This window comes from Vipera ursinii (assembly GCF_947247035.1).
Source record: "Vipera ursinii genome assembly, chromosome: 6".
In the NCBI taxonomy this organism is placed as follows: Eukaryota; Metazoa; Chordata; class Lepidosauria; order Squamata; family Viperidae; genus Vipera; species Vipera ursinii.
In genome coordinates this window covers 64,677,109-64,749,197 of record NC_139515.1, presented here as the reverse complement: position 1 = coordinate 64,749,197, position 72,089 = coordinate 64,677,109, and the positions used below count along the sequence as shown (strand labels likewise).

The 72,089-nt window shown below is 38.5% G+C and overlaps 1 protein-coding gene across 1 annotated transcript; it reads left to right on the top strand.

Annotated features, from left to right (window-relative positions):
- The first annotated feature begins 24,340 nt into the window (after positions 1-24,340).
- On the top strand, positions 24,341-39,304 carry RASD2 (RASD family member 2). The gene is made up of 3 exons (XM_083365726.1): positions 24,341-25,081; positions 34,592-34,871; positions 36,515-39,304. The coding sequence occupies exons 2-3, from the start codon at positions 34,601-34,603 to the stop codon at positions 37,042-37,044; spliced, it is 801 nt and encodes a 266-aa protein (XP_083221852.1). The 5' UTR covers positions 24,341-25,081; positions 34,592-34,600; the 3' UTR covers positions 37,045-39,304.
- The last annotated feature ends 32,785 nt before the right edge of the window (positions 39,305-72,089 follow it).

Genomic DNA, 72,089 nt, shown 5'->3' with positions numbered 1-72,089 from the left:
CTGAACCCATGCCAGTACACGTTGCAATGTGTAATTTGTGAAGCAGAGTACCATAGCAGGATTTTAGACTCCCTCTGTGCTGGGTTTGGAGTGAACAAAGGATGATATTGTCTATTCAAGCTCTTTCAGGGATGCCTTTCTAAAGTTAGCAGGATCAGAAGGATCAGTTAGTAGAAGCAATGTATACTATATGACTTTAGCACATTTGGTTACTTCATTTTTTAATTCAATAACCAAGTTAAATCTATTGTTTAAATTTAAACATAATGTCCCTGGAAGGAATTAATGTTGTTCCAGTGCTTGCCACATTTGGTGCAGACTTATCGCTACATAAGTGTGAATACTTTCCTGGGATTTACTGGAAAACTGTATAGAAAATTTGTGCAGAAGTATCCTGTGAATGTCACATTACTAGATGGGGTCAAGGACATTAGTAAGAGGACAATAGCCCAGCTAAAATAACAACCAGAAGAATAGAATACAGAATGTCAATAAAATAATCCATCAGAGAATTTCTATCGTTAGACAATGATTTTTTTGTAAATAGTGTTGGGATAAAGATGTGAGAAAACTTTTCAGGAAATCTTCAGAAGCAGTTGTTGGCATTGTTTAAAACCTCTATGAGGTACCACGGTCCTCTTGCAAGATTTACCTTATTTCACTTTTTATGACTATGTCCATTTGTTTTGATAGCATGAACAAAGGTTTATCATATCACTGAAGAATTCTTTTAGTCAGTCAGTCCTTTCTCAAAGCATCCTCCAAAGAGGAATTCTATGTCAACCACGCATTACTGTCTTGAAAGAACACAGATTATGTATAGATGGAAGTAGAAACTATGAGAAACGCTTTAGTTTTAAGGGGGAGGTTACATGATCTATCTGCATTTGATAAAATTCATACCCCCTGCCTGGAAATTTCTTCAATATCAGATATATAAGAATTTGTCTAGAGTCTTTATATAGGGAACAATAAAGGAGCATATGGCTTAGAGTTTTTACAGAGCCATCTAATGCTACTACTTTTGGATAAGGGCCTGAAAATATCAATTCAGGTTGCCCAATTTTGTGCCACCATCTGCACAATACGTTGCACCATTATTAAGGTTTGAAAAATTTTAATATGATGTTTTATTCTGAGAATTTTGGATTGTATTATATTGATTGGTGGTTTTATATCCTGTAAATATGGATGTAAGATTGTTACTGTTGTTATATATTTTGATTGTGTCTGGCCTTAAGGCTGTAATAAACAGTTGTTGTTGTGGATCTATCTGCATAAAATCTCAAATTTTATCATCACCATTTCAAGTTAAATAGAAGTAGCAATTAGTGCATCTAACCTTCAAGGCTTTCCAGAATTCTAATCAAATTTCAGTTTCCATTCTATATGCCTAAAATTAGCTTAACCATTTAAAAAAATAAACAAAAATTCTTCCCCACCATCACCAAAAACGAAGAGGGAAAAGTAGAATTGGTACTATGTCTATAGCTTTGCCACAGTCTCACTTCGTACTTGATGCACCACTGCAGTCCGTGTGCCTTATAAAAAATAAAGTGCAGTCCAAACCCACCAGAATATTACACATTTTGTCCACATTTTGTACAGAGAGGACCACTAGTTTGAAAGAGAGGTCAAAGAGGCCACTTGTGTCAAAATTGAACAGCTGTCCCTCAAAGGGGGGGGCGGAGGTTCTAATATCATCTATCTTCTGTGTACAACATGATCCTTTCAACAGTTCCAAGAAGGCTCCTCAATTCTTTGGTGCTCAGCCTTTCTTATGGTCCAGCCTTCACTGCCATACATTGCAACTGGGAAGACCATAGCCTTAACTATACGCACTTTTGTTGGCAGGGTGATGTCTCTGCTTTTTAGTGTGCTGTCTAGATTTGCCATGGTTTTCTTCCCCAGGAGCAAGCGTCTTTTAATTTCTTGGCTGCAGTCCTCATCTGCGGTGATCTTGGAGCCAAGGAAAATAAAATCTGTCACTACCTCCATTTCTTCCCCATCTATTTGCCAGAAATTGAGAGGGCCGGATGCCATGATCTTGGTTTTCTTAATGTTAAGTTTCAAGCCAACTTTTGCATTCTCCTTCTTTACCAGCAACAAGAAGCTCTTTAGTTCCTCTTCACTTTCTGCCATTAGAGTGGTACCATCTGCGTATCTTAGATTGTTGATATTTCTCCCGGTGATCTTAATTCCAACTTTTGATTCATCTAGCCGTGCCTTTCTCATAATGTGCTCTGCATATAAGTTAAACAGGCAGGGTGACAGTATACAGCCTTGCCGGACTCCTTTCCCAATTTTGAACCAATCAGTGGTACCGTGTCCAGTTCTCACTGTTGCTTCTTGACCCGCATATAGATTTCTCAAGAGACAAATAAGATGGTCTGGTACTCCCATTTCTTTAAGAGCTTGCCACAATTTGTTGTGATTCACACAATCAAAGGCTTTAGCATAGTCAATGAAGCAGAAGTAGATGTTTTTCTGGAACTTCCTAGCTTTCTCCATGATCCAGCGTATGTTGGCAATTTGATCTCTAGTTCATCTGCCTCTTCAAAATCCTGTCTGTACTTCTGGTAGTTCTCGATCCACATACTGCTGGAGTCTAGCTTGTAGGATTTTAAGCATAACTTTACTAGCATGTGAAATGAGTGCAATGGTGCGATAGTTTGAACATTCTTTGGCACTGCCTTTCTTTGGAATTGGAATGTAAACTGATCTTTTCCAATCCTGTGGCCACTGTTGAGTTTTCCAAATTTGCTGGCAAATTGAGTGTAGCACTTTTACTGCATCGTCTTTTAAGATTTTGAATAGCTCAGCTGGAATGCTGTCACCTCCACTAGCTTTGTTGTTGCTCAGCTTTTCTAAGGCCCACTTCACTTCACATTCTAGGATGTCTGGCTCAAGGTCAGTGACCACCTCATCGTGGTTATCAGGGATGTTAAGCTCATTCTTGTATAGTTCTTCTGTGTAATTTTGCCATCTCTTCTTAATCTCTTCTGCCTCTGTTAGGTCCCTGCCATTTTGGTCCTTTATCGTGCCCATTTTTGCATGAAACATTCCCTTCATCTCTCCAATATTCTTGAAGAGATCTCTGGTCCTCCCTATTCTATTGTTTTCTTCTATTTTTTTGCACTGTTCATTTAAGAAGGCATTCTTATCTTTTCTAGCTATTCTCTGGAATTCGGCATTCAATTGGGCGTATTTTTCTTTTTCTCCCTTGCCTTTCGCTTCCCTCCTTTCCTCAGCTATTTGCAAAGCTTCCTCAGACAGCCATTTTGCTTTCTTGCATTTCTTTTTCTTTGGGATGGTTTTAGTTGCTACCTCTTGTACAATGTTGTGAACCTCAGTCCATAGTTCTTCAGGCACTCTGTCTATCAGATCTTATTCCTTAAATCTATTTGTCACCTCTACTGAATATTCGTCAGGGATATGATTTAATTCATACCTGAGTGGCCTAGTGCTTTTCCCCACTTTCTTCAGTTTAAGCCTAAATTTTGCAATGAGAGCTCATGGTCTGAGCCATAGTCAGCTCCTGGTCTTGTTTTTACTGACTGTATAGAGCTTCTCCATTTTTGGCTGCAGAGCACATAGTCAATCTGATTTCTGTGTTGACCGTGTGGTGATGTCCATGTGTAGAGCCGTCTCTTGGGTTGTTGGAAAAAAGTGTTTGCTGTGACCATTGTATTCTCTGGACAAAATTCTATCAGCCTGTGTCCTGCTTCGTTTTGTACTCCAAGGCCAAACTTGCCTGTTATTCCAGTTATCCTTTGGCTTCCTACTTTAGCATTCCAATCCCCCATGATGATAAGGACATCATTTTTTGGTCTTAGTTCTATAGGGTGCTGTAGGGCTTCATAGAACTGGTCAATTTCACCCTCTTCAGCATTGGTGGTTGGGGCATAGACTTGGACTACTGTGATATTGAATGGTTTGCCTTGGATTCGAACTGAGATCATTCTGTCATTTTGGGGATTGTATCCCAGTATTACCTTTCCTACTCTTTTATTGACTATGAAGGCTACTCCATTTCTTCTGAGGGATTCTTGCCCACAGTAGTATACCACAGTAGTATACCTGATGGTCATCTGAATTAAATTCACCCATTCCTGTCCATTTTAGTTCCCTGATACCCAAGATGTTGGTGTTCAGTCTTGTCATCTCTTGTTTGACCATGTCCAGCTTTCCTTGATTCATGGATCTTACATTCCAGGTTTCTATGGAGAAAAAATCTTTACAGCATTGGACTTTCCTTTCACCACCAGACACATCCACAGCTGAGCGTTCTTTTGGCTTTGGCCAAGTCACTGCATTCTTTCTGGCACTACTAGTACTAGCCCTCTGCTCTTCCCCAGTAGCATATTGGATGCCTTCTGACCTGAGGGGCTCATCTTCCAGCGTCATATTTTTTTGCCTTTTGGTACTGTCCATGGGGTTTTCATGGCAATGATACTGGAGTGGGTTGCCATTTCCTTCTCCAGTGGACCACATTTTATCAGAACTCTCTACTATTACCTGTCCATCTTGGGTGGCCCTGCATGGCATAGCTCATAGCTTCATTGAACTACGCAAGCCCCTTCGCCACAACAAGGCAGTAATCCATGAAGGGGCAGGTGTTTTAACATCCCTCAACTAAATGGTAGCAGTGCTATGGAAACTAAAAAATTTCCCATCTGCCTTGTAATAGCTAACCCTCCACAACTGCCATAAGCAAAGGCCATACTTTGTGAGCAATTCCATCAAAAGACATATTTTTTAAAAGAAAGCAAAGCTTGTGATATGCAGATAATATTGAAAAACCTACTTATTCAAAACAGGGGGGGAAACATTTTAGCTACAAAAGAAGGATGAATCTAACTTCTTCTCCATAAGTATTATTGTTCTGCTCAGTGATAGACATGGTTCTGCCCATATTTTAGTACAGAGCTGAGCTGATACTATTAAATCTCTCTACATTAAGGACAATAAGCATGATATCTAACCAATTTCAAACACATAATGGAGCAAATGATGCTACTTTTTACTTCTGCACAAAACTGATCCATCTATCTATATCAATGCTATCTACTTTAGCTAGCTGAAGTCCTCTGCACCCCAAAAGAGGTCATATCCAGCACAATTGCTTAAAATATGAAGTGGATGTTCTAGAGACTAACTAGACACTCCCTATCAAACACATCATCCTTTCTGAAACATTCCATCATTGTAGTTCAGACAAGCACATGGAACTAGGTTGTTTCTTTCATCTGCAGCTTCCTAAGCCCTGATCAGTAACCAAAACGTTTTTCAGAACTCAAAAATAGTGTAAGTCCATCTTTATTGTAACTAAGATGAAGCCTATTGCAACTAAACACCCAATCCTTTCACTTTTTGTAGCTTCTGAGACTTGTTCCTCTTTCACTTTTCTCCCAATTCTTTCTCACTTCCTGCTTCCCTGAGAATTTTTTAAAAACTCAGAAAATAAAACAAACATTAAAAAGTAATACTCATCCAACAGATGATCTAATCACTTGTTAAGATATACTACTAAAGCAAACAAAAGACAAACACTGCAAATAGACGAAACAAACCAAACAGTTTTATGTGGCCTTGTAGTCTTATTTTACACCCTAAGGCCAGGGTCATGCAGCAGAGATTATCTGCTGAAATCATGTAAAGCAGTAGTTCTCAACCTTTTATTCACTACGGACCCACACACACCTTTAAATAACTTTTGTGGCCACGAACTCCCAAGACTTAACTCAAGATTTAAATCATAACATTTCTTCAAGCCTTCGTGGACCCCCTGTGATGACATCGCAGTCCCCCAGTGGTCCACAGACCACAGGTTGAGAGCCACTGTTGTAAAGGATTTGAAAGTTATTCTTTCCATCAGTGCTTTTTTTGTAAAAGAAAAAGGTGCCGGAACTCACACATGTCGTACAACCTGCCTTGCCTACCCTACAAGGTTCTATCCAAAAAAGGTGCCGGAAGTCCATTCTGAGCGTTCTATGAGGAAAAAAGCCCTGCTTTCCATCTATCCACTCACATTCAGCTTGGCAGAACAGAATTTGTTTCAGAAAAAGTAAAATGTGATATTTTTGCCATAAGCTCTGGGGCAGGTGGAGAAAGAATTGAATATATAAAAAATGGAGCTTGTGTTGTGATGTCATTTGGTAATTTGAAAAATAAATAAATTACACAGATGGCTATTTTTTTTACATTTAATTACATGGCCAGTGGGTAGTGTAAATATCCTGTTTTTCACTGCATAATCAACTTTCTCTCCAGACTGTCTGCAGCCTCCGTAGCACTAACATTAAACCCCACAGGAATAATTCATAATGGAACATTTGTCATTGAGCATTGCTAAGCCATTGTCAGGAGCATTGCTAAGCCATTGAGAAACTGTTGATAGATTCTTCTATCTCCTGGGGGAAAGAAACAAAATACATCCTCCCAATTGCTTTGCCCACAGATTATTGGGGAATTTAAAAAAGTAATTTCTACTCAGTTCTCATTGTTCTCTCAGAGGGACCAACATTATTCATGCATCAAAGTTTATTTTTCCCTACCCAAACAACTCCTAAGTTTCCCTAAGGCTACAAAGTTCTGTGTGTAGGAACTATTCATAGTTCACAAACAAATATTTCTTCATGAACAGTATATTGGTTTCTTCACTGTTCTTGTTACAGCAGTTCAGTGTTCCATGTACAGTACATATGAACTAGCATGAGTGAGAAACAAGATTTTAAAAGAATCAGATTCTTTTAATCAGAGTGAACATTTCATTTTGTGTCCCTGTTCTGAAAAAAGAAGCAGTTACTGTACCTGAGAAGATTGTGAAGGTGTGGATGTACCCTTAACTTTACCTAATATCATAACCACAATGTTAGACTATAAACTTCTTTCCTCAGGCACTTCCCTTTCTTATGTAATAATTGTGCTTCCCCACTGCCAGGTGTTCCTGTCATTTTGGGACAACTAATTAAATTTGCACTGATTAAACTGATGTACATTTATGACTATAAAAATCCTGTTTAAACCATTAAGTTTGTTCCCTCTCTAATTCTCATCTGACTATAAAAAGAATGAGCTAAATGCCCCAAACATTAACATCATGAACACCCAAAACATTAATGAAAGTATTTTTGATAGCCAAAATGGCCAGGGATAATCATTATAATAAGAAGGTTTTGACTAAGAAATAAAACCATAAAGGACAAGGGAAAAAATACAAAATATTAATAACATGGCATACTGTATGAAAAATATCCCAAAAAATAATTAATACAAGGACAGGATCCATTAGAATACCATTAGATTTCCAAAACCTGGTGTTCATTACATGTATTGCAATCACATTTTCCAGAATTCCCATTAATCGTATTTGCTAGGAGTTCTTACACGTATGATCCTGGCACATCTGGAGGATGGGGAAGGCTGTCTTAAGATTACATTGACAGATTGATTTATTTTTACTAATAACGTTCTACCTCTTAAATATTATGAGATTAATTAGAACTACAATTCAAATTGCTGTAAAATCTTTCCATGACAGAATCCATAATTTCATCAGCCTCCAGAAACATTAATTAACCAATTTATTTGAAATGGCAACTAAGATCTGCCAGAACAAATGAGACAAACTCTTATCACAAGAATATTAATAAAGGGTTATGTTGCCATTCTTTGCAGAAGCTCAGCCCAAAATAGAATACAGGGTACAAAATTATTGACCAATAGGGAACTACATGGTTGCAGTCTTGTTTATAATTACTGTTACATTGTTCTTAGAAGCAAAATTGAGTTCAGGTGCTATTTTAAAAAAAATCTTGGTTGCTTTCTCCAGAACTTCTTCTCATTACTTGTCAATTATTCTGTTCTTTTGTAGCAGAATGCAAATGACAGTAATTTATTTTTATTTTATTTTCCACAGTGCTACACAATATAAGCATTGTGCAACACAGATTCAGAAGACTTTTTATAGTTTTAATATGGATTTAATGTAGTTTTAATCTTTGATTGGGAGCCACCTAGAGTTTGTCATAAGATGGATAGGTATGCCTATATTATAAATAAATAAATAAATAAATAAATAAATAAATAAATAAATAAATAAATAAATAAATACATACATACATACATACATACATACATACATACATACTTCTTCATTTCATATTTATTTCCATTTGACAGTTTTCTCATAATTAAGGGGTGATTTTTCTGTCGCAAAATTCCACAAAACTAAGCAATAATGAGGATATGTGATTTTTTTTTCAAGCCTTGGATAATTAGTCATTTATCTTTTCCTATGGAAAAAGCCAGACTATTTCAAATTCTGCTTCTTCATATTAGTTGTACATATTCCAACCAACACCAGACTTTTGTGGCATCTAACCAATTAACAGGTATATTCATCACTGGGCCTTTGTTTTTTTCCTTTTAAATAAAATTCATGCAAGTCTTTCCCCAAATATGTGTAGGGCCAACCTCAGTGGCTGCGTTTATCTCCATTCAACTGATATAAAGTTTTTGAGTGTACCAAAGGTGCTTTTTCAAAGGCAACTGGACTTTGTTTTTTTAAACACATATCGCTTCTCATCCAAGAAACTTCTTTAGTTCAGAAGAAAAAACAAAGACCAGTTGCCTTTTGAAAAAGCATCTTTGGGACAGCCATGACCTGGATAACTGAGAATCTCCATAGATGTTCTGAGTGTACCAATAGAATATGTGATTTTGGTTTTGATTATTATTATTTTTTTTGCAAATTCCCAAGATATTTCCATAGTTGTTAGTTGAAAAAGATGAAAAAATAAATTCATACATAAATTTTGGAATCAGCCATTGCCTAATAAAATAAATAATTTTAAACAAACAACAGAACTATTCTTAATAACTATACTGCACTGTTCAACTACATTAAAAAAATGAAAACAATAAAACTCAAAACAACAGCTTAAAGTACACAAAAGCAATGAAATTAATATGCAGTATGATTTGTTTACAATAAAAATAAAAATAACATAATTGTAAAATTCTAAATTTACCTACCATCTAATTTTGCAATTAAGACTCAGGATCTGTTTGCAACCACTTCCACCAATGAGTCTGCTTTATTATATATATATATAATATATATATATATATATATATATATATATATATATATATATATATATATATATATATATATATATATACACACACACACACACACACACACACACCGTATTTTCCGGCGTATAAGATGACTTTTTAACCCATGAAAATCATCTCAAAAGTTGAGGGGGGTCGTCTTATACGCCCAGTCGTCTTATACGCCGGAAAATACGGTGTGTGTGTGTGTGTGTGTGTGTGTGTGTGTGTGTATAAAACATTTTAAATGCATCCAAATTTACTCGATCCTTATCAGTTTTATACTGCTAGAACCATCACAGTCATTTATCAACAGCATTCTATGTTTAAGTATTGCAGCTTTAAACTGGACTAGGGTTTATCCTAGGAATATAGCATGTTTGACCCTTCAATTACTGCCATAGTTCACTCACCATTAATCCTAACCAGCATGGCATTCTTTTAACAGCACAGAGAATCTGTCTAAACGTGCAGTAAATCCTTTCCTGGAATTAATTACTTAATTGGCCAACTGTTTGCACCCAATATATACAAAATGGCAAATAAAAAAGAAGTAGAAAGTGTTTTTAAACTAACAACCAAAAAACTACAATTACACTTTAAATTATAACTCAGCTGATACAGTAGCTCATAAATGAAAGCAAATATACATGCCCCAGAATAATGTTGCATGATCCAATCTGCATTGGTCACTGGGACCCAAGGTTTAGTCTTCCAAACTTTTGAACTTTTGCTGGAGCCCATATTCAGGGAAGTTTGCTCTCACCAGAATGTGTACTTATATTTTATATATTTTACTCTCGCATTCTGGTGAGTGAGAAGTACCCTGAAGATGGGTTCCAGCATAAGTCTAGAAGCTTGGAAGACTAAACCTCGGGTGCCAGTGACTAACCCAGGTTGGATTCAGTTTAGTAACTCTTTCTTGAGTTAGAAAAATAAATTGAATTCCATATAAAACAGCTATTTGTTTTGCTGTTGCCTTATATGGATTTGCCCACTGCCTGCCTTGTGCATATAGATTGTGTTTGAAAATTGTTGGGCACTTTAACTTTGAAAATCTTGGTTTCATATCCTTTGCAGATCCTATTTGGAGACTATTGGTTTTGTAGCCTTGACTGAGTAGACAAATGAACCAGTTTCAACCTTGTAAATTCCAGATGAAAAGGAAAGTTTTTCTCACAAGTTTTGTCTGCAAAGCTAGAGAAATGAAAATATTTTATTAAATGGCTTACTTTTTTGTAAACTTGTGCCTTTTAATAAAATCTATTACTCACCAAAGATGATATTATAGACTAATATAACTCTCTTCCTACATGGTTGCACTATGGTAGCCTTCTGCAAGCTGGCCTCTCCAGGTTGTCTGGGATTACAATTACCCAAATGTCTTAAGCATGAGAACATAGATCATAAATCAGTATGGTTGGAAGGTACCTTGGAGGTCTTCTAGTCTAAACCTCTGCTCAAACAGAAGACCCCATATCATTCCAGACAAATGACTGTCCTGTTTCTTCTTGAACACCTCCAATAATGGAGCATCCACAAATTCCAGAGAAACAGCATTCCACAGACTAATTGTTCTCACACTCAGGAAATTTCTCCTTAGTTCTAGTTACTATGAAACTGGTCTGTCTCTATTTCCTTTTCCTGGAGGGGTTTTTAATATTAGTACTCTTAGTGCTTTTCACCTGAGGGCTTTTTTGGCCCTATTTATTAGAATTTGAACAATTTGAAGTCTGAAAATTTCTTGGGGATGCCATAAAATATTAAAATACTTGTAATTATTGTGTTCTTTTGTCCTGCTTAGATTGGAATCTTGTCAATCAGTTTCGCAATACTCCCTCTCTTCAACTACCTTCACCGCTGAACCTTGCTTCCTACGCTCATAAGCATTTCCCCAAGACTCCAAATAGGCCATATTATGAGTTCTGTTTTTCCACTGGACAAAAACATTAACCATGGAATAGATGAAGGAAAGAACTCTCATAGATATTGTTAAGAAGAAAATAAGTGGGCCAATTATACTGTCATCTCTCCTGTATCTGCATTTCCCTTCTCTCACATGCTTGTATGTGTGGGAGAATGCCAGCAAGATTGAGAATAGGAGTTGTCATAGCAACCATAGCTCTGTGGACCCAATTTCATATCTCTACAATTAAGCTGGAAACGTGCAATGGGACACTTTTCCCATCACGAAGATTTTTATTAAAGAATGTTAAAGGTAGCAACAATGAAGATATTAACTCTAGAAAGTACTTAACAACTACTCATCTTAGTCAGCATGAATATGTACCACCATGGGCTGGAAGAGGGAGATTTGGTTCATAGGTGCTCAGGTACATAATGAATGCCTCTCAGTTGCACATGGCTACAAGGCTGACAGGCATCAGTAAGATTGCAGCAGTTGTGTTTTCTTCAAAGAGTGAAATTACTGGAACAATATGAACTCAACCACTTCAAGCCAAATGCATGTTAACTTGATTACAAAGTTGACCCAAAGCCTTTTGCTGTCTGAGGGGAAAAGTAACAGAAAGTTTTTAACTTTGGGGTTAAAGAGGTAGCATCTTCCTCCAACTCATATAGGCAGGTCAGCTTAGAGAAGCAACACAGCTCTGCCCTCTGATGGAGTGAAATGTCCAAAGCCCATTGCCTCTCACCGATGAATGACAGGGATGGCTCTGGTTGACCACAAAGAGAAAAAACATATAGAGCAACATTGCTTACCAGCACCAAGACAACCACTTCATCTTTTTTTTAATGTACCCTTCCAACATAGTTAAAATCTCTGTTTTGCACTTTGAACTCAGTAATTCAGATGCTGTCCTCTGAGGAAACAGAAAAAGGTTTGCTCCATTACTGATGTGATGACCCATTAATGAATATTATTGCTCATCACACAGTCAGCCAGATGTTCAGACCAGATTTGGCATATTTGTCCACCTATCAAGTTCTTCCCAAGGACCTGGGATGAGCAGACATTATTATTAATGTTATTATTTTATTAAATTTAATGTAGTCATCCACTCCAGTGGACTGTGGGTGGGTTACAAAATATAATACTAGATTAAAACAATTTTTAAAAAACATAAACAAAGCAAAACAAGACAACCCAAAGTAAACATAACCTTTAAAGGAAAGTATGACAAGGCCCTCTCCAAAGGCATTCAACTTCAGACCTGGGACCAAAGCCAAGTTTTAAAGAAACATGACAGGAGTCCGCAATTCCCATCAGCAAAAGAACAGCACCAGCTTTTTTTTTTCAGCAGATAGAAATTTGTCCTCTTAAAAGTGGATGGCCAGGACTCACTTTGGAGGAGGTTGCTTGACCTTTAAAATGTGACATAAAACTTTAAGCATTTGCAAAGCTTAAAACATTTGTATGGCCTCTTAAAATCCCCATGCTCCAATGCAACCCTTCCCCCTTATAAATTCTCAAGGACTGAGAGGACGCTATAAAGGATGCTGGTGTGCTATCCTTTTTACATATTTTGATAGAAGATAACTATAATATAAATTGCCCCTACACTAAAAAGAAAAATAGCTGACATGGTTTCAAGAAAAACTCTAGAATACCTATAAACAAGAGTTATCCTAAAAAGATTTTGCTATTTTCCAGGCTGTGTATATTTGAATAGCATAGATCACTGTAGGAGGAAAGATCAGCTTCCTCACAGATTTTGATTTCTTCAATCTTCTTGTTAATCTTTCATAACATGTCTCTAGTTGCCTAACACAGCCTTCTCCTGTAAATCACTGGAAACTGGGATTTTCAATGTCCATTTATCCAGAATGTACCAGATTAAGGAAAGCATAGATATCAAAATACATCATATTACCTCAGCTCCAGTAACAAATGCATTTGGCTTATGATAAAGAGGTGCTTTACTTTCTATTTGAGCTATGCTTTGTGCTAAATCCATGTCCTATTTATTTCTTACAAAAGATTCTTGAGAATAGGCGTGTGAAGTATTAAAAATAATTTTAATCCAGCATTACTGTAAGCTGTAATGACAAGGGTCTTGGGTAAGGTAGGCATGGAAAGGATAAATGCTCATGGCAAAATAAAAGGGCCCAAGGCAAAAACAACAGGAGATCCAGCAATTTGGCTTGCATACAAGCAGAAACAGTGCTGTGCTTGTTCAAAGTCATTCTATTTGGGCTATTTGCTATTTCAGTTTAATGAGCATCAGTTTCACCTTGTCATTCTAAACAGCATGATCTACTCAAAGCTGATTTTGTATAATGGTGTTTAATCATAGCCATGGGTACCAGCTACTGCTCTCTTCAGCCAGCCAAATTGTAATGCAGAAGACACTTCTCTACCGTTTCCTTTTAATTCTGAGTTTACAAATGTAAGGAAAATGCTTTGACTAAAAATTGCCCATGATGAAAAATGAACTATTTTCTAAAATTGGATATGGCATATAAATTTAAAAAATTAAAAAATTAAAAAATTAAAATAAATTAATATGATTTTTAAGACAGATGGAAAAATACATTGTGCATATTTTAAACTATGAGAAAAGACATCTGAGGAGCAATAATCATCCCCAATCAAACAGTAGCATGGAAGATCCCATGAAGATGAAAGACAGAATGGATGTTAGAGATACATTTTGAATTTAAGGGCAGAGAAGCTGTGCCCTTAACTGTATATCTTTGTATAATCTATTGCTCATAAACTGGAATCCTATTGCACATTTGATAAATAAATATGCTTACCTTAATTTTCTTGACTATTCTATTTCTAAGACAAACTGGGACAAAAACTACCCAAATCTTTAACTGTAATAAATAAGAGATAACCCACATTACAATAACAAATAAAATAATAGAAAATTCTATCAAAATGATGTGAATAGATTAAGATTTTGAATGAGAGGCCCAACAAAACTTTATTTGCTGACCCAACCTGTAAGGTATTAATAATGATCCAAAACACATATGACAAAATTGAGGCTACAGTTTGAACTTCCAAAGTCCATCTACTGGGAAATAGATCACACTGAATTAAATGGGACCATGTCAAATCAGTATGCATACAACTGCACTATCAAACTCCAAGTGAATTATTACTATACAGTTTTCATTCAATCCACTGGTGTAGTGGAGCATCAAGGGTTAAAGAATACCTACCCATCCTACAACATTTTAACCATATTCCTGAAAGATTATCATTAATTTTTAACTTTGGAAGGAATGGAATAGGTTTCTTAATCTTATCCTGTTTGTCAGGCCCAAACTCAGTGATAATATAGTGAAATCCAATCCAATCTAATCCTTTATACGCTTACCCCTAATGGACAAATTGGATTTTGTCAAACAGAAGCTATTAATCTGTAAACCGCCCTGAGTCCTCAGGGAATAGGGCGGTATATAAATGTAATTAAATAAAATAAATAAATAAATAAATAATCTTCTAAGCTACTAAATATATCCTGAGAGATTCTATGTTATGCTTATCCTGAATCTCTCTGCCCCTGCCATCCAGTTCGGAAATGTGCAGTCTCTTAATTTAGGATTTTCTATGATGGAATGTACTCACTTCTCCCTAGGCAGGCTCTGACTGCCAAAACCCCTCTCTCCTGCTTCTCAAGGTGCACATGCCATCACACTACTTCCTCAAAAATGAGAAGTTCGAGAAATTGATTCACTGTAAAAGGAAGTCACTGTAAGCTTATAGGCATTCTGTCACATTTGGGTTTTCTTACAGATGCCCAGTTTTATCTAACTGGAGATATTTGTTGTTGTTAGTTGCAAAGTCATGTCTGACCCATTGTGACCCCATGGACAATGTTCCTCCAGTCCTTCCTGTCCTCTACCATTTTCTGGAGTCCATTTAAGCTCATGCCTACTGCTTCAGTGACTCCATCCAGCCACCTCATTCTCTGTCATCCCCTTCTTCTATTGCCCACAACCTTTCCCAGCATTAGGCTCTTCTCCAGTGAGTCCTTCCTTCTCATTAGGTGGCCAAAATATTTGAGTTTCAACTTCAGGATCTGGCCTTCTAAAGAGCAGTCAGGGTTGATCTCCTCTAGGACTGATCGGTTTGAATGCCTTCCTGTCCAAGGGACTCGCAGGAGTCTTCTCCAGTACCATAGTTCAAAGGCCTCAATTCTTTGGCACTCAGCCTGGAGATATACTGTTGTATAAATTGGGCAACCACTGTTTCCACCTTGATGTCTTGTCTTCTCCTCTTCCAGCTTGGCCAGACTCTCATTTTTAATTTAATTTAGGAGACAAGCAGATTAGCCTTGTTCTCAGCAGTATAAATGCCAACAGGTGACAGAAGGCAGTTAGATAAAAGGGAACCACACAACAGAGGTGAGCTGTCCATGACTTCTACTGGAGATAGACTTATTTATTTATTTATTAATGGGACTTATATCCCGCCCTATCTCCCGAGGGACTCAGGGCGGCTAACAACAACAAAAATTAAAGGTCTCTGTACAGTAAATTAAAATTTAAAATTGAAATAAATTAAAGATTAGAGTTAAAATTGTAAACATAATTAAAATCCCTGTCAGTCCAGGTCAGCCAGGTGGAAAAGGAGTGTTTTGAGGCCGCGGCGAAAGGACTGGAGATCTTGGGCCATCCGAAGCTCAGGGGGGAGCTGGTTCCACAGGGCTGGTGCTCCCACAGAGAAGGCTCTTCCCCTGGGGGTCGCAAGCCGACATTGTCTGGCCGACGGTACCCTGAGGAGGAGTTATGGTGGCTTGAACACAGCTCTGCAACAGCACTAATCTACTATCGTCAGTAGACCAGTTCCTGTGCTCCAGACAGCAGGAGAATGGTTTTCCACAGGTTTGAGTGCTGGGGGATGAAGAGATTAGCCATCTTGCTCACAACCAGGGCAGAGATTTTTGACACTAAGTTGCAAAGCTCACTTTTTAATCACTTTTGAAAATGTTTTAAAGCTATCAGACACCTTCAGAATGATGCATTTAAGAAGTCATTGGGTGAGTTCTACCGGTATCTTCAATTCTGAAGAAAAGAAAAAATATTTATTTTATATTCCATTTTTATTATTTTTATAAACAACTCAAGGCAGCAAACATATCTAATGCTCCTTCTTCCTCACAACAATAATCTGGGGAATGAACTGGGCCGAGAAAGAGTCACTGGCCCAAGAGTCACTAACACCAGACTTCAACTCATGGTCCCCTGGTTTTTAGCCTAATGTGTTAACCACTAGACCAGCAAAAAACTAAATCAGATTTTGATCTAAGAAAATTATAAATGGATTAAGGGTTCAGATAAATTTAAAATGTTGTTTTTATTAGAAAAGATGGAATTAGCTATAAAAATAAATAACTTTTCATGGGCAATGGACTTTTGGTTATCCTGGCAATTGCAAATCATAACAAAAGATAAATGATGGTTTTAGAGACCAGATGGCAGAAGAAGAAAAAACAAGCTTGATGTCAACCCATCCCACCAGGTCAGACAAGCAGAAAGGATGTATTGTAGATTCCCTCAGTTAAAGATTTTGACTGGAAGATCTAAGAAGACATCTATTGTCCCCATCCTGTGGAACATCTTGCCTTCAAAGCAAGGCCTTCTGGCTTTCCAGAAAAGCATCAATTGGCTCTGCCAATTGACATGGAAGGGAGGTGTCTAAGAGTGATGTGCAATCCTGAAGTCACTCCCCACCATCTCTTTAATTTTTTAATCTTTAAGTTCCTAACCACCAATTATAACTTGGTTTTAATTCTATTTTATTTTATTTTTTACATTGTATATATTTTTTATTTGTGAGCCACCCAGAGTCACTTAGGTGATATGGGCATTGTATATAAATAAATAATACTTGGACTTAAAAAATGATACCAAATACTATAACATCAGAAATATTAAAGGAGAACTCTGAATAATGAAACCAGAAGTTAGCAACTAATATATATATAATAGTTAACAAGCATTTGTCATATATATATGTGTGTGTGTGTGTGTGTCATATGTTAACTCTTAGATTACCTTGCTAGGCCCCAAACATGGGGCAAATCTTTATTTCCTGTTTTCAGCCTTATCTCAAAGGCCATCGAACAGGCTGTAGTCACACCGGACAGTTCATATATTTGTGTAAATTACTAACAAAGAATTTAGGGAGGCTGATATGCATTTCTGAAATCAGAAATGCATATCAGCCTCCCTAAATTCTTTGTTAGTAATTCACACACACACACACACACACACACACACACATATATATATATATATATATATATATATATATATATATATATATATATATATATATATATATATATATATATATATAATCAGAGCAAGGGCTGAATGATAAGGGAGTCAGTACATACACTTATATGGCAGTTATAACGTTCAAATTGTGGAATGTGGGTGTGGCCCGTTCGTGACAAGCTCGCTCATTTATAATTACAGTGGTTCTGGCTTTGCTGGAAAAGGCCTGTCTCTGGTTGATTTTTAAAAGTCGCACCGACTGAAAAAAAATAGAGAAAGTACAGAATGTGGAACTACAAGTGAGAGGCCAAGAGAATAATTTTGAAAAGGACTTTTTATTGGGTATACAAAAGAAACTGAGTGAAGTTTTAAAAATTAAATGGAAAATACAAATAATAAACCAAGAGTATAGTTTGGAAAATATGTTCTTATTGGATGTACAAAAGAAGCTTGTTAAAATCTTGAAAAAGTCTGTGCAATGGGATAAAGAATTGAAGAGAAATTAAATCCTACAGCAATATTTGATTGAATTAATGTTTAAGATTGTTAGAAGTAAAAAGAAGGAAAACTCATATAAAGTTGGTTTGATAAAGGTTAAAACAAGATATGTTGTTACTTCTGGCAACCTTTTATAGACTTTCTGTTGACTGTTGATATTTTATGGATTTGCTTATAGATAAGGGATTGCTATGGGATGAAGAGATTTTTGTTTGTAACTCTTTGGGGGCTGCAGAGTTACTAAATTTGTTTATATTTGTGATGAAGGTTGGAAGCCCCTTTTATATATTTCTTTTCTTTATTATCTTTCTTTTTCTTCTTGCTTTTTTCTGAATGTTTGATTCTTTTTTCTCTTCTCTAACTTTAGTTTATTAGGTTTTTACTACTGTAATCAAGATTCTTAATAGAAATTATATTTATATTTTAAAAGGATTTTTATTAGAGATCACACACTTTCTGTTGAATCTGCCTGATGAACTTCTGTCTGGAAGCATATTTTAAAATAGTCCAACAGAAAGTCTATATAAGATATTAAGGGAAGTTGCCAGCATTCAGTCATTTCTGTCTCAGTCTATTTGAAATCCTGAGAAAAGTCACATCATACGATTAATATATATGGGGGGAAGTGGGGGAAAGTGGCAAGAAGGTGACAAGCAACAGGGAGAAAGCAGAACTATTTAACTCATTTTTTGCACCTGTCTTTATGCAAAGGGAAAAAACAGTCCAACCTATCAAAACAGTACCATAAAAAACAGATTAGATACAGAAGTTAAGATAGGCCAGAAAATGGTAAGTGAGCACTTGTCCAGCCTAGACGAGTTCAAATCACCAGGACCAGATAGATGACAACCCAAGGTCCTCAAGGAACTGGCAGATGTGATCTCAGAACCACTGAACTATATCTTTCAAAGATCCTGGAGCACTGGGGAACTACCAGAGAACTGGAAAAGAGCTGAGGAAGTTCCCATCTTCAAAAAAGGGGAAAAAATAGATCCAGGAAACTACAGACCTATCAGCCTGACCTCAATACCTGGGAAGATTCTGGAAAAGATAAACAATGAATCAGCAAACAAAGTCATTACTAAAAGCCAACATGGGTTTGTCAAAAACAGATCATGCCAGACAAATCTTATTGCATTCTTTGACCAAGTGACAAAATTAGTGGACCAGTGGAATGCTGTGGATATAATTTATTTGGACATCAGTAAGGCATTTGATAAAGTAGATCACAACCTACTACTTGATAGGATAGAAAAATGTGGGTTAGACAGCACCACCACCAGATGGATTCGTAGCTGGCTGACCAGCAGTACTCAGCATGTGGTCCTCAATGGAACATCTACATGGAGAGAAGTGTGCAGTGGGGTGCCCCAGGGCTCTGTTCTAGGCCCAGTGCTCTTCAACATCTTCATCAATGATTTGGACGAGGGGATAGATGGGGAACTCATCAAATTTGCAGATGACACCAAGCTGGCAGGAATAGCCAACACTCCAGAAGATAGGCTTAAGATACAGGAGGATCTGGACAGACTTGAACATTGGGCACTATGTAACAAAATGAAATTCAATGGTGAAAAAAGTAAAGTTCTACATTTAGGCAAGAAAAACCAAATGTACAGGTATAGTATAGGTGGTTCCTTGCTCAATAGTAGTAACTGTAACAGGGATCTTGGAGTCTTAGTGGACAATCACTTCAATATGAGCCAGCAGTGTGCTGCAGCTGCCAAAAAAGCCAACACAGTGCTAGGCTGCATTAAAAGAGGGATAGAATCAAGATCACATGAAGTGTTAATACCACTTTACAATGCCTTGATAAGGCCACATTTGGAATACTGCATCCGGTTTTGGTCACCACAATGTAAAAAAGATGTTGAGACTCTAGAAAGAGTACAGAGAAGAGTAACAAAGATGATTAGGGGACTGGAGGCTAAAACATATAAGGAACGGTTGCTTGAATTGGGTATGTCTAGTTTAATGAAAAGAAGGACTAGGGGTGACATGATAGCAGTGTTCCAATATCTCAGGGGTTGCCACAAAGAAGAGGGAGTTAACCTGAAAGCAGAACAACAAGCAATGGATGGAAACTAATCAAGGAGAGAAGCAACCTAGAACTAAGGAGAAACTTCCTGACAGTTAGAACAATTAACCAGTGGAACAACCTGCCTCCAGAAGCGGTGAATGCTCCAACACTGGAAGTTTTCAAGAAGAGACTGGACAGCCATTTGTCTGTAATGGTATAGGGTTTCCTGCCTGAGCAGGGGGTTGGACTAGATGACCTCCAAGGTCCCATCTACCACCACCACCACCATCATCATCATCATTGCTTAAACCTGATTTATTGTACAGTATATATAGTCATTCAGAAGAAATCAATACTTTTAACAAAGACAATGTGAGACTATTAAGATCATTTTCAATCACTTTAACCATACTTTCCTTGATCTTCAAATCTGCTTGAAGGTTTGCTTCAAATTCATGCTCAGCCATAACTTCTAATTTTTCTCGTTGTTGCTTCTCAAGCCACTTAGATGTCAAACAAAGAAAGATTTATGAGCTTTATTTTCCAACTCTGTTGCTAGAGCAGTCAAAATAAAACAGAGAAAAGGATAAAGCCTTCATTCCTCTGTCCCTCATGCTTCTGGCAAAACTTCCAAAAGAGAACTAACATATCTCTTTGATGGAGAGAATTGTGTGCAGATAAGACTCACATATCTTGCCAAGAAAAGCAAATATGCTGAGTCACTCAAGCAACCCTTTTAGACATTTACTACATAATGCCTGGAACCAGTCACTTTGAAATTATTCTCCATTTGTCAAATGATAAGATAAATTATGTTCCATACAGTACTGTTGCATAGAACAATTTGCTCAAACATCATTCATATATATACACACATAAAAGCACACATACAGACACACATTCTTCTGTCTGAGGCTTAAATAATAAACTCAAATCATATTTTAAACAGAGGAATACAACTTTATTTATCAAGAACGGAGGGCTGTTCTTTCATATTTCTATAGACATATAGATTTGTCAATGAAATTCAAATCTATATTAAAACAGTTTTTTCCTAATCTTATCTTCCAGTATCAAAAATGAATTGGACTTTCTTATTGAATCTTCCTTTTTCCCTTTTCAATTTTATAACAAGATTCACACATGAGGTTAAGTCATAGTTTGACTAACAGTTGCCTTCTAATTATAATCACAATTAGCTGGTTCATGCTATATGCTAAGTCAGGGCTTTTCAACCAGTGGTACAGGTACCACCTGTGGTACATTGGCACCTGGCAGGTCGTATGTGACCATCCTAGAAAAGTGGTAGCGGGGGAAGGGAATGAGCTGAATCAGTGGCAGCACCGCACAAGCCTGAGCGAGAGACGGCTGGAGCTGCAGAGCTGTCAGGGCTCAGCGGAAGTGCCAGGATAAGTGCCAGGCTCCAGCTGGAGCTCGGCGCTGATCCTGGTGCTTCTGCTGAGCCCAGAAGAAGCACCAATCAGCTGGAATGTTGCAGCATTCCCAGGGTCTTGTGATTTACATTCAGATGCTTGGCAACTGATTCATATTTATGATGGTTACAATGTCCCAGGGTCATGTGAAGTGACCAAAACCTCATGCAACCACCCAGCAGAGGGGGGGGGAAATAAAAACCAAACACCCCCCCCCTACTCCACCCCCGCTGCCAATCCTCAACAGAAATGCTCACAACAATGAAAACCTCAGACAGGAGGAAGAGCACTGCCGGGTGGGCAGGCAAGTGTCTTGCTCGGCTATGGCTTGTGGGGTTACTTTTTTAAGTGCCATTATAACTTCGAACAGTCACTAAGCGAACTATTGTAAGTCAAGGACTACCTGTACTTCATCACTGGGGTTTTTTTTGGTCATCAAGTTTTTGACACCTTGCTAGGCGACTGGTGGTACTCGGATGTTGCCATATCCTAAAAGTGGTACAATGGGTGAAAAGGTTGGAAAGCCCTGTGCTAAGTTATAAATCATGATATATCTACTATGGCTAAATTAAAAGGTTACACTAAGCAAAAACCAAACAAACCCACATTACAATTTATCCAGTATATGAACTGACCTTCTCTGTCATGTCGATTGTATAGCCATCTGTGTTATACTTCATTTTAACTGTGGTGAACTGCAAACCAGACGGTGTCAAGCTAATTTTCTTATTAAAATAATAGCTTTATTGATGAATTAATAAGGAGAAGTAACTCTTCCTCATTAACTCATCAATAGAGCTATTATTGTAATAATATGGCTCTATGGCTGTAAAGTACATACTCATCTTTAATGTATAATGATCTAAAAACATATGACCAATTTTTTTATATTACCCCTAAATGTGTCAATTAACAGGATAGGATAAAATCATATGCATTAATATAAAGCAATTGTTTTTAAAAAAACAAACTTGCTGCTCAATCACTGCCAGAAAAACACTTTTTGCTTTGGGCTTCAGACATAGACAGATCATATATTCTGGCACCTTCTCAGATCACATTCTCCTAATCTCAGAGGAAACAGTGGTGGAAATGCCAATCAGCATGACTGAGCTGATGATCTCCCATTTTCCAAATGCCGTGGTGGCGAACCTATGGCACGGGTGCCACAGGTGGCACCCAGAGCCCTCTCTGTGGGCACGCATGCCATCATCTCAGTCCTAGGCCTTCAGCTGGGTTTTATAAAACCTTTTTGCTTTAGGCCTCCACCGCCGTGTACAAAAAAAAGGTTCAAACAATCAATTTCAACTTCTTGTGGGAAAAACGTTCTCACAAAGTTGGAATTGATTGATTGAACTTTTTAGTCCCACCCAGTCTGCTGTTACCATCACAGCCATGCCCAACCGATGGGGCATGCCCACCCAATTGGCCACACACACTCAAAGGACCACGCCCACCCGGCACCCAATGATACATAAGTGGGTTTTGGGTTGCAGTTTGGGCATTCGGTCTCTAAAAGGTTTGCCATCACTGTCCTAGTGGATCAGAAAAATCTGTACTCCTCCAAGTCAGCCATTCCCATTTCCCAGTTCAGACCACATAAATTGCGTTAGGTCATAAATAAATCTTACTAATTTTATTTAGCATGGTTTACTTCTTTTCTTCAGGCAGTTGCACCTTGGTGTTGAGAAAAACAGAGTTGGAATTTATTTGTACTTGTATGAGAGACCAGCAGAAAATTCCAAGGCACTGGCTAGATTGGAAATAAAAGGAGTGGGGGGGAAACCAATTACTTCTATGTGGTAGCAAAAAAGTGTATGGACATATTACTCCAAGTCAAGCCTGACTTGAAAGACTATTTATTTGATCTAAATTGAAGAGAGAGATTTGTTATTCTATCCTGCAACTAGCTCAAAAATACATTTCTTCCCATTGATACAATCCTCTAAGATTCTTTATTTTCAAATAAGAGAACTATTTTTCACAGCTCAGTAATCTATAAATTGTCTTAGTGGTGTGAACGTTTTGGCATCACTTCTGATTTCTGTATAAAGCAGCTCTGCACTGATTAATTTGATGGTGTGGAAGGCATCTCTCTGTTATGTTTATCCTAAAGTTCTGGTGTCTGATCAGGGTTTATTCATCTGTACTAGGAGTTTTTGAAGATTAGAGTAAGTTTCAATTGCTGTCAAAAAATTTTTAGTTTTGATGTAGTTTTGCTTTTCCATTTCCAGGCTCTTCCAGTACTATATGGAATCAAAATTACAATGGAAAAGCTAAGATGCCTTAAAGAAAATTATCAACAAGAAAATAGAATCCCCTCTATTCATCTTCTAGGCCTCAGCGTGTCATTCAGCTTCCACTGAAACCCTTCAGCAGCATATCAGCTGGTGTTGCTTCTGGCTACTCATGCTATATTGTCCAAAGTGTTGGTATCAAAGGATACAGATTAGGATGATTTCTGTGGAAATGTGTTGACCAACTCCTCGATATATAACCATGGTAATAAGCTGCATGGATTCCTCAGAAGGGAAATAGCATGGAAATGAAATTCCAAGCTATTTATGATTCTCAGCATAATACATTCATAAATTACCAGCAGAATGATATAGGTACCCAGTTCTGGTTAAATATTGAAGGAGACTGACTGGGTCAAAAGAGAAATCACAGCTTTTAACAGCACGTCCTTATTAGGCTTAGTCAGTTTGATTCCCTTTAGCAGGAAAAACACCAGAGGAGAGAGAGATGTTCTCTGAATTTGTAGGCTGAAATAAAATCCAGAACCATACTGATCTATTGCTTGTTTTGCTTTTTGAACTTGAGTACTGTGGGAGAGGAATGGAGGCTGTTCAGAAGGTAAGCAACCATGTAAAAGATCATTACGACAGCTCTTTAGTTCCTCCTTGGGATAAACAAGGAGGAAAGAAGAATAACTTTGTTTTGACACAAAGTCTCCTATTGCTTCTTCCACAAGATCCCACCCTCTTGGCAACTGTCCCTTAACAACACTAACACTGACTGTCTTCAAGAGAGGAGTGAACTGATTAGCTACAGGAAGAAATGCAAGTTCACCAGCAGCTGAAAGGGAGAAGAGGAGAGAGAAGGCAACTGTATCAGAGACGCAAATGCATCACTTTAGTACTGAAAGGCAGAAGAAATCTTAGCATTTTTTTAAGTGTGTTGATTTTTGTAAAAGCAAGGTCTTTTGGTTGAGGCTTTTGTGTTATGGTAATTATTTTCTTGCTATTTATATTATTGAATTCAGCCCCTTTGCTCTTCCATTTTCCTCTTGGAAATCTGCACAAAGAGAGGGGCAGAGGTCAGGGAGATGCATTGACCAGTTTCTATGGGTTGATGTCACAGCAGAGCTCTCGAATGAAACCTTCTGGATTTGAAGTTACAAAGCAACAACTCTGCAAGGAGGAGAGGAGACTGACAGCTGTATTTTGGACTGAACTAAGACGAGTGGGTAGGTCTTCTGCACAAGAGCCCCCAATCAAGAATTCTTTTTCCGAGTCCAGAAGACAAAGGGGCAAGTGCTGATTCCTGAAGAACAAACTTTGGGCCATGCGTGTCTCCTGATTCAGCACAGGACAGCCACTGAGGCACAGTTGCCCTTCTCTTTTTGGAGCCTGGTGAAGGGGTGTGGGGTGTGGGTGGATTGGGGTAAAGAAGCAAGAGACTTAGGTAGGAAGCATCTGGCTCCAGCTGCAGCAGCAGCAGTGGCTGCAGCTGCTAATTCAGTCCTCTGAACCAAGGCTGCTGGCTGCACCTGAATCAAAGATTTCCCTTCTCAAGGAAGGAAAAGGTAAGAGATGAGCTTTATATCTTTATTATACCTGGGAACAATAGCTCCCAGTAGCAATGAATGCTTCAAAAGGAAAACATTTAAAGATTTTCTAAGGGGTGTGTGTGTGTGTATGAGAGGGAGAGGGAGAGGGAGAGGGAGAGGGAGAGGGAGAGGGAGAGAATTTAGATTTGCAAAATGTGTTGTTGGGTTTATAACTTAACCATTCAGGAATGACAGAAAAATGGGAAAGAACAGGGGCTTGCAATTACAATTTCTCCTATAGATGCTGTGCATTTGTTTGCTTTGGATGCTCAGGACAGAGTAATAGTCCTAAGGAAGGCAAAGCCAGCTATTTGGGCTCAATGAGAAACATGTTCAGCCTCCATCTGCCACCGGTCTCTTTTCACATTTTCCATCTCTCTGCATGTCAGTTTTGGTTGGGTCATTTTTATTCTCACTGTGTGTTTTTAGTACCACCATTTTATGGATGCATGCTATTGAGAAGATAGCTGCTTCCACACCACTTCTATGACTACAGTCATAGAATCGAGATGTGATACTAAAACCATTAAGGGTTCAGAACTACTGAAGATTAAAGGCACAATAAAAAAAACCTGGAAAATATCTTACCTAAGGACCCATAGTGGGTCAGTTGCTATTTCCATTATTATAAATTAAATGGAATAAAGAGATGAATAAAGGTTCCACAAAAAAGGAGAAATGGGCACTCATTTTAGAAAGCAAACCAACTATCTACTGGCTCACTGAGTAACTCAACTGCGAATTGTTCTCTTTTTGCATCATCATCTTCGTGTTTCCTAGAAAACTAGCTGAAGTATTTGGAAGAAAATACTGGCATTCAACATGTGGGAAAGGTTGTGATCTAATAAATTGTCACTGAAAATAAGAAGCATATTTTTAATGGATTAAAAATAGGAGCAGGGGGAAAAACAGAAGTTAAACTTGTAGCAACTAAATACTGAAGCATTCTTCTTTTATCTCTTCAATGCGTTACAAGTGCACACCCAGCCCCCCCAAAAAAAAACATTAACTCAACCACTTAATCAGAAAAGCAGAAAAGCAGAGAAGTAAGAAATGGGAGGATAGGCACGGTGCATGAAAGACTAAGCTATCCTCAAGTGTGGCTCCTCATTTTTTTATTGGACTTTTCAGAGACCACACAAAAAGCATTTAATGTGCTGAAGGATCTGAATTGCTTTTGTAGGCAGGGTCTCTTTTGGAATCGGTAACCGAGCAAATGGAATTGGACAGACAAAAATGAGTACAAAGCAATGCTAATAAATCTTAATTGTAGTTTGAAGCTTTCCCCACCCCCCGCATGGGTCCCTCTATTTTTTATTTAATATTTTACTGTCTATAGTATACTATACCTCATAAGGTAGTAAGGAGTGCAGTTGGTACTTAGACACTGGAAGGAATCAGACAATCTCAGTTTAATAGCTAAGTACCATTATCATTACTGACTTTACTGACTTAGGGCAAATCATTCATTATTATTTTCTTTCCCACAACTAAAAATTACATCGCAGAGGCATGTTGAAAAGGGATGTTGCTTCTATTATTTTTAAGAGCTGCAGGTTAAAAACTGCATGAGGTGATGCAAAATGTTTAAATTATGAATGTAGCACTTCGCTGTTGAGCTGAAATGTATTTATAGCAATGTGAGGTCCAAACCATGAAGATGAAAGTAGTATCGACAGCTGATTAGGATGTAACCAGCAATTCTGCAGAATATACTGTTAAAGTGTTTATTTTGTATCTAGGGAGAGAACGTTTCAAATCAAAAGGATTAGATGAGTGTGTTAAGTATGTTAAACAAGGCACAAACAATCGTTACAGTAGGGCTGAAGAGCAGAAAACAGCTTCAAAATGGACTCAGTATTTGGAACAGATATTACAATCTTAAGGTCTGACCCCTGAAACCTTCCGTGTGTAAATTTAAACAGGGATAAAATACTGTTCTACAAAAAAAACTGAGTGGGAAGGAAGAAAAATATTGATCCAAATATTTTTATTCAGAAATTTGATCACCCCTATAAATATATAGGATAAAACATTATGCAAGATCATAGTTAGAAGGCAGAAATCCCAAGTGAGACCTATGAATAGATTTACAAATAATATGGAGGTAAATCTATGTTTGCCATTGGCTATATTCTTTAAAAATTGGTTTTCTGATAAGCGTATCAGCATACTAATATTTATATTTTTAATTGTAAATTTAATACATTTTAGATGCATATATCTAAAAATGTAAGAGCTGGCTTCCATAATTATTGTTTGAGGGTCTGATCTTTTCTGTCAGACAGAATTCTGAGAGCTATTGCCTAGCCACAAAATTGTTGCTTAAGAACGCTTTATGAATAAGGGTTTGCAAAAATTTCATGTGGGAACACACTACATGTTGACTAGAAACTAACAGATATGATAGCAAATGATTTTTTTTAAAGAACAAACTGTAGCAAAGACAACTAACTATACATAACAGCCAAAGACTAAATAACAAAGAGTCTAAAATCTCTAGCTGCTCCATTAGGATCAGAAAGCTTATGTTTTCTAAATTCTGAAGAATATTGATGTGTCTGTCTAATCAAGCCCATGTTATCATAACTGCTTCTTTCTTTTGAATAAGAAAACAGCTTGGTAAGGGAGAGATTGCCTACAAGTGATTAAGGTGATTGAATAGTTAGTTTTAAAAGCTTTAATTATCTGATGACTTTGTTTATGATCAATGAGTGGGCCCTTTGTAAAAAGAAAATTAGGCACACTGGGACTTAACTGGGACTGAGGTTGCAATCAAATGCATATTGATTGAGGAGTAGATCTACTAAAACGGACCTCCTTCCAAATAAACATGTTTTACCAAGCCTATTTGACATTTTCTGGTCTGCACTCTTTAGAGCAGGGGTCCCCAACCCCGGCAACTTTAAGACCTGTGGATTTCAACTCCCAGAATTCTGGGAGTTGAAGTCCAGAAGTCTTAAAGTTGCTGAGGTTGGGGAACCCTGCTTTAGTGATGTTTTATTGTCTGCACCTAGGTTTTTCATTCCACACCTTCAATCTCATGAAATGTTTCCAGACAGTTCAAAGGCTGTATCAACACCAGGCTTAGGCAATAAGCCAGTCACCCAAAGGATCAACACTTGATCTAAAAACAGGGGACCCTGCTAGGAAGAAAAAGTTCAAAGGCTGTATAAGTATGGGATGCTGCAAGTTGATACACCCATCACAAAAGAAACTTCTTAAAATAAATTTCTGTTCTGTAATATGAGAATTTTGCATGTGCTCCAAATATTGGGAAGACTTAGAAGTTTGGAGAATAAATTATATGCTTAATCCCTGATTCTTTGTCATGCTCATTAAAAGATTCGAGCAAAAGGGTTCGCATTTTTCTTTAAGAAAAATCGGTCAGCAAAGAAGCTGCTATTGGCCACAGCAGGGAGAACATACTATACTATACTGAAAATAAGTTTATTCATATTTTTAAATAAAAGTGCAATGAGAAGGAAAAGGCACTGCTACTATTGAAATGCATGCAGGAGGACATGGAAATGCCACCCGTGGCAAATGTGATTAGCCACCTTTTTTGTTTTTGTTTTAACCTGAAGTCAGTTTATTCCCAAATTTCTCCTTACAATTATCCAGTGGCGTAGTGTGGGGGGTGCAGGGGGGCCCGGCCGCACTGGGTGCAACATCTGGGGGGGGCACGCTCGCACTCGCAGCTCTCTGCCCCTGCCTGGCTCACTCACTCTCTCTCACTGCAGTGCTGGCTGTGCGAATCCGATCCGAGCCGCCGGGTCGCTGCCCACTGTGGAGGGGGGGTGCCAGGCATGCAGTGCGGTGCGGAGAGAGAGCGAGGGACTATCTGGGGGAGGGACAGTGCAGCAGCCGCCCAGCGCAGCGCTGAGCGCGGGAGAGAACCACACCAGACCAGACCAGGCACGGGTTAGGGGGCGCAAATTACTTGCCTTGCCCCGGGTGCTGACAACCCACGCTACGCCACTGCAATTATCTACTATAAAATCTGATGTTGCATTGAGGATTCACAAGCTGTACTCAGAGAACTGTCTGTTGCTCCTCTAAAAGCATCCGTCAAGAATTCATAAAGCTTTCTAAAAGTGGCTACAGATTGATAACTTCAGTGCAAAAGAAGGAAATGACTAAATGGATGGGATTATTCATAGTAATGGAATTCAATTAATGCATATAATGTTTCACTAATTTATAATTGCATTAAGTTAAATTTCGATGTTGCCTGGTTATCCATTCCGCGCTCAGTCCATAAGCCAAAAAAGCTAAACTGAAAATTGTGATTTAAAAGGTTACATTCAAAATTAAAAATAATAATTGTATATTTCAGTGTGGTTGAAAAGAATAAATATTAGGAAATATTTGTTTGAATGAACATGCTTCTAACTAAAAGAAATTTCTTTAATAAACATGGTTCTTTATCTCCTTGAGACCATATTGAAGAGACCATTTTATTTAATAGTTTGATTGGCTTCTCATTATTTTCCTTAATTCATGGCAATAATTGGATTCTTTGCAATTAAAAGAGTGCAATCAAATCTATTTAGGACTGATGACTATAGGTCCACTTTTGTTTCAAGGGATTTAACTATATGATACTTTGCTCTCAGTCAACTAGGACCGATCAGTACAACCCAGATGACATGTCTTCCCATTAGTAAACATGGGTTATAGAAGCTTTCCTACACAAATGTTGAAAGAGGCAGAAAGTAAGCATGCACAAACACCAATAGATTTTAACTCTGTACTCTTCCCATTCATGTCAGATTGTTTCAATTAAGCAATAGGCAGGTACAAAGATGAGTCAAGAGGTAGACGGAACTAAGACAAATAGTAAACCAGGATAAGTTGCCTATCATTGCTCAGACAAATCCCCAATTGTTAAATGGACAGCCTTGGTGCTCACCTAGTAGAAAACTCTGAAGATTCTTGATTCTGTCTTCAAGATAGAATAGGATAACTTTTTATAAGATAACTTTTCAATATATTATTTATTTTTTTATTTTATCCCACCTTGATTTTTGGTCAGCTGAAGGTGAAGGTGAGTCCTTGGGGAGAAGGGCGGCATATAAATTTAATAAATCTCAATCTATTCCATCTATTTTCCCTGCAACAATAACTCTCTGAGGGAGATTGGGCTAAGAGGAAACAAATTATCTGAAGTCACCAAGATAGCCTTTATGACTAAGAAAGGAATAGAAATCCCCATTTCTCAGTTTCTAGCCCAGCACTTTAACTGCTCCACCAAACTAGTTTTCATTCATTATGCCACTGACTGGCTGTCCCCTGGTTGGGTGGCATATGTACGTATCATTGGAATCAATCAGCACACCACATATAGTTCCTATGGTCATAAAAGGTAAAGGTAAAGGTTCCCCCGCACATGCATGCTAGTCATTTCCAACTCTAGGGGCCGGTGCTCATCTCCGTTTCAAAGCCGAAGAGCCAGTGCTTGTCCGAGGACGTCTCCGTGGTCATGTGGCCCTATTTCCCAATCCCTCACAAAATTGTTTGAAATAGACATGTGTTCTTTTTTTACTTCTGCAGACATCAAAACACTGAGAACTGGCAAATAACCCCTTGAGCTGATCAATACCCCTCCCCCAGTTAACCGTTGATGTATGAAAAGTATTATTCAATTGGTGCCCTAGGCCAAATTTCTTCTGCTCCTATATAAAAGAAGCAACCTTCAGCTATTCCCTACAAAGAAAGGAAAGACTCTCTCTGTTCTACATCCCATAGTTTTATTTCATGCTGTGTGAATTTGTCAGGTAGTATGAAAAAAAAATCTGAAGATTTACAAGGAGGTGACACGGTTGCATTTTAAAAACCCATAAAATAAAAGACAGATTAGGGATAGATTATGGAGAAGATCTATCTATGTGGTCACTAAGAGTTGACAACAACTTAGTGGCATATAATCACACTAAATTAGAAACGTGTTTTTTGGATGCTATGACACCTGAACCTCCATGGGGAAGAAAGGAAGGAAGCAATAGTTGTACTGAGTCCAGGAAGCAGGAGATACAGTGAATCAAGAGATCCATCAGTAGAAGATCAGCCTGCATGCCCATTTTGGGTGCATTACAGTTCCAGATACACCGTAGCTGATGCAGAAAGAAATCAATTTCTAAACATAGTTAAAGTTTGCAGATATCCAGAACTGATTGTGTACTGATAAAGTGGCTGTGGAAATGTCCTAAATTAGCTGGCATGACAAGAATTATTTTCAATCCTATAAATAAAAAGACAATAAATGAATCAGACTCCTTTCCATAATATTAAAATATTAGCTGACTCATCATTCAAGCCCACTTCAAAATGAGGGACTGTCTCTTGTCTCACATTGCATTTTAAAATGCTGAAAATGATGCAATTGATTTAAACAAAATTTAATTACCTGAAAGTCTATATAACCCAAGTCAATCCAATTCACAATGCATTGTGAATCTAATGTAGTCTGGAATCATCTCTGAAATAAGAATTACAAAAATTGTCACTCCCTTACATATTCTGATTTTTATATAGCATTGAGTGAGGTATTATACTATACCAAAAATATCTAAGTGACATTCTGAATTTATTCACGGACAATAAACAATACTTAGAGGGCCATCCAATGAATTTTCTTTCTTCCAAGTGACATTTGCTAAGATTTCTTTTTCCTCCCTTATTCCTCCCTTATCAGTTTTGCTACTGATACTTAGAAATGGTAGAACATGAGTTTACACATTTGAAAAGTTTGCTTGTATTTTTAAGAGGTTAATAAATAAGAGTGGGCAACCAGAAGGGGAATATCAATAATGCAAAATTTAACAGTGCAAAATAAAATCTAAAATAAATGAAGAACAAGATTGTCTTTCATAACACCTTATTTAATTTTCAAATGCACTCACTCACTGCTTTCGTATGGTTATCCTCAAGAGGAGGAGACATATGTCTTATATTTTTTCTGTACATCAGAAGAAGGAAGGAAGTAACACATCACCTAGTTTTGCAGATGTCACAAGCCACTCTGTGAGCAAATATTTGCAAAGTATTGACTGTGGTTGATTATTATGAAAAAATGATAGCTTTGGGGGAAACAGTACTGATAAACAAAATAGAATTATTATTTTGTGACTTCTTACAGCTATTCTTCTGCATTTTTCTTGTTATTAATGCTATGCATAGAGCCTTTGTCATTTTCAGAGGTCAGCATGCTTACATCCTGGTTATGTAAAGAAGTCAACTGTCTTTTTTTATTGTTTACCTCATCTCTAATTCTATGTTCTTAAACTGTGAAAGTAGACAAAGGGCATTTCCATACATGGCCTTGATTTGCATTGGAAAAATTTGTCCATTTGTACGAATTGTACAACTCTTGATGTAATATTTGCATCGGGAAAAGCCAGGGCCAGGTGCAATGGGAAGTGACCAGCAATGCCATTAATTGGCTCAATTCTCTTCTGAAATGGATTGAAACTTTGTATGTTAATGGCCAACAAAATGTTAAATGTACCTGAATCACAGCAACTTTATGCAAGTCATAATGAAAATCAATTGTCTTCCAAAGCCTGTTCAATAAAATGTTTTGTGGAATGCTAGAAGGAATGGAATTTGGTTGCTATATATGTCGATATTATTCTTTCTATTGGTGTTATACATATAGATTTTATAAATCTGATTCCAAGTTAGAAAGAAAAGTCAAGTTCACAATTCAGATATGAAATTGGTGTGGTAGAAATTATAAAAACTTTTTTAGATGTTTTGATTATCTGGAATGCAAGGTTAAAATCATTTATTCTACAAATTAAAGTTAAGTAGCAGTATTAGGGATAGAAAGTTCTTAGAATATATTTAATTACTATAAGCCACAGTCAAGCTACAGTTAGTCCATCATTAACCAGTAGGGCTATATGCACTAGTGTTACTCCATGTGCCTGCCTTTCACACACAATATACCTTCTCCAGGATTCTTACCTGAAAGATAAGAATCTTTATTGTCAAAATAAAGCATCCAAAGATACTATCTGCAAAAAAATAATATTTTATTTCACCGTCACTGGAAAGCATTATGATGATGATGGTGGTTGGTCACATAGCCAGCCAGATGTTTACACTATCTTTGGCATTTTTATCCACCTATCAAGTCTTCCCCAAAGACCTAGGGTAGATAAATGTTATTGTTTGATGGTACTAAATGTATGATTGCAGGACAGAACTTAAACATAAAACAATAAGGTTAGAAGAGATCTATTTTAATTTATACAATTTTTATATTATATTTTATTCTGCCCTGTAAACCACCCTGAGCCCTTCGGGAATAGGGCGGTATAAAAATTTAATTAATTAATTAATTAATTAATTAATTAAATAAAGATCTAACCCAACCCCCTGCTCAAGCAGGAGACCTTACACCATTCCAAACAAATTGCTGACCAATCTCTTCTTGAAAACCTCCAGTGGTGTAAGCTGTAAGCTGTTCCAAGTAAAGCTGCATTTTGCAGTTTACTGATTGTAATTTTGTCAATGCTGATGATGTTCAAGTGGTGCTCCAGATGTTTTGGATCAGTTACTATTGATACTATCTTTTCTTTCATTTGCCATAATCATTCTATTTGCAAGTCTTTCCATTTTGTTTTTTTTTCTCTAGTTCTTTCTCTTTTGTTCTTCTCTCTCCAGCTTCTGCCATGTTCACTATTCAGACTTTTTTGGCTTTTTTTATCAACAATTGTTAAGTCTGGGGTGTTATGTGAAGGAGCTTGTCTGTTTAAGTTCTAAATCCCCAAAGTGCTTGAGTTTGTTCATTTTCTTTTACTTTGTCTATTTTCATTTCATTTCATTTCATTTCATTTATTATATTTGTATACCGCCCTTCTCCCGAAGGACTCAGGGCGGTGAACAGGGCACATAAAAATACAGAATACAAAAATTAAAAAAGAATTAAATAAGAGCCCGAGCTAAAAACAGTAGAGTAATAAAAATCCCCAATAAAAACCCCAGCACATCCCCCATCAGGCCAGGCCGGCTTGTTCAAATAGGTAGGTCTTCAGGCCGCGTTGGAAGGAGCGAAGGTCAGGTGCCATCCGGAGCTCAACCGGCAGCTGATTCCATAAAGCCGGGGCGCCCACAGAGAAGGCCCTCCCCCTGGGGGCCACCAGCCGACATTCTCTGACCGGTGGCACCCTGAGGAGGCCCTCTCTGTGAGAACGCACAGGGCGGAGGGAAGTTGACGCCGGCAGCAGGTGATCCCCGAGGTACTCCGGACCCATGCCATGTAGGGCCTTGAAAACCATTACCAAAACCTATTTTGTGGTCCCATTAGTTTTTACTTGTAGGTAAATGGTATTTCTTGCAGATATTCCAATTGCCACATTGTTGCTATATTGTCATGCCATTGTTTATAGTTAATTTTTGTTCCACTGTGGTATTCTGATGGCAGTGTTATTTTTACTGTCATTGGTAATAATTGTTCCTTTTTTTACATCTTTTCAGATCTGAGCAATGATGAAGACTATGTCCAGTGGGAACTGTTCCTTGAATGTGCCAGCCAAGAATTCCTACCGGATGGTTGTATTGGGAGCCTCCAGGGTGGGCAAGAGTTCCATTGTCTCTCGGTTTCTCAATGGCCGCTTTGATGACCAATACACGCCCACCATTGAGGATTTCCATCGCAAAGTTTACAACATTCGAGGTGACATGTATCAGCTGGACATCTTGGATACATCTGGGAATCATCCATTCCCTGCCATGAGGAGGCTCTCCATTCTTACAGGTTAGAAATATACTGTACATGTGAGGCTTAACTGGCAAGTTAAGTTTGCCATAGTCAGAGCTGATCACTTTTTGGGAGAAGAAGCAAGCTGATGATGCCTGGGAAAATTGCCCCATGGTTAACTCTAAATCCTGTCTTTAAGAGGCAACCACCAATTTCCCAAAGACTAAGTCAGATGCTTTTGGACAACAAGACTTTGGTTTTCTTGGACAAACAAACTCTTGTGGCATGGCAAGCTGATCTGAAAATTCAAACGTATTTCAAGAGCAGCAAGTGAGATAACATGAATGTCTATTGTTCAAAGAGGACAAAATCATCTTTGGCTATATGTGAGCCCACCAATGTATCTGAAATGGACTTTTTTTCATTGACGGCTATTGATTCTTTGATATTTATATAGAAATAGTCATCAGCTCATGACTACAGTTGAGCCTAAAATTTCCATTGCTCAGCCAGACAGTTGTTAAGTGACATTTAATAACCTTTTTTCTGCCACAGCTGTTAAGTGAATCACTGCAGTTGTTAAGTTAGTAACATGGTTGTTAAGTGAATCTGGTTTTCTCATTGCCTTTGCTTGTCAGAAATTTGCAAAAGGTGATCACATGACCCTGGGACACTGCAGCCATCATAAATACATGCCAAATGTCAAAATTTTGATCATGGGAATGATGCAATAGTAATGTGTGAAAAACAATCATAAGTCACTTTTTCAGTTCCATTGTTATTTTGGATAGTCTCTAAATAAATGATTTTAAGTGAAAAACTGTGTATTAGGATTGGCTGAAAATAGACATACATAATCAATTGAAACCAACTGACCCAACCTTTCATTTTATATAAGTGGATCGCACATCAACTATTTCCTTTTTCTGGTTTATCTGCATTAATTATTACATGAAGCATTGTGACTGGACAATGCAATGCAACATCATTTTTTTACAGAACATATAAAACAGCAACCACAGTCAGATAGTTTGCTATTAGAATTTAGGAAATTTAAATGCTAAGCAATAGCAAGGGAGCAATATATAGAGAATGATATATGAAAGATTGAAAAATGGAACTTATGGAACTTATGGAAAACATTGGAAATTTAGTAAGAAATGTTTTAGATACTGAATAAATTAAACTTCACAGGTTGTTCAGCATTTAGTTCTTAGAGCTAGAGAAGGTGGAAAAAAATATTAGCAATAGTATCAATTCAATTTTCCACTGAAGAGGATGCTGCTACAAAATAAAAAGGTTAAAATTCCCCTTGATGACATAGAAGCTTTGCAACCTGAATTCATTGCACTGCAACTATACATTAATTGGTCCCTTACTTCTGTGAATTATTAAATAATATTTATTTTATTCAAATATCCTGAATGTTTTTGTTTTATTGCTATTGTCCCCCACCCTAATTCTCTCCACTTATGCTAGACTTTAGTTCTCACCTTCCTAGGTAGTATGGCTTTTGATTAGAAAAGTATTAGGTATTATGGGCATTGAACTCTGACGAATAGAACGCACTAGACTGCAAATTCTGCCATAAAATCTATAGAATTTATAACAGTTTTACTGTCTGCTGTTTTAAAACACATATTTCCGTATGATGAAGTTGTAACCTACTGCCTTTATTCTTTCCTGTTGAAATACTGCAGGTGATGTTTTCATCCTTGTATTCAGTTTGGACAACAGAGAATCCTTTGATGAGGTCAAGAGGCTCCAGAAGCAGATCCTTGAAGTCAAATCTTGTCTGAAGAACAAAACCAAGGAAACAGGGGATCTGCCCATGGTGATCTGTGGTAACAAGAATGATCATGGTGAACTCTATCGCCAAGTGAGTTCTGATGAAGCTGAGAAGCTTGTCTCCAGTGATGAGAACTGTGCTTACTTTGAAGTCTCAGCAAAGAAGAACACCAACGTGAATGAGATGTTCTATGTTCTTTTCAGCATGGCCAAACTACCCCATGAAATGAGCCCAGCTCTTCATAGGAAGATCTCTGTGCAGTATGGCGATACTTTCCACCAAAAGTCATTCAGGATGCATAGGGTCAAAGAGACAGATGCCTATGGCATGATTTCCCCCTTTGCTCGTCGACCCAGTGTCAACAGTGATTTGAAATATATAAAATCCAAAGTCCTCAGAGAAGGGCAAGCAAGGGAGAGAGAAAAATGCACAATCCAGTAAAAGAAGCTCCACTGAGGAGTCCATAGCGTATGTGCGGTGCCTTAAAGAAAGTGGCTGAACAAAGACAGTCTGAAAATATTTACAGAGTCATGGGTGACAACTACAGTCATCAGAATACTTTGGATAGAGCATTGTACCATTTCTGTAAAGATATAAATAAATTAAAACACAGCATTGTAAATACTTGAAGCTGGAATGGTAGATAACTGCCATACACAGCCCTTATTATTTGGACTTTTGGTTTTTGTATTTTTTAACAGAAAACAACCGTCTTAGTTTTCTCTCTTTGTTTTCCTTTATTTCAAGAAACTTCAAAGAACAAAGAAATCTGAACTTCAATTTTATACCAAAACAGTTAAAAGATGAGCCTGATTTGTATAAGTTTCTTGAGTAGCCATCATGCAGGAGACAATCTGATAACAAGATGAAAATTGGATGTTGTTTTCCTCCAATTCCTCATCTGAAGAAAATTCAAACATTTTGAGGAAAATATACTTCTTTGTGCTAATTCTTCATCGTGTCAATACAAATACTACATTTCTTTACTGTTTCAATTTTTCTGTTTTTTGCAAATGACAAAGTGTTTGTTTTAATTAATATGTGAATTAGTTGGCAAGTATGATCTAGAAATACCAGCTGATTTTCAGTTACATGATATGTAAATAATTTCTGTACTGTAAGAACCAGCACACCTGTTTCATATGATTTTCTGTTCCAAGAAATCCATATATTTGGAAAGTTTTATTGTACACTCATCCAAATCCCATTCATTTTTATTCCACAATAATAATTCTGCTTTCTACTATACTGATAAAAATGACATTGGATGTGTAATGCCAGGTGTTATGCTCTATCCTCCAACTTTCTCACATTAAAGGTGTAAACCTGTGGAGATTAATCGGAGAGCAAGCACAATTGAACTTAGTAGAACTTTATATAACTACACATGAGACTATAGTATAAGATTCTAGGCCAGTGTAGAATGAAATTGAGATTAAAATCTTAAGCATTCTTAGCTGAATAAAATTTGCACTTTGTAATCACAACCTTAAGGTTGAGCATGTTATTATTAAACAATGATATTTATTTCTCACTAACGGTTCTCGCCAGCAGCTACATTTTTCCCATGTTCAAATGGTGCAGCTATTTTTTTGCAAAACGAAGGTTCAGAGTTTAAATTTAACATGGCTGTCTTCCATGTCCATTGTCCATGTACCACAGTACTGAGTGCATCATAATACAGAGTAAACAAGAGCTTATATACTTTTATAATAAAAACATAGCTTTTCTTTCCTCAATCTGCTGCCTTTTAGACCAATTGGTTCTATCTGGAATTCCTTGGCCTTTGCTTGGAATTAGTCTAAAACATCTGGAGGGAACCAAGTTGAAGATGTCTGATGTAGCTATCTCCAATTTTCTTTTTTTTTAAAAAAACAACCCCAACCTTAATATTGGTGGATTTCTTCCAGACAAATTTATTTACCAAATTTATTTTCTTGTGGAGAAAAAGAGCAACGCCAGAATCAGCTTGGTTTGTTACTAAAAACCTACTTGATTATCTTATCTGACTCTTGAATAATCTTTAATATCAGTCTCAATGATGTGATGCCTTCCTTCCTTCCTTCCTTCCTTCCTTCCTTCCTTCCTTCCTTCCTTCCCATATACTAATGGACATTTTTAGAAAAATTACCTCAGACATGAATGTTTACTGTAATGTATGTGGATGTGTATGCACACATCTGCCTAGCAGGAAGAAGAGACACTTCATTCTCAGTAGTGTTAACCTACTGTACACAATGTAGATTTCTAAAATGCTCTACCAGCCCTTAACTATATCACACCTCTGTGTAATATTATACCTCATACACTGTATATATGTGAATAGTACTGTGTGCTTTAGTTGGCATTGCAAGCTTTACTTGCATGAACAAATGTTCACTCTGACATCTAATAATTAGGTAATGTAATGTTCTTGTGAGACAAAATGCTTGTAAGCCGCCCTGAGTCTTCGGAGAAGGGCGGGATATAAATGGAATTAAAATAAAAAATAAAAAAAATAAAAATGGTCTCCCATCTACTTCCACAAGATTGCATACTTCTTTGTTACATAAAATTCAATATTGTTAATTTCCTAGTGCTATTTCAGCCATTTATGTCATTTTGAAAAGATTCTGCATTTGTATAGATGTTTTTTCTCTTTTTCTTTCGATAAATTAATAAATAATAAATAAATTTATTTATTAACTGTGTCTGGACTGATTTATTTTTATAAAAATGTGATCAGGTAGCTGATTTGCTCTGGATGGCAAGCTGTTTAACAGCAAATTATTATGCATTGAATCACATAATTTATAGATGTCTATAAGAGGGCAAGTGACTGCTTACATACTTGCATAAAAATTGTGATGCAAAATTGTGTGATTCTGTGCCATCCTACGTATCATTGTGTAGTATATTATGGGTGCTACTGACACCATTGCTCTAATATAGATTCATAGGAATATTCCAGCTGAAAGATAACTATTCATATTAATGGATGGATTTTCAACAACAGAAAAACAATTTTCCTCACTATAGACATTGTAAGGTTTGTTATTCAAGGGAAACCCACAGCCATATAAATGTAATAATTAATTTAAATAAATAGTAAAATTATAGTATTTTACCACCACAGGAGTTAATACTGGCCAAAGGAATTGGGAGTTTCCATAAAAGCAAACAAGGTCAATCCTGACTGAAAGATAACTTTGGAAATAGAAATTTTGCTTCTGGAGAACCAGAGGAATTTGTCTGAGGCAGCCCGAAATTTGAGACAACATGACAATAGATACCTTGTCCTGGTTTCTATAGCAACCAACATTTTCTAAGCTAATTCCACAAAATGATGACTACACCACCAGTCATGCTTGCAGGAGAAGAAAAGCAGGAATATTGGAATCTGCCCCATGTCTTTTATCTACTGCCCAATAGAATGACTTTAGACAGCTCACATTAATGGAGGAACAGAAAGGATAATGTTTATTTCTTTTCTCTTCCTTGCTGCTCTTATGTCATAATCATCTCAAGCTATTCTTACAATTATTGCTACAATTCCTAATTAACACGATCCATCAACTACAATTATATTAGCAAGTGTTACATGAAACAGAATCTACAGGAGCCTAAGAGGCCACAAAATGAATGAAATTGGGGCTACGGAAGATGGACTCCCACCCACTCCGCCTTTATTCCATGGTATTAAATATTTCTTGGTCCAGGTAATGGCCATATCCACTTATATGGGGAATGTATCAGTCCAGGAACAAAAGGATTTGAGTTCAAATTCACAGTCAGCAATGAGTATCTTTTATCTCACTCATCATTGAAGCATTTGAGAGATATATAACCTTGTGTAATGAGCTGAGATCCCCAGAAGAAGGGTGAGATTTAAAAAAAATGTCTTTGCAGATAGAAAATAAAGATCCTTTATTTGAGTCACTTTGCTTTTCAGAAAGTCACAAAAGGTGATCATATCACCCTGGCATACTGCAAATGTCATAAATATGTATCAGTTGCATATGAATTTTGATCACATAACCATGGGGATGCTGCATGAAAAACAGTCATAGTCACTGTTTTTCAGAACCATTATAACTTTAAAATGACACTAAATGAACTGTTGTAAATTGAAGAGTACCTGTATTTATCTTATATTAATATTTTTGCCAATACATAAGCTCTATAACTTATTAGTTTAGGAGCCCTGGTGGTGCAGTGGTTAGAATACTGTCAAAACTGACTTCATAGTTGCCTGCACTTGCTTTCGCTCACAGTTTGCCAGAGTCACTGGAGGAGGATGGTGAATTCCTATGGGAGGGGGAGGCTAGGGAATGCACAAGAGCCTTCTGTTGCCGACAAGACGTTATCCACCAAGGTCAAGTTATGAAAAATACTTGAGTGGTGCAGACAGTTTTTCTCAAAACAAAAGAACTGAACTTGGTGAAGTATGAACTGTGGGTGGCTGGGAAAGGAAAAAGGGGTTTTACCTATATGGGCTTTTGTGAGAAAATCCCAGAACTGGCATGCCTAGATAGAACTTTCAATAAAGCTACATTCTTGATCATTCTAAAGAACTGGGAATTTCTTTTGTTGTATGTGCCAAATGGGACAGTTGACAAACACAGTATTACAGGCTAATTTCGCTGACTGCCAACAGTTCAATTCTCATCGGTTCAAGGTTGACTCAGCCTTCCATCCTTCCGAACTCAGTAAAATGAGAAGCCAGATTGTCACGGGCAATATACTGACTCTGTAAGCCACTTAGACAGGGCTGTAAAGCACTATGAAGCAGTAGTGCATCTGTTAAACGATTGCTAACTTTGCTGTAAAAGGAAAGGCAGTTGAATTTCTCTTTCTCTGATAGGTAGCTTAAGAAGTATGCATATTAAAAAGTGCTGGGCAGAGGAACAACGAATGCCAAGAAAAAGTATTATATACAATTACCTCCCAGATCTTACTAAGAAATCTTTGTTGAAGCCTTTATTAACAGTACTCTAGTTCTATTATTGTCTGGGAATTTATACATGACTTCCTTGGGATTGTTTCCAAGACTGTAATTATATTATCCATCCCATGTTGCATTTATTTTTTAAGTTCAGGACCAGTGGTCATAACAATTTCATAAGCACTTAAGCCTCACCATAAATTTAAAATATAATGCCAAGAGAGAGTTTTAATCTGAGCCACATCTCAACCAATTTAGTCCTGGAATATCTGAACTCATACAACTTTTGTTATTAAGATTATGCCCACATGCACAAGATAACAGTGTTAACAGGTAAGATTTTCAGATCTCTGTGGAATGGGTTAAAATAACTTTAAGCCTACCCTAATTAGAAATTTGCTTTACATGCCATAGTATACTAAAGAGTCAAACTTTCTTCTCTTACTACCTCTTCTCTATTTTGTTCATCAAATTATATTATTATTATTATTAAGTATTCATCTTCATGTATCCAAGAAACAAAATATCTAGAGGATCTGAAAAAATGTACCTGTTTTACATCTGGAAGATCTAGTTCAATCCTACACTGTGATACAGAGATGGGAAAATTGTCTGATGCCTGGACAGTCATAGCCAGCTTGTACATTCTGATACCAATTCTCCTTTGAAGATGTTGGAGAACCCCTCATTTCTTCCTCTACCTACCCCCCAAAAAAGTATTATTATTTTAATTATTTATTAGAATTTTTCAAAACAGAAAAGTAAGAATAATAAAAAAGAGAGACGAATGAAAAAAGAAGAAAACAGGCAAAATTATACCTTCTACCTTTCTTTCTCTCAAGCAGTTGCCATCTCATTGTTTCCCTGATCGTCTTTGACCTTTTTTAATTCCCAGATCCAGAAATCAGTATTTTCACCACTCAACCAAAAGTCCATGTAAGTTCTCCAGTCTTTAGAAAAAGTCTTTTATCATTTTTTCTAACCAAACTAATCATCATAAATTCAGTTAATTTTATAATTATACATACATACATTGATTAAATAATTTTAAAAGGAAAGAAAGAAAGAAAGAAAGAAAGAAAGAAAGAAAGAAAGAAAGAAAGAAAGAAAGAAAGAAAGAAAGAAAGAAGAAAAAAGAAAAATAGAAAAGAAAAGAAAAACAAAAAGAGGTAGCCTCCAAAATTCTTTAAAGCAATTATACATACAGTGATAAATTTACCTCTTGCTCTATGGTAACAACATAATTCTCTTCTTTCTATAATCTATTTTGTCTGTTCATGAAAACCATAAATCGTAAGTTCAATTTTTTTCTTTTACCCAACAGATTCTCAGCGACTCAAGTTACAAGTCGACCACAAAAATCTCAGTTTTTAAGGTTTACTTAAAAGGAGCAGCTGTCCACAGTACAAGTAGGTGATCTCACAAACTCTCCTTTTTCTGAAGTGTCTACATTAGCCAGAACTCACCATCTGGCTGCTGATTTCCACCTCAGTACTATCCCTGCTTCTTCAGGGACATTTAGCTCACCATTCATGCTCAGCAAAAACTATTTCATTACTTATTCTATCCTTGTGCATATAAAAATCTTGCTACACTTACCGTATACAATATTCATTTCCCATATTTTTTTCTAATTCCATGCCCATCTATACAATTAAATGTATTGTTCGAAACAAATGAAAAGCAGCAGATTAGGACAATTGCTGTGTGCCTTGTAAAGCAGAATGAACCAATAATCTCTACTATGACCTATTGCCAAAGTGCATTTTTAATGAGACAGTACTGGAAGTTGAAAAAGTAACTTAATTTCGTTATGTTTAGAAGTTCTTGTGGGAGACCAGAAAAACACAAATCTTTGATACCCAATAGTAATGAATATATGTAGCTCAGGATCAAACTGTGGAGCACCAAGGACTCCACAGACATTAATATATTATGAATTTACTCCAAACAATATGGGCCCTGCTCCCATCACTACCCCAAGGAGTTTCCTCTGTGTCTCTGTCTGATCAGGTCTAAATGCATTTTTTTCCAAATATGTCCCATCAACTTTGTGAAGAATATCAACCTCCAAAGATCTATGCAGAGAATCAGTTCAGAAACATTCTTAATCTCAATCAAGGAGAAGGGCTCATTAAATCTAGCATCTTATTTCCCACAATGGTCAGCTACTTGCTTCCACTGTATGAAGGAGACTGGGGTTCAGCAGCTTCAGACCTCTGGGCATCTATGTCTGGTTTTGCAGCAGATTGGAAACCACAGTGAAACTGGTCTTTTCTTTGAAACTGTGGAGCACATAAATGCACACAGCAGGAAGTAAGAACACAGATGGGTATAATACAAGAAATGTACTTTATTTCCCTTTTGGGTGGAATGAGACATGAGAAGGGTGTTTTTACTGCAGCTGTTAATTAAATGATATCTTTTGCTCTTTGTACTCAGCATTTTGCGGTTGGCAGAAATAAAAATGAATGCAATTTATTTTCTAAGCCTTTTTGAGGGGTTGACTGGCTATTCTTCTATTTCACTGAGCAACTTCAAGCTTCAGTATTATGGAACAGCTGGACAGATAGACAAAATTCACATATCCCAACATATCTGCATTTAATCATCTCAATCATATGTTCTTTGTCGTAAAGTAACCTTATCTGCTAACAAGAAGTGGGAACTATTGCCAGTTTACTTTTGCCGGTCAAGTTAGGTCATGGGGCTGGGCCTCTCCTCATCTCCCAGTGATTCTTGATTTTGTTTTGAAATTTTTCTTCACATACTATCAGTTATAATAACCTACCTATACTAATTCTAGGAAAGTGTATATGATGTAGTGTGTTCTTAAGTAAGCTTGGTATTTAGATATGGTAGAACTGAGATGTCCCCCTACAATGGCCTGCTACCTCTGGTCTACTCACCAGATCATGATATTGTTAAACATTCATTGTTTCAAGCCCTATTCTGGCTCTAGAAAAAGACAAAAATCTTGTGCAACAGTTGTTCTATTCTAGGTTGTGTTTTCTCTCTATATTTTATTTTATTTATTTATTTATTTTAATTCCATTTATATCCCGCCCTTCTCCGAAGACTCAGGGCGGCTTACAAGCTTAGCAGTAGCCTTCATTCTATGTATATGCCTGCTTATTAGGGCTTTCACACACACCCCAAGCGGCATTATTACAAAGTCAGCTTAATTGCCCCCAACAATCTGGGTCCTCATATATATATATGGCACACTTGTCCCTTCCAAGCTAAAAAAATTACTAGGGTTCCCAAACATTGTGAAATATGTTTTGAAAGAGGTAGCTAGAATTGCATAAAGCATTCCAAATACAATACTGTAGAAGTGATTTATGTAACGGCAGTATAATAATGGACATTTTATTTTCCTTTCCTTTCCCAAAGGATACTTAGTAAGTAATTTACCTTACCTTTCTTTCTATAAAAGAGAGTTGGTCTCGCCTTGGCTGAGCCTCTGAGTCTTCCTCAGTGACATAGTAATAGATCCCTTCACAAAAAAAACATGTCAGCTGATCTCATAACAGAAACATTGGAATATTGCCTTGGGTGCTGAACATCACGTTACAAAGCTTGAAGGTTGGGAAATAACATAGGAAAGACAACAGAAATTATATTGTGGCATCAGAGAAACAGTTTCTTTATGAGGAGTTACTAAGAAGAGCTAAATATACACATCTTGCTTCCTCAGTGTCTGAGCAGGGAAGAAACAATATAACAAGAAAGACTATAACATCTCCAAAGTGGCTATGAAAGCACCAAAGAAGGAGATAAATCAAGATACATTATGCTGTCATATGTGGAATTATAAATTATAAGAAGTGTATAAGAAGTTATAAATTAGAACAGAACATGAATTAAATAAACTATGCTCTTTTTAAAATAATAAATTATAAATAACTTTTACGTTTTCTTTCAGGGTTTTCCTAACATAAAAATTACTTTGTTTGGTTAAAATGTAAATGTATGGAGCAGAGACTGTTTTGTTTTTCTTTCTTCTATTGTTCTATTACTAAGGATAAATAATGAATCGCTTTGCTTCATCCTTATTTTCAGCATATCAAAGAGAAATGTGTTAGCAGTTATACAGTTAGATCACAGATGAAATTGATTGACATATAGTATCTTCTCCAACACGGGACCTTCTAGATTTGTTGCACTTAACACACATATTTCCAGGCTTGTTGGCTGCAGATTATGGGGATTGAATTGGAGATTGGAGAAGTTTGGTATGAGGACAATTGAGGTAATATTTTACACAAATTCTGATGACTTCTGACAGCACGAGTCGTTCTCCAGCTCAGAGATGGGCAGCTGAAAGTCCAAGGCCAACATGTACCTCCAAAACCACTTTTTGTAGATTTTTCAGTAATTCCTATCCAGGTAACTCCTATTCATGTTTGTCTTATTATATGTTATTTTATTTTCATTGCTATACTACTCTTCCTCTTAAATAGAGCAAGGTATTATCCAAAATACAGGTCTACCCACACACCCATACAAACACACACAAAAATCCCAGCTGAGTCTCACCTGATCATGAAGTGAGACATCCTGCAGCCTGTGATAGATAGAGTTAGACTGCCCTTTCAGTGGCTCTAGTATTAACTGCTACCTCTCCATTCTAAATGGGCTGGATCCTTCCATCAACCCCAGATTGAGTGGGACATACCATAATCCAGACCAGACAAAATCCAAGCCCAGCCATTTTCATCTTTGATGGGTACCTAGTGGATCCCATACTTCAGGTAAGAGAAAGTCAGTGATAGTTGTCCACTGTTCAGGCAAGCATACCACAACTATAACCACTACAGCAGATCTAGGACACATTGAGAGGGGGAATATCATGCATATATTTCTGGGCAGTTTGGTAGCGAATGAGAATAAGATATACAATTACTATAGGCTCAGATTAAGGCATGGATGCATGTTATTCCTTATATGCAGAAGGTACCATGTTTAATATTTAGCATCATTAAAAAGACAGGTACCTGTGTCAAACTATGGAGAACCTCTCCTGGATGGTAGAAATTAACTTTCCACAGCCTCTTGAGATGTTAATCAATGGTCATGTTAACCCATCAGAAGGGAAGAAGACTGCTTTAGAGAAATAGCATTTTGTCTCGAAGATACCAACTTAGAAAAACCTATCAAAAAGAAAGTCTGTCTTGGAGCAACTTTTTATTTCTGCTTTTAATGGTGATAAAGACAGAGATGGAAGTCTCTTGGAATGCAGAGTCATACTATTAATTGTGTGAGTTCAGTCTTGTGAGTGGTAAACCCCAATTTGCAACAGAGTATTGTATGAACCCCCTTCATGGATTACTGCCTTGTCGTGGCGAAGGGGCTTGCATAATTCAATAAAGCTATGAGCTATGCCATGCAGGGCCACCCAAGACGGAAAGGTCATAGCAGAGAGTTCTGACAAAACGTGATCCACTGGAGAAGGAAATGGCAACCCACTCCAGTATCTTTGCCATGAAAACCCTATGGACAGTACCAAAAGGCAAAACGATATGACGCTGGAAGATGAGCCCCTCAGGTCAGAAGGCGTCCAATATGCTACTGGGGAAGAGCAGAGGGCTACTACTAGTAGCGCCAGAAAGAATGAAGCGACTGGGCCAAAGCCGAAAGGATGCTCAGCTGTGGATGTGTCTGGTGGTGAAAGGAAATTCGATGCTGTAAAGATTTTTTCTCCATAGGAACCTGGAATGTAAGATCCATGAATCAAGGCAAGCTGGACGTGGTCAAAAAAGAGATGACAAGACTGAACATCAGTAAACTAAAATAGACAGTAATGGGTGAATTTAATTCAGATGACCATTAGGTATACTACTGCGGGCAAGAATCCCTCAGAAGAAATGGAGTATCCTTCATAGTCAATAAAAGAGTAGGAAAAGCAATACTGGGATACAATCCTCAAAATGACAGAATGATCTCAGTTCAAATCCAAGGCAAACTATTCAATATCACAGTAGTCCAAGTCTATGCCCCAACCACCAGTGCTGAAGAGGATGAAATTGACCAGTTCTATGAAGCCCTACAGCACCTTATAGAACTAACACCAAAAAATGATGTCCTTATCATCATGGGGGATTGGAATGCTAAAGTAGGAAGCCAAAAGATAACCGGAATAACAGGCAAGTTTGGCCTTGGAGTACAAAATGAAGCAGGGCACAGGCTGATAGAATTTTGTCAAGAGAATACGATGGTCATAGCAAACACTCTTTTCCAACAACCCAAGAGACGGCTCTACACATGGACATCACCAGACGGTCAACACAGAAATCAGATTGACTATATGCTCTGCAGCCAAAGATGGAGGAGCTCTATACAGTCAGTAAAAACAAGACCAGGAGCTGACTGTGGCTCAGACCATGAGCTTCTCATTGCAAAGTTTTAGGCTTAAACTGAAGAAAGTAGGGAAGAGCACTAGGCCACTCAGGTATGAACTAAATCATATCCCTGTTCAATATACAGTAGAAGTGACAAATAGATTTAAGGAATAAGATCTGATAGACAGAGTGCCTGAAGAACTATGGACGGAGGTTCACAACATTCAAGAGATAGCAACTAAAACCATCCCAAAGAAAAAGAAATGCAAGAAAGCAAAATGGCTGTCTGAGGAAGCTTTGCAAATAGCTGAGGAAAGGAGGGAAGCGAAAGGCAAGGGAGAAAAAGAAAGATACGCCTAATTGAATGCAGAATTCCAGAGAATAGCTAGAAGAGATAAAAATGCCTTCTTAATTGAACAGTGCAAAGAAATAGAAGAAAACAATAGAATAGGGAGGACCAGAGATCTTTTCAAGAAAATTGGAGAGATGAAGGGAACGTTTAATGAAAAAATGGGCATGATAAAGGACCAAAATGGCAGGGACCTAACAGAGGCAGAAGAGATTAAGAAGAGGTGGCAAAATTACACAGAAGAACTATACAAGAACGAGCTTAACGTCCCTGATAATCACAATGAGGTGGTCACTGACCTTGAGCCAGACATCCTAGAATGTGAAGTGAAGTGGGCCTTAGAAAAGTTGAGCAACAACAAAGCTAGTGGAGGTGACAGTATTCCAGCTGAGCTATTCAAAATCTTAAAAGACGATGCAGTAAAAGTGCTACACTCAATTTGCCAGCAAATTTGGAAAACTCAACAGTGGCCACAGGATTGGAAAAGATCAGTTTACATTCCAATTCCAAAGAAAGGCAGTGCCAAAGAATGTTCCAGAAAAACATCTACTTCTGCTTCATTGACTATGCTAAAGCCTTTGATTATGTGGATCATAACAAACTGTGGCAAGTTCTTAAAGAGATGGGCGTACCAGACCATCTTATTTGTCTCTTGAGAAACCTATATGTGAGCCAAGAAGCAACTGTGAGAACGGGACACGGAACCACTGATTGGTTCAAAATTGGGAAAGGAGTCCAGCAAGGCTGTATACTGTTGCCCTGCCTATTTAACTTATATGCAGAGCACATCATGAGAAAGGCAGGGCTAGATGAATCAAAAGTTGGAATTAAGATTGCCGGAAGAAATATCAACAACCTAAGATATGCAGATGATACCACTCTAATGGCAGAAAGTGAAGAAGAACTAAAGAGCCTCTTGTTGCGGGTGAAGAAGGAGAGTGCAAAAGTTGGGTTGAAACTTAACATTAAGAAAACCAAGATCATGGCATCCGGCCCTCTCAATTCCTGGCAAATAGATGGGGAAGAAATGGAGGTAGTGATAGATTTTATTTTCCTGGGTTCCCAGATCACTGCAGATGGGGACTGTAGCCAAGAAATTAAAAGATGCTTGCTCCTGGGGAGGAAAGCAATGGCAAATCTAGACAGCACACTAAAAAGCAGAGACATCACCCTGCCAACAAAAGTGCGTATAGTCAAGGCTATGGTCTTCCCACTTGCAATGTATGGCAGTGAAAGCTGGACCATAAAAAAGGCTGAGCACCTAAGAATTGAGGCCTTTGAACTATGGTGCTGGAGAAGACTCCTGTGAGTCCCTTGGACTGCAAGGCGATCAAACCGGTCAGTCCTAGAGGAGATCAACCCTGACTGCTCTTTAGAAGGCCAGATCCTGAAGCTAAAACTCAAATACTTTGGCCACCTAATGAGAAGGAAGGACTCACTGGAGAAGAGCCTAATGCTGGGAAAGATTGAGGGCAATAGAAGAAGGGGATGACAGAGAATGAGGTTTCTGGATGGAGTCACTGAAGCAGTAGGCGTGAACTTAAATGGACTCCAGAAGATGGTAGAGGACAGAAAGGAGGAACGTTGTCCATAGGGTCGCGATGAGTCGGACACGACTTCGCAGCTAACAACAACAACATTATATGAACACAAAATATAATTAAGTAAATGATGATTAAACAAACCCTGGTTTATGGTCATATGTGACCTTCATCCAACTATACATTGAGATATAAGGAATAAGAATTCTAAGTAAATATTGGCACTCTAACTTTTTTGCCTCAGCACTCACTGAATGTTACAAATTCTGTCCATGCTTAATTGCTGGAGACAGCTCCCTCCCATATTTAAGTCTTTGCTCTGCGGTGCAACAGGTATTCACACTTTATCTGCATTTTTGAAATAATTTAATCAAGACCCAAACTTTCTAATGCATATTTGCAGTGTCTTAAAATAAATAATAAAAACAATGAGGCAACCAGAATCAAAGCAAATTCCCTCATGGAAATCATTCGATGTTTTATCATATTTTTCTTTCTCTTTTTTCCATTTGCCTGCCAGTGATTATGCATTATGTAATTAAATTCACAGCCGAAAAGAAAAGAAAAGAAAATAACATGAACTCTTTTTCTTCTTGAGATAAGTTTTCCCACTTATATCTCCAGGTTCTACAGGCAATGAGTCATTTTTTGTTGTTGTTACTGTTGTTGTATTGTGCTATTAGAAGAGACCTTGTATAAATAGTTGTTAAATCTTTCCTTTACCTGCTGCAGTAGTTCTTCCTAGCTATGAGTGAACATTGTCAGTTACTGTACTAATATTCTTCCTCCCACATAGCTGATTAGTGTCATTCAAGCCATGCGGAGGCTGGGTACAGAAACAATAAGAATTGCAGCATGGCAGGGGATGTTAATGTGGAATAGGCAAACTAAGAAATACTTCGTAGGCAGAAGAGAAACACAGCCCAGGCACAGGGGAACATTTCCCACAAAGACTCTGAAGTTCATGTTGTTGTTTGGAGGAGACATAATGGGCTTTACAAAGTATAGTAAAGAAAAGTGGCTGAACATTGGGATTATGAAACTGAATATGGCTGACTTGCTGGATGACTGTAAACTAGATTGTGTGGTTTGATCAGAAACCAAGAAATAAAACAAGCACATCTGCTCTGCACATGACAAAACTACCTAAAATCTAAATACCAGAATAAAACAAAAGAACTGTTTCCATATATACCCACATATACAAAGAGATTTATTTTTATTTTTTATTTTATTTTAATTCCATTTATATCCCGCCCTTCTCCGAAGACTCAGGGCGGCTTACAAGCTTAGCAGTAGCCTTCATTCTATGTATATGCCTGCTTATTAGGGCTTTCACACACACCCCAAACGACATTATTACAAAGTCAGCTTAATTGCCCCCAACAATCTGGGTCCCACAACAATCTGGAAGGGAGAGGACCATGGGCTTGAGTAACTACTGGTTGATTCACAGGCAGGGAAGTTAAATATTGCCTTCCTCATGGAAATTAGCTATGACAGAACAAACAACCATAAATGAAAGGTTAATGCTTCACGTCATCACAATTTTTTGGTATAGCAAGGATGGACAAGCTGTTGGACTCTGACTTCTATCTCCCCAGAAAGCAGGCCAATTATGCGAATTGCAGTTGCAGAAGCAGCTTACATGTCCAAAGTGCAGGGATATGAAGTGATGTTTATTTATGTGTCACTCAGTTCTAAATAGTGTTATTTTCTGTTCTAGACATGCTTAGCCCTGTAATTTATTTTTTAAAATTCCATTTATATAATATTCCATCAATTACTGTGACTTTCCAACTCAGTAATAGCCAGAGTGCTTTTCTAAATTTCTATTCTAGTACTGGAGGAAAAATAGGTAAACAACTTCTAAGATGTTTTGGTTGTTGATATCTTTGCTATACAGAATTTCCTTCTTTCAACTTTTTAAAAATCGGTTACTATCTGTCCATTGACATCCTTTAGCGTGCCAGTTCAAGGCAGGTCCTTTCTCTTCAGTTTGCAGATTGCTTGGAAGACTTTCCTTGAAAAGTAGTTTGCAAACCTTTGCCTTTTTAAAGATATGAAACATGGTTTGGGCTATGATAGTGTTTCTTTGTCTCCCAGTGCTCTAAACCTGCCAGAGACCCTTGTCCTGAGGAGCAGCTGTTTGGAATACTTGTCTGGAGAGGAACTGCAAAGAATTAGTCCATTCACCAGCTGTCCATTCTGCCAAGATTGTCAGCTCTGCTCTCAGCAGAACCATCTTCAGTTTGCTATTTCTTCCTTGGAAGCCCCCATTCCACCCGCCACCCCTATTGAATCTTTTCCTAGAAAACTTTAATGGGCATGAGAAGGTAGGCAAGAAATTGTCAGCTGCTGAATCATTTCTACCATTTACAAACCCCAATGGAATTTTTATTCCAAAGTATTTGTCTTGTACATGGCTCGAAATAAGCAAGTTAGAAAGGCCACTGTCTTTTTGATGTCTCATCAGTCTCTGCATATTATACAATGTAAGCTTTCTAAAGTCTTAAATGTAGAGTATATTTTAAAAATGTATTCTAGTCTAATTATATGGCTCAATTAAAGACAAAATACATTACCATTCATCAAAAATGAACATATTTTATCCATTTTAAAGCATTTTTCTTTTTTTAGTGATTTATTTTAAACTAATAACCAGGACACCATCCTACAATTAACTTTAGAAAACATACTATAGCCCAACAGAGCTGAAAATTATGGAAGGCATAGCTGAGAAGGTGGAAGCTTAGAGCTGTAGCTTAGTGGTCATGTATCTGCTTTGCACACAGAAAATGCCAAATTCAATCCTCAGCATCTCTAGGCAGTGGTCAGAATAAAAATCTGAAACTTGGGAAGCTGTTGTCAATCATTATAGGGTTTCTGGGATCTGAAGGACTTACTTAGCCTTTTCAGGATACAATGCATTCTACCTCTAGAACATACTTGTAGATGAGGGCTAAATAATAGTTTAATTTAATGTATGTTTATTAATGAATGTAATGGATTAAATATAGTTAGTCTATTGCTCCACATTCATTTAATAATTTTTCCCTTTTGTCAAATTAGAAATAATAGTTTGGGACCTCCGGCTTGGCATCACAGCGCTGCGAATGCAGTAAAATGGGCTCCATCTTTCACGTCTGAATTCACTCTGTTGGGGGACCCTGGAAAGGGTTGAAAGTCACCCTGTAGAGGCGATGAGCAAGGAGGGGAACCCTGTTTGATCATGGGAGGGCATTTGATCTGGGGAAGCCCTCAAAACCAGTGGGGGAATGACCCGCCATATTAATATGGCTGGTCTCTAAGCTGCTGACAGCCGAAGTCAAAAGTATCACCAAGCAACTTTCAAGCAATGCAGATGAAACTGGGTGAGACCTGATCCTCTCTTTAAGATTCTAAGTTTTCTTTCCTGTAAAAGCTGCCCGACGCATCTTTCCCCCTGTGAGGAGAGAGGGAAGGGAATTTTTACCCCACCCTCTAAGAAAAGCGGCAAATAAATACCCAGGGGAAACAGAGCAACTATAAGATTAATTTTAATCTAATTGGATGTATATTCTTTTGAAACCTGGGGACTAAAACTGTTCTTTTTCTTACTGGAGACTTTAAAAAAAAGACTTGAAAAACCACCATATAAGTTTTGGACTTAAAAAGCTTAAAATGGCATTGGTGACATCTTGTGGCAAATTATGGTATTACAATTTGTTATTGCCTAAAAGAAGCCCAGACTTCAGATAAAATTTGTTTGACCTTGACAGTTACCACCTTTGAAAAACACAGCTGCAAAGAAGGGATTTCTGGGTGGCTTATCTGGCCTGCTTGAACTATGAATGTAAACTTTTACTGACTTTCAGAGCTATACTTGGGGAATTGCTTTCCTATTTCCCTGCATGAGAAGCATGTGTTATTACACGAGATGATGGAACACCTTGGATTATAAACTCTTACTTCATAAACAATTTCTACTATAAAGACCATCTATAAAACGTGAAATAGATGTCCCATACCCAGCTACAAAAGACAAAAAAATATTTTTAACATTTGATTCTAAAGTCTTCAACTTAACATACTATCAAGAGAATATGGATAAAGATCAGGAAAAAATCCTTTCCATATTGAAATCAGTATGCAGAACCATCCTTTCAGCTTGTAACAAAATAAGAAGCAACACAAAGGAACAATGTACTAGCTTAAATATACAAACCCAGATCTTGACTACAAGCAAAGAACTAACAACACAGAAAACAAAAGGAAAATTGGAACAATTAAACACTAAGACAGACCCAACTGACCAATAGACCCAGCCAACCGAAAAATCAGAAAAGGGAGGGACAACATTGAAATTGGAAAAGACTTTTTACAAATTAAGAAATCAAAATATATTTCAGGAAAAGGAAGAACAAATTAAATGGAAGATAAACCTATCAGTACAATTGTGGGAAATTGGAGTAGTAGAGAGGCGATTTAATGAATACCAATGTGCTCGTCCTTCCAAAAAAACTTCAACCAACTGGTCTTTCTTATTCCAAATATATATATAAATAGAGGGAGAACTATTTGATGATTCAAAGACATTGACATGGAAGGTTAGCTGGCAAAGGAAGAAAGCCAAAGTAAGGCTGAAGAAAATAATGGCTTTGACCTATTAGAGGGGATATTATATTATATTATTAATTAGACAGTTGAACATGGTGGAAAATAGATAACATTTAGAAAATAGAGTAACATTATAATTAAATAGGCAAGATGTGTAATTAGACTATTAGACTTGGGTATGAAAGGGAAAAAGGAAGAAGTTGAGATAAGGGAAACTTTTGGTCACCTAAACATAAAGTACTTGGAAATCATAAATAATAGTGTTTTCTTGAATATTGATGGGAAATTAAAGTTGGGGGGAAGCAATAATAGGACATTGTTTATATAAGGATATTAAGTGCAAACGCAATTAAGATATGTATAGGATAAAAAGTATTGCTAAATGTAACAAATATGTTTCTATTTAGTTGAAAATAAGAATTTTGTTTGCCCAATATGAGATAATAGATATTATTGGGGAGAGAGAGAGGAAGTATTTGATGTTCTGATATTAGACTTAAACTAAAAATTTATGTATATTACTGAACTATTGATTAACCCAGACAACACCTATAATGGTTTTGACTTATTGGAGGGGATACTGTATTATTAATTAGATGGTTTAACATGGTGGGAAATAGATAATTTTTAGAAAACAGAGCAGTACTTACTGCAAGGAGGTTGAGGGGTTGGTGAACTGGTGAAAGGAAAACAGCCTAGAGATCATTGTCAATTTCAGGAAAGGCAGGCACAGCCACACTTCTCTGTGCATTAATGATTCACCTGTGGAGACGGTTAGCAGCATCAAATTCCTGGGTGTGCAGCTAACAAGTAGGCTGGCTTGGTTGCTCAACAGTGAGAAACTGATGAAGTGGGCACAGCAGCGCCTGCATTTTCTGTGATGCATGAGAAAAGCACATCTTCCTTCCCATGTCCTGACCACTTTCTAGAGGGGGATGATCGAGAGCATCCTGTCATACAGCATCACAGTCTGGTTTGGAAGCATCACTGCTTCAGAAAGGAAGGCAGTGCAGAAAGTGGTGAGGATGGCTGAAAAGATCATTGGCAGTTCCCTCCCCTCCATCCAGGACATAGCACAGAAATGTTGCTTGAGCAGGGTCTGTAAGATTATCTGGGGAACTACACATCCTCTTCATGACCTGTTTTCCTTGTTACCTTCTGGGAGGAGGTTTCATGGTATCCGTAGCATAACATCCAGATTCAGCCATAGTTTCATTCCATACAGCAGGGCTTTTCAACCAGTGGTACGGGTACCACCTGTGGTACACTGGCACCTGGTAGGTGGTACACAACCATCCTAGAAAAGTGGTAATTGGGGAGGGAAATGAACTGAACCCGTGGCAGCACCATACAAGCCTGAGTGAGAGATGGCTGGAGCTGCAGGTCTGTCAGGGCTCAGTGAAAGCACCAGGATCAGCGCTAGGCTCCAGTTGGAGCTCGGTGCTGAACCCAGTGCTTCTGCTAAGCCCAGAAAAAGCACCAATCAGCTGGAATGTTGCAGCATCTCCAGGGTCTTGTGATTTACATTCAAATGCTTGGCAACTGATTCATATTTATGATGGTCACAGTGTCCCATGGTCATGTGAAGTGACCAAAACCTGCTGCAACCATCCAGCAAGGGGGGGGAATAAAAACCAAACACACCCTATCCCACCCCCACTGCCAATCTTCAACAGAAATGCTCACAACAATGAAAACCTCAGACAGGAGGAAGAGTGCCACCGGGCAGGCAGGCAGGTGTCTTGCTCGGCTGTGGCTTGGGGGGCACTTTTTTCAGTGCCATTGTAACTAAGCGAACTGTTGTAAGTCAAGGACTACCTTGACTACCTGTACTTCATCACTTTTTTCCCTTTTTTTGGTCATCAAGTTTTTGACACCTTGCTAGGCGACTGGTGGTACTTTTATGTTGCCATATCCTAAAAGTGGTACAATGGATGAAAAAGTTGAAAAGCCTTGCCATACAGCTGCTTCCTTCTGTTATATATTCAAGGTGGACAGTATTTAATATTTATTTCTTATGTAATGTAGGGGTGTGGGTATATATATATGTTGTATATAGTATGGTTAGGTGTGTGTCATGTATGTGTTTCACTTTGAAAGCAGGCAACTAAATTTCATTTTTGATGTGTGCCATTGTGCCCACAGTACAAAAATGACAATAAAGGTTATCTATCTATCTATCTACTACAATCAAATAGATAAGATGTGTAACCAGAATATTAGACTTTGCTATGAAAAGGGAAAAAGGGAGAAGTTGATATAAGGGAAACTTTGGTCACCTAAATATAAAATACTTGGAAATCATAAATAATAGTGTTAATGTCAATGCTGCTAACATCGGATGTTCTTGCTTTAACAACATAGGGAGGTGCAGCCTTTTCCTTTCCTATGCTTTACTCTTAGAATTAGATGATACTGGGGAAGGAGGAGGAATGTGATGGGAGTTAGTTAGACATAACAATTCAGGGGCTTTTGAAATAAGAGATGATAAAGAAATGGTGGGTTGGAGAATGGGAGGGAAAGCTTCCATTTCAAACTAATTGGTGAATGTGATTTATGACTTGTGCTTTGATACTATGTGTTTGTTGTTGTTGTTGTTGTTGTTGTTAGTTGCAAAGTCATGTCCGACCCATCGCGACCCCTTGGACAACGTTCTTCCAGGTCTTCCTGACCTCTACCATCTTCTGAAGTCCATTTAGGCTCATGCCTGCTGCTTCAGTGACTCCATCTAGCCACCTCATTCTCTGTCGTCCCCTTCTTCTCTTGCCCTCAACCTTTCCCAGCATTAGGCTCTTCTCCAGTGAGTCCTTCCTTCTCATTAGGTGGCCAAAGTATTTGAGTTTCAACTTCAGGATCTGGCCTTCTAAAGAGCAGTCAGGGTTGATCTCCTCTAGGACTGACCGGTTTGATCACTAGGTTTGATTATTAGGTGGCCAAAGTATTTGAGTTTCATCTTCAGGATCTGGCCTTCTAAAGAGCAGTCAGGGTTGATCTCCTCTAGGACTGACCGGTTTGATCACCATAGTTCAAAGGCTTCAATTCTTTGGCGCTCAGCCTTTTTTATGGTCCAACTTTCATTGCAACTGGGAAGACCATAGCCTTGACTATATGCACTTTTGTTGGCAGGGTGATGTCTCTGCTTTTTAGTGTGCTGTTTAGATTTGCCATGGCTTTCCTCCCCAGGAGCAAGCGTCTTTTAATTTCTTAGCTGCAGGCCCCGTCTGCGGTGATCTTGGAGCCCAGGAAAATAAAATCTATCACTACCTCCATTTCTTCCCCATCTGTTTGCCAGGAACTGAGAGGGCCGGATGCCATGATCTTGATTTTCTTAATGCTAAGTTTCAACCCAGGTTTTGCACTCTCCTTCTTCAATCACAACAAGAGGCTCTTTAGTTCCTCTTCACTTTCTGCCATTAGAGTGGTATCATCTGAATATCTTAGGTTGTTGATATTTCTCCCGGCAATCTTAATTCCAACTTTTGATTCATCTAGCCCAGCTTTTCTCATAATGTGCTCTGCATATAAGTTAAACAGGCAGGGTGACAGTATACAGCCTTGCCGGACTCCTTTCCCAATTTTGAACCAATCAGTGGTTCCGTGTCCCGTTCTCACTGTTGCTTCTTGACCCGCATATAGGTTTCTCAAGAGACAAATAAGATGGTCTGGTACTCCCATCTCTTTAAGAACTTGCCACAGTTTGTTGTCAAATGCTTTAGCATAGTCAATGAAGCAGAAGTAGATGTTTTTCTGGAACTCCCTAGCTTTCTCCATGATCCAGCGTATGTTGGCAATTTGATCTCTAGTTTTATTTTTTTATTTTTTTATTTAATTCCATTTATATCCTCTGCCTCTTTGAAATCCTGCCTGTACTTCTGGTAGTTCTCGGTCCACATACTGCTGGAGTCTAGCTTGTAGGATTTTAAGCATAACTTTACTACATTGTGAAATGAGTGCAATCGTGCGATAGTTTGAACATTCTTTGGCACTGCCTTTCTTTGGAATTGGAATGTAAACTGATCTTTTCCAATCCTGTGGCCACTGTTGACTTTTCCAAAATTTGCTGGCAAATTGAGTGTAGCACTTTTACTGCATCGTCTTTTAAGATTTTGAATAGCTCAGCTGGAATACTGTCACCTCCACTAGCTTTGTTGTTGCTCAGCTTTCCTAAGGCCCATTTCACTTCACATTCTAGGATGTTTGGCTCAAGGTCAGTGACCACCTCATCGTGGTTATCAGGGATGTTAAGTTCATTTTTGTATAGTTCTTCTGTGTAATTTTGCCATCTCTTCTTAATCTCTTCTGCCTCTATTAGATCCCTGCCATTTTGGTTCTTTATCATGCCCATTTTTGCATGAAAAATTCCCTTCATCTCTCCAATTTTCTTGAAGATATCTCTGGTCCTCCCTATTCTATTGTTTTCTTTTATTTCTTTGCACTGTTCATTTAAGAAGGCATTCTTATCTCTTCTAGCTATTCTCTGGAATTCTGCATTCAATTGGGTGTATCTTTCTTTTTCTCCCTTGCCTTTCGCTTCCCTCCTTTCCTCAGCTATTTGCAAAGCTTCCTCAGACAGCCATTTTGCTTTCTTGCATTTCTTTTTCTTTGGGATGGTTTTAGTTGCTATCTCTTGTACAATGTTGCAAACCTCCGTCCATAGTTCTTCAGGCACTCTGTCTATCAGATCTTATTCCTTAAATCTATTTGTCACCTCTACTGTATATCCGTCAGGGATATGATTTAGTTCATACCTGAGTGGCCTAGTGCTTTTCCCTACTTTCTTCAGTTTAAGCCTAAATTTTTCAATGAGAAGCTCATGGTCTGAGCCACAGTCAGCTACTGGTCTTGTTTTTACTGACTGTATAGAGCTTCTCCATCTTTGGCTGCAGAGCACATAGTCAATCTGATTTCTGTGTTGACCGTCTGGTGATGTCCATGTGTAGAGTCATCTCTTGGGTTGTTGGAAAAGAGTGTTTGCTATGACCAGGGCTTTTTTTCTCATAGAACGCTCAGAACGGAGTTCCAGCACCTTTTTTGGATGGAACCTTGTAGGTTAGGCAAGTCAGGTTGTATGACATGTGTGAGTTCCGGCACCTTTTTCTTTTACAAAAAAAGCACTGGCTATGACCATCGTATTCTCTTGACAAAATTCTATCAGCCTGTGCCCTGCTTCATTTTGTACTCCAAGGCCAAACTTGCCTGTTATTCTGGTTATCTTTTGGCTTCCTACTTTAGCATTCCAATCCCCCATGATGATAAGGACATCATTTTTGGTGTTTGTTCTATAAGGTGCTGTAGGGCTTCATAGAACTGGTCAATTTCATCCTCTTCAGCACTGGTGGTTGGGGCATAGACTTGGACTACTGTGATATTGAATGGTTTGCCTTGGATTTGAACTGAGATCATTCTGTCATTTTGGGGATTGTATCCCAGTGTTGTTTTTCCTACTCTTTTATTGACTACGGAAGCTACTCTATTTATTGTGAGGGATTCTTGCCTGCAGTAGTATACCTGATGGTCATCTGAATTAAATTCACCCATTCCTGTCTATTTTAGTTTACTGATTCCTAAGATGTCGATGTTCAGTCTTGTCATCTCTTTTTTGACCACGTCCACCTTGCCTTTATTCATGGATCTTACATTCCAGGTTGCTATGGAGAAAAAAATCTTTACAGTATCGAACTTTCCTTTCACCACCAGATACATCCACAGCTGAGCATCCTTTCAGCTTTGGCCCAGTCGCTTCATTCTTTCTGGCACTATTAGTACTAGCTCTCTGCTCTTCCCCAGTAGCATATTGGATGCCTTCTGACCTGAGGGGCTCATCTTCCAGCGTCATATCATTTTTCCTTTTGGTACTGTCCATAGGGTTTTCATGGCAAAGATACTGGTGTGGGTTGACATTTCCTTCTCCAGTGGATCATATTTTGTCAGAACTCTCTGCTATGACCTGTCCATCTTGGGTGGCCCTGCACAGCATAGCTCATAGCTTCATTGAATTATGCAAGCCCCTTCGCCACGACAAGGCAGTAATCCATGAAGGGACTATGTGTTTAGGGGAGGGGAATTCAGATTTCGGCTTTGACCATGTATGTGCCGAAGCTATGCTACTTGAATAAAGATTCTTTAAGGTAAACAATGCCTTGAAGCACTTTGAAGAGTTTCATTTGTCAGAACCATAACATTAAGCTGAAATCTGCAAACTTTCCAAACTTTCTTGGGGTTTTGAGCCCCAGTCGCTGTCCCTAGACTTGAGGGAAGCTGACAAAAATTCAGGAGAAAATTTCATCATGGAGAAAGAGAAATTGCTTGAAGCCAGCAACCTGGCAGCAGCTGCTACCCCAGGGGGGGAAGCGACAGCTAACAAGCTGGGGGAGGAAGAGCTTTTGTAAGACTTCCAGCTGGAGGCAAAAACCAAGCAGCTAGGAGAGCTGATCTGGTCGTCAGATTGGGCCCAGCACAGCAGAGACTCCAGATGCCTCAACTGCCTTGCCACCCACAAAGACTTCAAAAGCAGACCAGTGGAGAGCTACCAGGACTTCTGCCACTGAGGACTCGGGTGAGTAGGAATGCCTGTCTGCAGCTCATAGCCAGCCAGTGGAAAGATTTGAAGGGCTAGAGCAGAAAAGCAGAAATCAACTCCTGCTGAGAGAAGCCTCCAGCCCCTCCTTTGCAGATCAGACAGCCTTCCAGCCCCTGAAATCCCCTGCCAGGGCCTTCAGCCCCACAGAGATAGAGAACCCCAGTCTGAGGCCCCTGCAGCAGTGGGGAGTTTGGCAGCCCCTGCAGGTGGATGATCAGTGACCTCTGAGCTTGCAGCAGCTAGTAGAGGCCTTGCAACAGCTTGGGGTGGTACAGAAGCCAGGAGATCAGCAGCTGTAACAAAAGGCAAATATTTACATTGGGGGGGAACACTCTAAAGCCCCTTTATTTCTGGCATTACTAAACATCTGGGAATCAAACATCTTGGTTCATATACTGCAGACAAAGGTCTATCAGTCACTTCAGTTTTCATGTCTGCCGATTTCTTCTCATTGGATCTATATATAAAGTGTATTCAACTAACCATGAGAAAACAACATCTCTGATCTTTAGTGTTTAACTAATAAAATCATTGTCCTTTCATAAGTTCTGCCAAAACCCACAACTAAGTCATTGTCATAATGGTATCCAGAATTGTTTATAAGACTATAATGTAAACTGTTATTGTCTTACAAGGCTGCTACTTCTGTTTTCTTGCTTCTTGGTGAGCTTGGAATAACACTGCAAATGAATCACACATAATTACAGTTTATGTTCAATGTTTGGTAATAATCCTGGTTATTTAGGGCGGGACACCTGCAGGTTTTGATGATAATGATGATGTTATCCATTCAGTCGAGTCCAACCCTTGGCAATTCTATAGACTAGGTCTCTACATCTTCTAATCTTGCACTAGTCTTTGAGTTTTTCTATGCTTTGGCTGATGTCAGCTTAGGTGGTGTCCAGCCACCATGTTCTTTGATGGCCTGGTTTCCTTTTACTGTTGACTCTTCCAAACATAATTCCTGTTTCCAGTGAATTCCCCTGCATAACATGGACAAAGGAAGTGAGATGCAGTTTCTTGATTTCACTTTCTAGTGATATGTCTGGTTATGAGCTCCAGTACTTACTTGTTAGTCACTTTTGCTGTCCAGGGAATACCCAGGAGCCTTCTCAAGCACTACAGCCCAAACAAGTTGATTTTTCTCCTGTCTTGCTTTTTTAAGTTCCAATTTTCACAACCATAGGTAGTTACAGGAAACACAATAGAGTGAACTAACCTACATTTGGTTGCAGGGCTGATGTCCTTGCTTTTCCATACTTGGCTCATGTTCATTATTGCTGTGTGACCCAGCGCAATCAAACATTTTTAGTAGGCCATTAACTAACTAGTTCATCAACCAATTGATCAACCTTGAAAAACATAGATGGGTAGATGTATCCTGATATCCCCTTTGCTTTGATTCAAGACCAGATTAAAAATGTATTTTTTCCATAGGACACATTTACAATGCAATTGCTCTTTGCTGATATTTCATTATATTGCATTGCTTTCCTGGAAGAAGACAATGGAAAAAAGCACATTTCTTAGTTAAAAAAAACAACCCAAACCACTGAGACATGTCCATAAGTCACCAGACTCAAACCTTAAACAAAAAATAACTTTATCTTTTTATAAAATGTGTCATAAAAATGTAGTCTATTATTTTCATCATTTTTTGCAGTTTTCTTGCTACACCTATGGATTATTTTTTGAATAATAATCATATTCCATAATGCAAGGGAATACAATACAATAGCTAGAGGCTCTATTTAATTCTGATAGATTTCCCACATGTATTATAGTATAATTATTGTCTTTGAAAACCGATAAAAAAAGAAAAAATGGCTAAAATTGGGAGTACAACTAGATAAGATTTATTAATGTTTTTCTTCCTCACCATAATTCAAGTTGAGGATGAACACCGTATAGAGAACAGTAAAGTTGGAAGGCCACAGAGTCCAATCCTATGCTCAGTGCAAGAATCCAAATGAAACCTATATTGACTACATAAAATGAATCCCACCACTTCCACAAGTAACTGATTATACTATCTAACAGCTCTTATTGTTAGGAAGCTTTTTCTAACATTCAGTCTAAATCTGTCATTCTTTAATCTGGTTTTGTTATTTTTTTGCTCCTCACTCCATCACAGTGCATGACCTCCTGTGTGCCACCTTTCGATGCTAATAGAAATAATCAATTATTTATTATTTTATAGGCTTGTCCATTCTGAACAAAAGAAATCTGGAGGAAAATTTTGTCAGGATCAGTTCTCAAAATGATCGCATTGTTCAGAAATTTATTTTAAAAATTATCCTGTGCACACAGGTTGTACAGCCTTCCCTAATTTCATATTCTTGTGTTATATAATGATAGCTACCTACAATTTGGGAAGTTTTCATTCCAATACAACTGAACAGCACAAAATTAGGTATAAACTGAATTCAAACTAGCATTATCTAGCATTAGACTATACTCAATGTATTTTTATTGTCAGGTCAGTATGATTCAGTTTTTCTGAAGGTACCTAGGTTTTGTTATACTGTCTGTAAAACTAGGCAGACCTTGATCACCTATTGATTACATCATTAATTTGTAATATATTGCTATGTCTTCTCGTGTTCGGTTCCGTTTTGTTTTGTTTTATTTGAATGTTAAGTTATGTGTTGGCCTATGGCTATAATAATAAAGACAACTTACACATGAATAGGGATTCTGTTTGTGTTTTGTGTTTGTGTTTTATTAGATTTCTATACCGCCCTTCTCCCGAGGGACTCAGGGCGGTTCACAGGGCATATATAAATAGCAGTACAAAAATTAAAAGGAAATTAAACCAATGCCCAATTAAAATACAACAATGATAGAATACTAAAAAACCAATTAAAAACCCATATTCCCCCATCAGGCCAGACCAGCTAATTCAAATAAGTGGGTCTTCAGCCCGCGGCGGAAGGATCGAAGGTCCGATGCCATCCGGAGCTCGACTGGCAGTTGGTTCCATAATGCCGGAGCACCCACAGAGAAGGCCCTCCCCCTGGGGGCCACCAGTCGACATTCCCTGACCGGAGGCACCCTGAGGAGGCCCTCTCTGTGGGCACGCACAGGGCGGAGGGGAGTTGACACCGGCAGCAGGTGGTCCTCGAGGTATCCCGGACCCATGCCATGTAAGGACTTAAAGATCATGACCAAGACCTTGAACCTCACCCGAAAGACAACTGGTAGCCAATGCAGCTCGCGGAGCAAAGGTGTAACATGGGAGTACCGGGAAACTCCCAAGACAACTCTCGCGGCCGCATTCTGTACCAGTTGGAGCCTCCGAGTGGTCTTCAAGGGAAGCCCCATGTAGAGAGCATTACAGTAGTCTAGGCGAGAGGTCACGAGTTTAATCTATTTTTAAAAGAGGTTATCCCAATTCACACATTTTTATTATTAATGGGGTGAGAAAAATCTAAAATGTTGGTGGGGGAATCAAATATGAAGGAAAGAAAAACTCACAGATTAATTTATTGTTCATTAGAACCATGTCAAATCCAGGCTGCTTTTCTAATGGCCAAGAGTGCCTTTGGGGATTTCATTAATGACCATCAATTTCAGCACACTAAGTTTGGGATATACTAGCCAGTTGCTTAACTGCAACATATTATGGAAGGAATGTTCTTTATTTTGTAACAAATGTAAACAATCTGCTGCAGTCCAGGAGTTTTGGACAATCCTTCCACAAGCAAAAGCATCTATGCCAAGGCTGAGTAGAGTTGAAATTCAAAATATCTGATCACCAAAAGGTTGCTATAGAGCATTTCACACTTGGTTTATTTCACAAAATTGACTCAAGGTATAAATTCTATTGCCTTATGGCAAATAAAAATTATAACTTTAAGATATCCCGATTCTCTTTAATTTTCAAACAATATTTAAAATGAAACTGACCATCTTTGGATAGGAAGCACAAGAGTACCACCTGCTGGATAATTAAGTTTGAACATACATTCCCATTAATTCATGATTTGCAGTTAACAGAAGGAGGAATCGTTCACTTGAAACATACCATTTTCCCGAATTGAGATGTAAGCCTTATGTTATGGTAGAAGCAGGGCTTTTTTTTCTCATAGAACGCTCAGAACGGAGTTCTGGCACCTTTTTGGGATGGAAGCTTGTAGGGTAGGCAAGGCGGGTTGTATGACATGTGTGAGTTCCGGCACCTTTTTCTTTTACAAAAAAAGTACTGGGTAGAAGCAAAATCACTTTCTTAACCTATACCAACTTTGTTCCTGATCAAGCTCAGGAGAAATGGGATGACTTAGATAAGTAGAACAGATGCCCACAATACCCACAACCAGTTGGCTGAATATCTGCTTGCTTCCTAAAGATTTTTCCCTTTTTCTTCTTAAGTGCAAGGGGGCTAGATATAATGTAATTTTAACATTGTCTATGCAGTTCCTTTACAACAAGGGGATCCAATCCTAGCAACTTTAAGAGTTGTGGACTTCAATTCTCAGAATCCTCTAGCCAGAATGTCCATGGCTGACTGGGGGAATTCTGGGTGTTGAAGTGCACAAGTTGCAAAGGTTGGACAGCCATGATTTACAAGATAAAAAGAAAGCTAAACAGGAGCAGGAGGAAGGGCAGGAGAATTTATTCTAATGATATTCAATTTGTTCCAGAGTATGTTAAATACATTAGATAGATAATGATTGTATGATAATGGTTTTGATCTTAAGCTAAGTACCCTAATATATATTTAGCTTGTAATGTTACTCTGTGTGTGTGGTGTGTGTGGAGGGGAGGGAGAGGGAGAGAAAGATGAAGCAAATCTAGCAAAAGTTAAAATAGCTAAAAAGTTAAAAAGAAAGACAAAGGAAATTAATAAGAACTATTGGTTTCTGACACACACACCCCTTTAAAAAAAATACATTTCCTAATTTCCGGCATTTGTGGATATTCAGGGCCCTTAAAATCCACCTCATAAATCTCTCACTTACTGAGAGCCAGTTTGTTATAGTGGTTAAGGCATCAGGCTAGAAACAGACCACTGTTTTAGTCCTCCTTTAGACACAAAACCAGTTGGGTGACCTTGTGCCAGTCACTCTTTCTCAGCCCCAGGAAACAGGCAATGGTAAATCACCTCGAAAAACCTTGCCAATAAAACCACCAGGAGTCAACAATTCATTTGCAGGGAAAGAAAGAAAGAAAGAAAGAAAGAAAGAAAGAAAGAAAGAAAGAAAGAAAGAAAGAAAGAAAGAAAGAAAGAAAGGAAGGAAGGAAGGAAGGAAGGAAGGAAGGAAGGAAGGAAGGAAGGAAGGAAGGAAGGAAGGAAGGAAGGAAAAAGTACTGTGTATCATCCATGAGAATTTTTCTCAAAGCCTCCAGTCCTTTGAATAAATATCTAAGGCAATTTTTCATTAAAATGAATCCAAACTGGAAGGAAGTGATCTATTCTCTGTCTGTGCTAGTTTGATACAGCTGTATTTTCTTCCTTGCCCAGAGAGCTTCCCCAAGGAAATCAATGAACAGAGGCCTTCCTGGTGCTGCTTCCTTTTGCAAATTGGTCAACAGAGTGAAACAGAGTGTATGATGGAGACAGCTAAAGCTTGATTTAACCTTGTCCACAACAACACATCAGTGTCAATGCATATATAGCCTGCAAAGGATTGATGAATAAGTGTAGGTTGCGGATGGGCTGATGCACACACCTCCCAAATCTCAACCACATGTCGTGTGGAGATCCATGCCCTGCACACTGATGGTTGATCTGAGTTGTTTCCTGCCATCTTCTACATTTTCTATGATTTGTTGTTTGAGCACCCCCTAGCCAGAACATTAACATTCGCAGAAGTATAAATGCATCAGCTACGCAACCATCTCCGAGCAACAGACTCGTGTGTTACCTGACGTGCAGTGACACAAAAGTCTAATTCCTCTTTAAGAACAATGCACTCTGTAAATTAGCCCAGTAACTGCCAGTTTCCAAGTCTGATCTACAGTATTATAAACAAAGCTATTTCTCACTGCATTCTGATGTTTAAAAAAATATAAGGAACAGCTTACCTGTTGGGACCAGGCAGGAGAAAACGTAGGAGAGGAGATTCTTTTAATATATCTTAAACTAAGGTGTTTAAGTGTTTAAAAATGAACCAGTGATGGAACTGATTCTAGATAATGTACAGTAACCATTGGAGTGGTTTGCAGTTAATGCAACAGGTCCCCATCAACTGCTAGGGAGCTATCATTTGTATTCAATATACAACCTGACTGTATTTCCAAGTAACCCTCCACAGAACAAGTTACCATCCAGTAATCAAGCCTAGTATTTTATGCTAGGCTATAAAATGCAAATGTCTAATAGTTAATTCATGTAAGCTCAGCCTGGAGTAATTACCTGGTATGCGTATATGTATATATTTGTATATATGTATATATGCAAGAGCCTTGGTGGAGCAGTGGGCTAATGCCTCCTTAAGTAACACCAGCTGCCTGCAATTAGTGCAGGTTCGCATCCCACCAGGCTCAAGGTTGACTCAGCCTTCCATCCTTCCGAGGTAGGTAAAATGAGGACCCAGATTGTTGGGGGCAATTAAGCTGACTTTGTAATAATGCCGCTGGGGGGGTGAAAGCCCTAATAAGCAGGCATATACATAGAATGAAGGCTACTGCTAAGCTTGTAAGCCGCCCTGAGTCTTCGGAGAAGGGCGGGATATAAATGGAATTAAAATAAAATAAAAATAAAAAAATATTTGAGGAGAAACTCTTGGAAATAGATTGTGAATAAAACTTTATTAGAAAGAAGGAAGTTAATTAAAAATAAGCGATGTCTTGACTGCTGTCTACTCTTACAGCAGAGGATTTTTCAGGTAAGCAAAAAAGCAAATACCTTTCACATTTGGAATCTCTGGAGATTAATTATTTTCCCCCTTTAGGTTAAACAGAGATTTCTCACCTTTTTTTGAGATTGTTTCTTGGAGGGGAGCGTAGGAGTGACGCTCCCATATTATGACATGGTGGGGAGCAGCAAGGATGATGTACGGTTCCTATGTATTCTCGTCACGAAGCAGTTCACCCACACAAAGAGGCCTTTGCCGTGAAATGTTGCTGTCACCATTCTGCAAAGGTCTGACTGAAGATTGGAAAAAAAGAGTCTGTCTCTCACTGAGCTCTGGCTTGCTTTAACCACAACCAGAATGAACCAAGGCAGGCAAAATATTCATGGTTTATTTGGCACGATTCTCCATTCCAATCCAAGGAATCGTCAGCCATCCACACAAATGATATCCACACAATATGAGCCTTGGTGGAGCAGTGGGCTAATGCCTCCTTAAGTAACACCAGCTGCCTGCAATTAGTGCAGGTTCGTATCCCACCAGGCTCAAGGTTGACTCAGCCTTCCATCCTTCCGAGGTAGGTTAAATGAGGACCCAGATTGTTGGGGGCAATTAAGCTGACTTTGTAATAATGCCACTTGGGTGTGTGTGTGTGAAAGCCCTAATAAGCAGGCATATACATAGAATGAAGGCTACTGCTAAGCTTGTAAGCCGCCCTGAGTCTTCGGAGAAGGGCGGGATATAAATGGAATTTTAAAAAAAATGTATTTCCACATCATGCTTGGGCACACTTGCAGTCAGTAAAGCACACAAGGCCTGGTTTCAACTGTAGCTTACTATTTAAAAACAAGCCATGATTTAGTAATTCACCCCTATTTTCATGCCAACCACCATAAATCATGCCACTGCTGAGTGCAGGGTGTGAACCCAGTCAGTGATTATTTATTTATTGGCCACCCAGCGGTAACTCTGGGTGACTGCTAAGCCTTTCAGAAGACCATAAAGACCTGGCTTCTTGCCTACCACTGGAGTAGAATGAGGGTGTTTGGGGTTGGTTGTGGGACTATGCCAGGAAGATGAGTGAAGAGCTGAGTTTTATGGTTTTATATTTTCATGGCTCTGTGATTTTATTGTTACTTTGAGCTACCCAGAGTTGTGCTTTAACATGGGTGGCTATACAAATCTTAACTAAATAACTAAATAATGGAAAGCCACAATTGAATTCCTTTATGGTAGAAGGAAGATTTGATGCAAAGGTTTAAGTGGTCTCTCCAACATTCTGAAGCTGTGTTTCAAAAGCTCACGTCTAGGTTGATACCATCTTTTTTTTCCTTCTGGGTTTCTGGATCCTTAACATCCAATAAGCACAGGATTCTATGAGGCTGTATTCTTCTAAATAAGAAACAAGCAATGGAAAGTGCTTCAACCAATCTGGATTACCTGACTGTACTGTCACGGCAACACTTATTTCATCTTTATAGCTGCTAATATATAAGAGTTATTTTCTTCCTCTCTCTGAAGAATGCAGAGGATGTAGGTCAAGCAAGTCAAGATGGTGGCCACAACAGCGTTATCAAAGCAGGTTGTTGCCTGTTGTTTAGGTGCAGAATACATTTTAAAAGGTAAATTTTCAGTCGCACCTTTTTTCATCATATCTTGTGAGATGGAACTCGCAAGAGTATTACAGTATAATCTTATGGCTAATAGACTATATATGTCTAAGAAAAAGCACCGATAGAAAGTTGTTTCTAGTTTAGCTTGGAAGATATTATTGCAGGATAAATGTTTGACTTCTCCCACTGTATTTCCCCTGCAACATCTTTTAAGTCATTGCTTTATTAAACTTTCCCTCTCCTTCCACCTGATGGCAGTAAAAACATACCTATCTTGCAACCTTTCTGCATCTCTGTGTGATGCCTTCAACCAACTTCCTGCTTTGAATCAGTCTGTCTTCCTGCTATGTTAGTCTATCCTTTTTGATAAAAGCTTCTAAGCCCAATTATTCAAATTGTCAACAATTCAAAGACGACAAAAATAGAGAGATTGGATATATTTCACATCAATACTTTATAATGTTTGTATAGGAACAAGTTTAATTTTTTAAATTGTCTATTTTAGAACAATTAATTGTCAAATAATCTCTTACTGTAGTAATTAACTGGACTATAAATATATGTCATTCAAATAACATGCAAAGATGTCAAGTTTTTTTTAATCTTTTGAACATCATCAAAAGATTAGAATAGATAGAGGTGGGAAATAATGGTGAGGAGAGGCATACCTTTAAGTGAACCAAATGGGCAAATTAAACCAGGGACAGAGCAATCATATCCTCTAGTAAGGCCAAAGCATTCTGACATTCCCAATGCCATATAGTTCTGGACCACTCTTCTAGCCAGATGGACAGAGGGATTTTAATCAAGGTTGTTTTAAAGGTCCTTATATCCCTTGCCCAATCAACATTTTAGATAGGAACTATGTGGTTCAAAGGAACTTCCATAATAGTTCTTCTTCTAAGGAGAAGAAACTGATTCATTTGCCCCTCTTGGCCTCTGCGCATGTCCAAGATGGCTCTCCGCTGGTTTTGAGCTTTTAGTACGGTACAGTTTTTGGCTCTGCTGGGTGGCCATGGGGCTTTCTGCTATCGTTTTGGCCCTCTTCGGTCGGCTGAGTTTCTGGTGGAGCGTTGGCACCCTCCCCCGTCTGGATACAGCTTAGAATGACAAAGGACAGAGGAGGAGAAGACGACCATTTAACACTTTGGTGAGAGGACGCTGGTGGCTGGGCGGGGCCGACCTGACTGCTTCCTTGTTGTGCCGAGCCGAGCGGAGCTGGACCGAGTGAATTTGAGCCGGAATTTGGGCTCTGCTCATGCTTGTTTGCTCTATTGTGAGCCCTGAGTTATGGCTGGGGGGAAGAGGGCTTCAATGTCGTGTTTTCCCCCCCCCTCTGCCACTCAGCAAGTTTGGCTCTGTGAGCGCAGTGGACCTGGTGGTGCTGTGGTGGCTGTGGGGTCTGCCGCTGCTGCTGTTCCTTCTTCTTGCCACTGCGGAGGTCGCTGCTGTCCCTGTCATCGTGCTTGAACCTGTTGGCTTGGGTCTGTCGGCATTGTCATCGGGCTGCCCCCCCCACTTCTGGACTTGTCATCTTTATTTCATTATGACTTTTGCTGTTGCCGCCGTTGATTATTTCATTATCGTCATGATTGTGGCTTTGGGACCTGCCACTGGCTGACTGAACTTTTCATCGATTCCATCTACTGCCACCTTCCATTGCCCGATGTCACCATTACCGTTTCACTTTATATGCCAGTGTATACCTCTGGAGAACTTTACTCACTGCGAGATTCCCCCCTCTCGCAGGAGCGTCCATCTGTTTTAAAGAAGATCTTTCTTGATGACGGGTTATGGGACCCTGAGAGATGGCATGCTGTAAAGAGGAGTTTGAGGTTTTTTTTTACTGAGATTTTTAAACAAAATTTTAAGGGGATCTGGGAGGGGGGAGGCCCAAAGGATCCGGAATGAACTTGGGGGAGTTTGATCCAGACAGCAGTCCAGACCATCGGATGGTCATGGGGAGGGAGTAGGGGTTTGTGGGGGGACTCAGCTCTGAGTGAAGAGGGTCTTCCCATCCTAGTGGTGATTGGGAGGGGCAGAGAGTGTGGGAGCAGAGGGCTTTATCGTAACTGGGGAACGGGCCACCACTGTCTTCAAGCGGTTGCCTGTTCCCACCCTCATGGCTCTTCTTGCTTCCCCAGGGGCATAGGATTGCAGGACCCTGGGCTCAGGTTGGTTTATTTCAATGCCAGGTCCGTGGTGAACAAAGCTCCCCTCATACATGATCTCATTGAGGAGGAGAACGCAGATCTGGCCTGCATCACGGAGACGTGGTTGGGCCAAGAGGGGGTTGTCCCCCTCAAGGAACTATGCCCACTGGGCTTCCAGGTGCTTCACCAGCCGCGAGCCCAGGGCAGGGGTGGGGGGGTGGCAGTTATTATTAGGAAGAGTCTTTGTCTGCGAGTGGCCACTGTCCCTCAGATAGGCAGGTGTGAGTCTCTCCTTTTGAAGTTGGGTCCTAGAGTTCAGTTGGGCCTATTGATTATGTACTTGTCTCCCAGCTGCATGTCATCGGCCCTGCCCACGTTCCTTGACATCTTGCCCGGGTTGGCGATTGAGTTCCCCAGGCTTATAGTTCTGGGGGATTTCAATCTGCCTTCCGTGGGTTAGGTGTCTGAGTTGGCTCCGGAGTTCATGGCTTCCATGACAGCCATGGACCTGACTCAAATAATTCAGGACCCAACCCATAATGGAGGGCACACACTCGACCTGGTTTTTAATCTCTGGGCAGTGGAT

Coding starts and splice junctions, on each gene's coding strand:
- RASD2 (XM_083365726.1), top strand. CDS start 34,601: ATGATGAAGACTATGTCCAGTGGGAACTGTTCCTTGAATGTGCCAGCC. Junction 34,872..36,514: donor GAGGCTCTCCATTCTTACAG/GTTAGAAATATA, acceptor GAAATACTGCAG/GTGATGTTTTCATCCTTGTA.